Source organism: Nesoenas mayeri (assembly GCF_963082525.1).
Source record: "Nesoenas mayeri genome assembly, chromosome: 1".
Lineage (NCBI taxonomy): Eukaryota > Metazoa > Chordata > Aves > Columbiformes > Columbidae > Nesoenas > Nesoenas mayeri.
The window spans coordinates 38,842,632-38,896,854 of record NC_137541.1 but is presented as its reverse complement, the minus strand read 5'-3'; the positions used below and the strand labels follow the sequence as shown (position 1 = coordinate 38,896,854).

General features: G+C 54.1%; 3 protein-coding genes across 5 annotated transcripts; all 3 read right to left on the bottom strand.

Annotated features, from left to right (window-relative positions):
- Nucleotides 1–5,540: 5,540 nt before the first annotated feature.
- On the bottom strand, nucleotides 5,541–10,997 carry PDXP (pyridoxal phosphatase; the record flags this gene model as incomplete). Of its 3 annotated transcripts, XR_013923601.1 has the most annotated exons (4): nucleotides 5,541–5,610; nucleotides 7,477–7,539; nucleotides 9,823–10,154; nucleotides 10,415–10,997. XR_013923601.1 is itself a non-coding variant. In XM_080363661.1 (2 exons), 2 exons carry the CDS (start codon nucleotides 10,995–10,997, stop codon nucleotides 9,829–9,831), a joined length of 909 nt encoding a protein of 302 aa, XP_080219787.1. In that variant the 3' UTR covers nucleotides 8,612–9,828. The 3 variants fall into 3 exon arrangements, 1 of the variants encoding a protein (XP_080219787.1); XR_013923602.1 differs by lacking the exon at nucleotides 7,477–7,539 and having other exon boundaries at nucleotides 5,564–5,610; nucleotides 8,889–10,154; XM_080363661.1 differs by lacking the exons at nucleotides 5,541–5,610; nucleotides 7,477–7,539 and having other exon boundaries at nucleotides 8,612–10,154.
- A 1,640-nt stretch (nucleotides 10,998–12,637) lies between these two features.
- Nucleotides 12,638–22,651, bottom strand: SH3BP1 (SH3 domain binding protein 1; the record flags this gene model as incomplete). Its single annotated transcript, XM_080353389.1, has 18 exons — nucleotides 22,399–22,651; nucleotides 20,541–20,583; nucleotides 20,076–20,180; nucleotides 19,127–19,203; nucleotides 18,909–19,020; nucleotides 18,734–18,810; nucleotides 17,584–17,719; nucleotides 16,855–16,923; nucleotides 16,366–16,456; nucleotides 15,933–16,075; nucleotides 15,736–15,847; nucleotides 15,559–15,640; nucleotides 14,778–14,858; nucleotides 14,554–14,670; nucleotides 14,038–14,135; nucleotides 13,718–13,847; nucleotides 13,441–13,556; nucleotides 12,638–12,993 (listed from the first exon to the last, which is right to left on the bottom strand). The coding sequence occupies exons 1-18, from the start codon at nucleotides 22,458–22,460 to the stop codon at nucleotides 12,638–12,640; spliced, it is 2,007 nt and encodes a 668-aa protein (XP_080209515.1). The 5' UTR covers nucleotides 22,461–22,651.
- Nucleotides 22,652–26,177: 3,526 nt separating this feature from the next.
- On the bottom strand, nucleotides 26,178–38,103 carry GGA1 (golgi associated, gamma adaptin ear containing, ARF binding protein 1). The gene is made up of 17 exons (XM_080352921.1): nucleotides 37,677–38,103; nucleotides 36,404–36,488; nucleotides 36,036–36,111; nucleotides 35,488–35,586; nucleotides 34,046–34,169; nucleotides 33,439–33,539; nucleotides 30,575–30,655; nucleotides 30,029–30,166; nucleotides 29,805–29,886; nucleotides 29,280–29,387; nucleotides 28,830–28,985; nucleotides 27,951–28,015; nucleotides 27,639–27,817; nucleotides 27,243–27,526; nucleotides 26,862–27,031; nucleotides 26,523–26,633; nucleotides 26,178–26,354 (listed from the first exon to the last, which is right to left on the bottom strand). Exons 1-17 carry the CDS (start codon nucleotides 37,705–37,707, stop codon nucleotides 26,244–26,246), a joined length of 2,001 nt encoding a protein of 666 aa, XP_080209047.1. The 5' UTR covers nucleotides 37,708–38,103; the 3' UTR covers nucleotides 26,178–26,243.
- Between the last annotated feature and the right edge of the window lie 16,120 nt (nucleotides 38,104–54,223).

Genomic DNA, 54,223 nt, shown 5'->3' with positions numbered 1-54,223 from the left:
CAACCAAAACAAGTAATAACAGGCCCCAGCTCTCCAGCATGTCTTTGCCTGGCCGGTGTGTTTCAGCCCTGCCTGCAGAGGAGCAGAGAGCTCCCTCTCCGCATTGCACCACAGTGCCAAGCCTGACTTTGCTGCTGCCCATGCCTGCAGAACAGCTGACCGCAGCCCTGGCTGTCCCGGGGCTGGGCACGCCGTGGTGGCAGCCATGCTGGCTGCCCCACTACGGCTGAGCGTCTGTGGCCTCCTCCTGTTGAAACATCATCCCTTGGGGGCAAACCAGCTGGGCACCAGCGAATGAGCTGGGATGAAGGTGAGGGTTACCATTACAGCAGCAAGGCTGCATACGTGCAGCTTCCCAGCACCGCACAACCACAGTTTCAGGCGCTCTCCTTTCCCCTGCCTGGCCAGGCCTGTGTAGCAGCAGAGGAGAAGGGGCACTGCCTGGCTGTGATGTGAAGTCTGGCTGCTCAGCCAGCCCGCAGCAAGAACTGCCCTCCATGCAGATCTGCAAACAGGCACTGCACATGGATTTGGGATTTTTGCACCTCTCAAAGGAGTTTGTGAATGGCTCGCAAAGGACTTCAAGTCTGATTCATAGAGATTTAGGCACCTGAAACTGCTGCTAAAGAGGCTGGATCTTCCTTCACTTTGACTTGGATAGGCAAAAAAAAAATGTGCTACAGGCCTGGAAAATAGAAAAGACTATTCCTGTGGCAGTGCAGCCAATGAAGCAGCAAGTAAAGCAGCAAGCAGGGTGTCTGGCATTCATCAAGATGAAGAGCTGTGTAAGGCAACTACTGAAGGAAGGATGATGTGCATGCTGAAAAACATACATCTATAGCATTGAAACTATAGAGCATAGATGGAGGGCACGGTTCCACTATGAGCAACTGGAAGTGTGACAGACGATGCCAAGCAACAGCACGGTGCAGCCCAGCACAGAAGGAGTTGATTAAGCGTGCACAAAAGGGAGCCGTGACTTGGATGCAGACTGTAGGGCTGTCAGCCACATTGTGTGCCCTTAGCTCTCCAGGACACAGCCTTTGCTCACCAGCGACCAAGCTCTCCTGAGCAGAGACTATTGCGTGACTGAACCGCTGCCGACGGGAGCTGTGGGGGGAAGCAGGGACGAGCTGTGGTGAGAAACAGCTCCAGAGCAGAGAGCTGTAGCTGTGGGGTGGCTGGCTGCACCCAGGGTGCCAGCAGTAGTTAGGGGCTCTGCAGTGTTGACAATGGCCAGCAAAAAAAGCTGATGCCCAAAGAACGGCCAAAATTGTCTGTGCTTGTAATTCTGGCTTTTCAGCTCTCAGGAAGGGGGTTTGTTCAACAACTCAGAGGAATGCAAGTTGTGAATGTGTGAAGGGACAGGACTTCACTGTCTTTTCCCACCCAGCTGCCACTTATCAACCCATATTTCTGAGTGAGCTCACATCAGCCAGGATGACACTCCAGACCATCCCATCCTGCTCTCCAACCTTCAGCTGTTTGCCCCTGCCTTGCACAGCCTCCTCTCTTGTGGTGAAAGCATTCCTGTTGTTGAGCATCAGGCTGATGTGAAAACACTTGAGCTTTTTCAGGACCAGCTAATGCCGCATTTGCAGATCTATGGAGCAGCTCAGACATAGAACCTCCCGCTCCTCCCCTTCTGCTGAGACAGATGGACAGACAAAAGGCTCAGACAACAGTGAAAGTGAAGTCTGCTGGAAAGCACTTTCAGCTGTACTTTTTCTATCCAATTGCATCTTTTCCTTTTACCGTGCCCAGCACCGAGGCCTCTAGGCACCACCCAGCTGTGCATTAAAAGACAGGGTAACAACTGGTCCTGGTGGGATGGATGGTGGAGGGGATGTGCAGTTCACACAGTTTGTACAAAGAACTGACAGGCAGCAGAGCCCTTGGTAGACAGAGTAGAAAGGGAAAAGGAAAGAGAATGTTTGACATTAACACTATGAAATTAAAGAAAAATCTGATGTCAGTTCACTCCAGACAGCATAATGGGAACACAGGGCAGAAATCTCCTACCTCTAGATTTATTTTCAGCCTATAGAATGACAGTCCAGGAGATGGTAGAATGAGAGACCTAGACAGATGACTTACAGGTGTCTAATTTACTTATTGCACTTGGCATAGCATCCAAGTTCCAGAGATAAGGAACAGATAAGGATGATCCTTTGCAGGTGCCTTACTCTTCTGCATTGCAAAACATGGCCAGGGTAGGAGGAGGAAATATGGGCAGTGGACAGGGTGCCTCTATGCTGCTGAGCTTGTGGTTTGCTGTCAGAAGAGGTCCCAAGGTAACTCACAGACTCCTTTGCCAGGGAGTCAGTCACTACAGGAATCAGACAGATTTTCCTACTCTAGTTTGTATCCCGTTGCTGGTGACGCTGTTTTGGAAAGCTTACAACACACCTAAAGTAGCAATGGCAGAGTTTTGTATTGCATCAGTGAGTAGCACCAAGGGGGTCTGCCTCAGATCCTGTCACTTAAAAGATGTGTCGGCCAGGACCATGTGCTACTTGCTACAGCCACTTCCATCCCTGGACTGACCTGAGGAACACGTGTAATTCAGTAGGAAGGACTGTGCTGGTGCTGTCAGGTCATTAGCACATGACAAAGTGACCTTTGGGATGAGGAAAACCACTTCTGTAGAGAGTTCTCCTGAGCGTCCCTAACATCAGGCTGCCCAAACAGATAACTGAGAAGAAAGTAGCTCAAAAACCTACACCAACAGGTAGATTTCCAGCAACATTGGCTCAAGGGCACTCAGAATTACTTGTGGCCAGACAGGAGTCAAACACATTGTGGGATTGCTCAATGACACAGGTTCTTTCACCCTTGAAATTGCTGAGTGAAGACAACTAATGAGACTGTGGTGGATTACAAGACAGTGAGCATCAGGAAGCCCAGTCTAAACACAGTCTACGCTCTCTGCTGGAGGACTACAGCCACCCAGTCCCACGAGACATGTCAGTCTCCAGGTTACCAAGGCTGCGGCAGGCACGTGGTCCCCTTGTTGTACCCGAGTGCTGAACGGGAACATATTGCTATTCTTCACACCTCCACCCCAAACTTCACAAGTGCACAAATAGGGACTGGCACTGTTCCATACGTCTCCTAAGCTCTGCCCAAAGTTGGCTGAATTAGCAATCTCCGTGCATTAGGCCAGAGAAGGACACCAAGTCAGAAACACTCCTGTTTTGTGAGGCAAGGACACCTTGCCAGGGCCACAATCAACATTTCCTAGCAAGTGGAAAATCTCTAATGTACAACCCATGAAAACTCTGTTTCCTCTGGCATCTGTGCTGCAGGGATAAACTACTCAAATCTCACACATGCAGCTGTAGTACAACAGCAGAGTGAGGAAACAGAAAACCCCATCATCTGAGTTCTTCCAAGTTATTTGAAACAGGTCAAGTAAGGAAGCAATTCCTGCCCCTGGATTTTAACAGGATATCACTTTCTGTGCGGCTCCTGTGCAAGGCAGGCTGGAGGTTCAGCAAGGGCTGGTGAACAGAAAGGCTGGCACAGGGCTTCAGGCAACCTGATTTACAGCCTGATGGACAACAGTGCCCGTTTAATGGACAGGATTCCCTCACCCGTTACAAGTGAAGAGAGCACCTCAGTGCTCAGCAATATCCCATTGACAGAATGGAAACTGCAATTTGCTGGAGCTGCACATCTAACAGGCTAAATCACAAGGCAGAACAACCTGGATGGTCACAGGCAGCTGCCCTGTGATCTGGGAATGTTTCTGGCATAATGTCTCACTTGTCTACATGCTGAAGGCTTACAGAGCAGATAGTGCTTTGCTGCAGTGGTATACTGAAGCTACAAAGACCACTATAACTCTCTAAGTTGGTGGAGTTATTAATGAGTTTTTATTGCTTTCAGCAGGTTCAGCTGGTCAGTATCTCCCGGGGATTTTATGGAGCCCCAGAATAGCTTGTCTGCTGGAAGCACTTCCAAGCACAATTCCCATGCAGGCAGAGCCCCACAACACAGCAGCAGTTCCTGGATGTGCGTAGTCATACAAGTCTCCTGGGCTACACGGCAAGTTTGCTGGTGTCAGAGTTGATAGAGTGAACGAGGCAGCAATAAGGAAGGAAAAAATGGATAATGACACAGGGATGGCAAAGGGGTACCTAACAGCCCATGTTATGGGGTGTAGGGTGCAATGCTTCGTGTAAGGAATGAGCAGAGGGAAGCCATGCTGCAAAGCAAGAACTACTACCCACACCACAGCTGCTGGAGGAAGAGCAAAGGCTGGCTGCCTCCCCAGGGCAGGCAGTAACAGGCTGCTGCTTCTCGCCTCCTCCTCCCCACTCCAGCTGCTGCAGGACAGGGTGGTGCCAGAGGTGTCTGCCTTGGCAAAGGGGAACTCTCACATCAGGTTGGGCAAGTATCGAGCAAGTTCCTAGGATCATGATCCTTTCTTGGCTTTGGAGGCACTTTCCCATGCAAAAAAAAATCCTTCGTCCTGCCAGTCCCAAGACCTTGCGGATCCTCCCAGTTCTCTTACTATGTTATGTGGCTGAACATTAACAACTTCCCAGCCAGGGTGATCATTAGTTCCTCATATTAAAGGCATATACTCACTGATTAATATCTTTGGGCACATTTGTTATCTTCCTGGAGTGTCACTTGATCAACTTGATAAACTTCTATGATGAAATCACTGGCTTGGTAGATGAGGGAAGAGCAGTGGACATTGTCTACCCTGACTTCAGTAAGGCCTTTGATGATGTCTCCGCTAAGATCCTCATAGAGAAGTCAATGGAAGTATGGACTGGGAGGAGTGGCTGATACACCACAGGGTCATGCTGCTGTCCAGAGGGTCCTCAACAGGCTGCAGAAATGGACTGGCAGGAACCTCGTGAAGTTCATTTAAAAGTGCAAAAGTCCTGCAGCTGGGGAGAAACAACTGCAGGCACCAATACATGCTGGGGGCCACCCAGCTGGAAAACAACTTAGCAGAAAAGGATCTGGGGTCCTGTGGGACACCAGGTTGAACATGAGCCAGCAATGTTCCCTTGCAGCAAAGGAGGCTAACCGTTTCCAGGGCTGCCTTAGGACAAGTGTTGCCAGTGGGTCAAAGGGAGGTGATCCTTCCCCTCTACTTAGCACTGGGCTCACCAGTACAATAGAGACATGGACAAACCAGAGAGAATCAAGGGACTGAAGCAACTCTTCTATAACAAAAAGCTGAGAGAGCTGGGACTGTTCAGTCTGGAGAAGAAAAAGCTTAGGGAGGACCTTATATTGATAAGGTATAAGGTATATTGATAAGGTATAAATACCTGAAGTGAGAGTGCAAAAAAGATGGAGCCAGGCTCTTCTTGGTGGTTCCCAGCAACACAGCCAGAGGCAATAGACACAAATCGAAATACAGGAAATTCCCTCTGAACATCATGGAACTATTTTTTACTGTGAGGGTGACTCAACACTGGTCCAGCTGCCCAGAGAAGTTGTGGAGTCTCCATTCTTGGTGACATTCAAAAGCCACCTGAACGTGGTGCTGGGCTGCTAGTGCAGAGATCCCTGCTTGACCAGGGGGAATTGGACCAGGTGACCTCCGGAAGTCCCTTCCAACCTCAACCATTCCATGATTCTCTGAAAGGGAAGAAAGCAATATGCTTGAGAAAGAATATAGGGAGCACCTGTTAACATGCTGATCCCAGGAAAACAGCACAGTGAAAACCAAGTCAAGCTCAGGGACATCAGGTTGCTCTAGAAGTCAGGCCGGCGGAAGCAGTCCAAAGCAGCAGAGGAAAGCAGCAGCCAGCCATGGAGCAGCACACTCAGACGGTTTCCAGGTTACCTGCCATCAAATCTCAAACTCAGCACACAAACAGGAGCAGTGTAGCTTGGTCCACTGTCTCAAGGGATTTTTTCCTGGGAGAGTGGGGTCACCTACTTATATATCCCACCCTTTTCCATGTTGCCTCAGGCTCCCAAGAGCCCAGAGAGACTCAGCACATCTCTCTGCCTCCTCCACCTGTCCATGCTCAAGGATGGCTGGAGTCTGGGAGGCAAGATGAAGTGTCCGGTCCCCCAGCCAGGGTACAGAGGCTTCCTTAGCCTCTCCCTGGGCCTTGTCCAGAACAGGAGATGCTCAGCAGGTTGCTGCTTACATCAGCCAGCCAGCGGTTGCCACAGTAACCACAGTCAGGATGAAGGATATGAGGTTCCTGGGGTAACAGAATGACTGCCACTCACCTGGGTGTTGTCTCTATTGTACAGCAAGAAAGGACGATGCAGTTTTCTGAATGTGAGAAAATAAATACCCCTACCTACCCTACACCAAACCAGGCTTCTCATCCTCTCCACCCTCCCATGCACTGCTGCAGCTCCACTCTCCATAGCCCTGTGTTCCCTGGCAACTGCACTGCTTCCCTGAACACTCAACCGAAGAAGAAAAACTGATTTAGGCAGGAAGCAATCTGCCTACCCGGGCAGGAGCCATCACTTTCTTCCATTCCAACTACAGATGTGCTCTGCAGCCTCACCGGACCCACTCCAGAGGGAGCCAATGTCTGACCCTCAGGAAGACCACAGGCCCCTTAGTGGTTGAACAGATGTCTGAAGGGGTTAGATGGACCCTCCCAGTCTAGTGTTCTCATAAGATCTGCTCACACTCAGCTTCATTACACGCAGGAGTGATTGAAGAAGCGGGAAGTCACACAAAACCAAAGCCTGGCAGACCTGATGCACCCCTATAGTGCTGCTCTCAGCCCCATTGAAAGCAAGAGCAGCCTCATGGATAGTGGCAGCACTTATCCAGTGCTTCCAGCACTGGGGAGAGGAAGCATGTACAAGGTGCAAGTGACCTCTGCCTGGTGCCATCAGCTACAAGAAGAACCAGGGGAAGGCCAGGTAAAACCTACTCCCCTTCTGCTCCAAGTCCACCTCTGCTTTGTAGCAAAGCCCTCAGGGAGAGGTGCACCAGATCAAAAGAGGTTACGTGGTCATAAGAGACAGGGATCAGCCATCGCCTCTGCTGAGCTCTGTTTTCAGCAGCAGCAGCTTCATGAAAAAGAAAACCTACTCTGCAGGCTCACCGTTTGGGATGACGCAAGCTGTTATGATCTAATTAGCTACTGGATTCCCTTCTGTTTCCCAGTGTGCCAGCCTCGGAGTCCACAGCCTCCAAACTCCCATCTGCTGGCTGGGAGAAGTGGAAAGGACAGAGTGAACAAGGCAGAGAGCATGAGATGGACCCACCCTCAAAGCACCCTATAAAAAAGGGGGCATCTCTTGGGGATGCTCTTACTGTGCACCACCTCCTCTGTACCCACACATGTAACCAACTCGGCCTATACAATTTGCAGCCACACTGAGCATTCCCAGCTGTGTCCCCAAGTCACAATAGCACTTTGAGTTTCAGCTTGATTGAAGAACTAAGAACTCTGAAGAATAAGTCAGGGCATCTCTAATTAGGCACCCAGAGTCAGCAGACACATTAGGTCTTGATCTTACCTCTGCTTGGTGATGCAAGTGTTGGTCAGGTGCTCATTCAGGGAGTACCAGCCCTCTGGTTGTCTAATTGGAGATGAGACACAAAAGGGAGAGACAGACGCATACAAAGGTGACTGATTAAGATGACAGCAGTCTCTAAAGAGCTCTTTGCATGTTCTTTTGTTTTGGAGGGCTGTTTCCTAAGTTATTTTGGAGGAGACTGGAGACACTTAGCACCCGGAATTATCCTAGGACCACTAAGTTGCAGCTAGTTCTGCCACATGAGCTGACACAGCACTAACTTACACAGCGGGGCTGGTTATTCAGCTCAAGTGAGAGATCACAGAATCACAGAATGTTAGGGATTGGAAGGGACCTCAAAAGATCATTTAGTCCAATCCCCCTGCTGGAGCAGGAACAATGATGCAATACTTGGTTATCAGCAACAGCTGTTAAAGGGGCTGAAGGCTTTGGCTTCCACATGAGGAAGGGAGGCAAAGTACCTTCAAGCGATTTCAGGCATTCTTCTTAGTGAATCTTGTTTTCTCTCTCTGGCCTGGGACCACAGCGAAACTCAGCGGGAGGATGCAGGGCATGGCAAGCGACAGTCTGGTGAGGGTCACAGTGATACCCACCTCCCCTTCCCTCAAAGCTTAGCGTAATTGAGAAGGGTCACAGCAAAACCCTACCTGGGCAGTTCTGGGTGGGGGTGACAGATTGCACCTCACTCCTACCCCTAGAAGACCCGTTCACCACTGCATCGGGGTCCACCTGACCAGCAGCGGGCAGACCTCAGCTGCAGCACAGAAGTCACCATTCCCCAGCAAGGAGTCACCCACGCAGTGAAACGCAAAGGCAGCTGGCAAAGACATCGCTCACCGCTCCAATTCACCTAGCTGGACCTTGCGCCCCACACCACAGCCCCACCGGCCACCTCCACTCTCAACTCCAGTTCTGAGATCCCAGTAAGAGACAGCAGCAAAGGGCCACGTGCAAATGCTGTCCACAAGACACTGTCCATCCCTCTCTTGTCTACCCAGCAGCACCCCCTTGAGTGAGGAAAGCTCTTGCCATGTCCTCATCACCGAGGTCTCAGAGATATTCAGGCCGTTTTCATCTTGATGGGACCATAGGCAAAAAAAGGAGGCCATTTCCAGCCTACGCTCACACTTTATTATATACAGAGACACGGTGAGTGTAAGAACATCAACACAGGACATGGACAGTAAAGGGAGGCCCAAAGGCACTGTCCCCTGTCCCCTTGGTGCAACCAGTCAGCATAATTTATACAAATAATACAATATTTGAACAATAAATAAGTTTGATAAATAAGATCAATAAATTAAAAAAAAAAAGTAGAAAGACAAAGCAGCAAGGAATGATTTCAGGGCTGCGACACATTCACAGCAGTGACAATACCACCAATATCTCACCTGCACACCAGCAGCTGTAGCACAGACCCCCATCAGCCCTTTTCTCTCACCATCCTATGGCAAAATCCATTGAGGAGGGGGAACGAGGGGGAGTTGTACAGTTCACCACCACTGTGCTGTCATGGTCTAGGATTCCTCTCTCCCTCGCAAGCCCCTTCAGGAAAGGTGCTTGAAAACAAGGTACTACCGCAGACCCACTGTGCACAGTCACAGCTTGTCTGTTTGGCAGCAAAAAAGCCCTCAAACCAGTCTCTTCCCTTTCTATAGTCTTTTTCTAGTTCTTCAGGTGGATACTGGCACAGTTATTAACTGAGTCAGGGCAAAGGGTGGTGGAGAAACATCTCTAAGGAACAGGGGAGTGAAAAGATGAGCCAATACTCCCTTTCACTTGTGGGAGGCAGACATGCTCTCGTTCCTCACTCCAGAGCTCTGGTACGCGCCTGCCACACACCCTGGCACCAATGGAAACTGGGTGGGTGACAATGCCAGCCAGTCCCCTGGCAAGGAGGGGCTCACCACAAGGACTGCAGGGATGTAGCTCAGAAGTAGAGTTACAAGAGCGAAGGGACAGCAGTAAAAGGCCGCCATTGGTTATCTAAGAGAAAAATAATAAGACAGCCGGTCCCTAGCCCCTGCAGGGGGAGGGGCTACACAGACACACTGATTTCAAGTCCCTGTCCGCCTCAAGGCCTACAGCTCTCTCCCAGAGATGCTGGCATATGAGGGGCAGAAGGACTCTGTCATCATGGACAGCTCTCAGCAGACAGGAGACAACTTGAACCCTGCTGCCTCCTGCCAACCCCTCCTTTTGCCCCCAAAGAAGTGTGTTGGACTGTGAAGAAACCAGGAATTGAGGGAATAGGGCAGTGAGAGAGAACTGGGAACAGATGGAGATCTGGGATGGGGAACTCAAGCCGTCTGCCCTCACACGTACAAATCGCTACTCATCCAGGCCCGGTATCAAGTCTGCAATACTGTCCACATAGTAATTGGGCACCAGATCCTTGGCAGCGGCGCTGTCGCTGGCCATGTAGGCCTGCGCCTCTTCCAGGCGGGAGACACCTGTCAGGGTGAGGATGGTGGAGAGGCCGCAGTTCTTGCCGAAGAGGATATCTGTCTCCAGACGGTCTCCCACCATGAGCGTGCGGGATGGGTCAATGCCAAAACGCTCCACGATGCAATCAAACATGTAGGTGTTTGGCTTCCCCACCACCAGCGCCTTGCGGCCCGAAGCGGTTTCCACTGCAGCTGTGAGGCTGCCAGTCCCTGGAGGGGGTGGAAGAAGGATAAAAATGAGGGAGATACAAACTAATGGGGCGCAGGTTGCAGGCAGCTCAGTGCCCCGGGTCCCACCAGAGGATAAGCACAGTGTGCTGGCAGCACAGCTTTGTGAACTTGCAGGGACGCCCCAGGGCAGCTCTACCCCTCCTGATTCTCAGGGAAACACCTCGCCCGGGCCTGGGACAGCCAACCCCACCACCAGGACCCCGCACCCCCAGGCAGCAGGGGAGGGGGCGCCGGCTCACCAGGGGTGCGCTGCCCGTCGCTGAGCGGGTGCCAGGGGTCAGGGTCGGTGGCCACCAAGAGGCACTGCGGGTCGCGCAGGTAGCCGCAAGCCTGCGCCAGCTTGCCGAAGGTGAACTGGTCATCGTAGCCCACCAGCACGGCCCGCACCGGTTCGGCTGCGCCGGGGGCCGGCTCGCCCTCGCCCGCCAGGCGCAGGCCGGCGTCGCGCACCTCGCCGCGGAGCCCCTCGCCGCCCAGCACGAAGACGCGGCCTGCGCCGTTCCCGCTCTCCCCGCCGCCGAGGAGGCGCTGGCGCAGGAAGAGCGCGGAGCAGAGCGCGGAGCTGAAGACGTGCTCGGCGCGGACGCCGCGGAAGCCCAGGCGGCTGAAGCGCCGCTCCAGCTCGGCCACAGAGCGGCGGCTGTTGTTGCTGACGAACAGGGCGGTCTTGCCGCCGCGCCGCAGGCGCTCCAGCAGCTCGGGGGCGCCGGGCACGGCGCGCTCGCCCGCCCACAGCACGCCGTCGCAGTCGAAGAGCAGCCCCTCGGCCGGGCCCAGCACCTCCCGCAGCCCCGCGCCGCTCAGCCGCCGGCAGGTCGCCATCCCCCGCCGCTGCAGCCCGCCGGCCGCCGCGTCCCGTCCCGCCCTGCCGCCCGCCAGTCACCGCCGCCAATGGGAGACGAGCACAGCGCCGAGCGGCAGCCGCCCTGCCCTGTCACCCTGGAGGAGAAGGGGCGGGGCCGAGCGGCGGGAGGTCAACTCTCAAAGTGACAGCCGCGCTGTCCTGTTGGCTGCTGAGGGAGGCGGTGGGGAGGCGGGACGGAACCTGAGTACGCTTGCTGATTGGCTAAATCCACGCTTTCGAGCTATCACCTCCTCTGGGTGAACGGGCGGTGGCAGGGCGCCCCCTGCTGTTCGGTAGAGTGTATGTGCAGCGGAGCCGCCATTACAGAATCACAGAATGTAAGGGATTGGAAGGGACCTCAAAAGATCGTCCAGTCCAATCCCCCTGTCGGAGCAGGAACACCTAGATGAAGCTACACAGGAAGGTGTCCAGGTGGGTTTTGAATGTCTCCAGAGTAGGAGACTCCACAGCCTCCCTGGGCAGCCTGTTCCAGTGCTCTGTTACTCTCACTGAGAAGAAGTTTCTTCTCAATTTTAAGTGGAACCTCTTGTCTTCCAGTTTGAACCCATTACCCCTTGTCCTACCATTGGCTGTCACCGAGAAGTGCCTGGCTCCATCACCGTGACACTCACCCTTTATATATTTGTAAACATTAATAAGGTCACCCCTCAGTCTCCTCCAAGCTGAAGAGCCCCAGCTCCCTCAGCCTTTCCTCATGAGGGAGATGCTCCACTCCTTTAATCATCTTCATTGCCCTGTGCTGGACTCTCTCCAGCAGTTCCCTGTTGCCTTGGCCCTGTCCCTCCGCGGGCTGGGGGAGCCAGTTGTCCTCCTGTCCTCCCTCTGAGCCGTGCCTCTCTGCATTAGACTTCCAGAAGAATTGCCCTTCCTGCCACCTGCATGGTGGGTGGTCCCCAGCACCTTGGGCTGCCAAGTGCTCCCTACCCACACATTCCTACGACAGTGACACCAGCTCTTCAAATAGTTTAGTTGCAAAATATAGAGATATATATTTATATATATATCTGTGTCTGTGTGTTCCTGAGGCAACACATTTTAAGGCAAAATGGGGCAGGAAGGGCTGGGATCACAGTTGTGTGCCCACAAATGGCCTCATGGTGAAGATAGCCCCCGCTCATTGCAGGGGGTTGGAGTAGATGACCTTTGAAGGTCCCTTCCAACCCAAACAGTTCTATGATTCTATGGAGCAAATCTGCCCATGCTGGCCCCCAAAACTGTAGGTAGTTCCTGGGAGCCTCCCTGCCTTGTCCCCTCCTGTGCCCCTGGGAACAGGAGGATGATCACGGTGGGGGGCTCACCTGGGGTCAGGGGATCCTGGGCTGGGAACTGTGTCCCTGAGGGGTGGCAGGGCCTGAAGCCCAGCACGGCTCCCAGCAGGGATGTGGTGGTGCAGGGGTGAAGTTTCTGTGGAGACAGGAGAGCGAGGGGAGGCGGGTGGAGGGTCCTGGCTGGTGTGAGCCAAGGGAGGAAGGTGGAGGAGCTGGAGCGCCATGCTGTCCCTCAGGCCACCCAGGCTCTTCCACTGTGCCTGCTGGTTTCCAGAGGGACACCAGTCTCATCTCCCCAGCCTTGCAGTACTCCCATGTCCCTGTCCTGCTCAGTTCTCCACGGGCTCTCCTGCTGGTGGTGATGTGCCCAGGGGGCTCGTTCCTCCCTCAGGCAATGGCTGCCCCTCGTCTGTGGCTGCGGGGTCACAGTCTGTGGCAGTCACCGCGTCGGCCTCACCGGCAGGAGGCCTTGGAGACAGTGATGTGTTCCGGCTGTGGCGGCGTGCTGGCTGCGGGGGGAGCGGTGGTGGGACGGAGGGGGCTCGGTTGGGTGCCCCGGCCACCCGTCGCGGCCGGGCTTTGGGGCTGGCTGTGTGCTCGGGTGCCACCGGGGCAGGAACCATGCTCCGGGGCTGGGCCACAGGCGGTGGTGGCATCATGGGTCGGGCTGGAGCTGGGCGCTTGCCTGGAAAGAAAGCTGCCATGGGGTGGGGTCCCCTCTGCCAGGGTCTCTCCCTGGGGTAGAGGGGGTTATGGGGGTGGCTGAGGGTCAAGCAGAGGCCGCAGGCAGATTGATGGACAAACTGCCCCTAGCTTGGCTTCCATACTGCAGATCCAAGGGCAAACCAGCTTTTGGGGGCTCTTCCCTTCGCAAGGGGCCATGAGCTTTGAAACCTCTTTATGGGGAGTGTTCAACCCCACACTGGCAAACCGGCCATATCCACCCCTGCAATCCCACCTCTGCTGGGGATGGAGCAAAGATGCTGGCCCTGCTGCCTGGGCCAGAGGCCCTTCCTCTCGTTTGGTGGCAGAGACATCCCCAACACCCTTTCTCATGGGGAATGGCAAGATGAATGCGAACCAGAGCAGGGATGTCATCTCCCAAGCACCGTGCCAGCTGAGGCACCCCAACCTTTGTGAGAAGTGTCATCAGTCATCTGTGGAGCTGGTGGCCCTGTGACTTCAGAAGACGGTCTGGTCACTGCTGGCATTGCCGGCTGGGACCTGGTCTCAGGGTCCCTCGAGGTGCTGCACAGAGAACGGGGCAAGTCAGGCTTTGGTTGGGCATGGCAGTCCTGGCGACAAGGCAGCTCACATCTGCCTGCGAGGGTGCAGCCCGTGGGGTGGGATGGGGGGAGGACATGGGGAGAGCTGGTACAGCCAGAGCCCCCAGCTCCCACTGAACTTACACCTCTCCATCCGGGAGAGCGGGGGTGCTGGCTGGAGGGGGCACAGGGGATGGCTCTTCCACCTGGGCAGCCTCATCACATCTGATGTTTGCAGGTGGCGTGAACATTCCCGAGACATTGAAATCTACCTCTGGGTGGAGAGAAAAGAGGAGACCCCATGAGGAAGTGCTTGTCGTGCAGAGCTTCCCCTGGTGACCCCACACTGGGGAACCAAAGCAGGCCCCCACTTCCCTCCTCCTGGGGATGGAAAAATATCCCTTTCCCTTTCTCCTCCCTTCTCTCTGGGCCGCAGCCCCTCCCGAGCGAGGACCTGGCCCTACCTCCAGGGAAGATGGTGTCCGCGTTCTGGATGAGGGCTTCCACCACACCCACCACCTGGATGGAGGAGACTGAGGCCAAGTCCAGTTGCATGGGGTCTCTGAGAGACAAGGGTGAGTGAGGCACCAGAAAACGATTTCTGGGGCATTAACCCTCTTGGAGTTCATTCCCGAGGGGGCAGAGCCCAAAAGGGAGACAGCCCAGCTGAGAGGGGTGGTAGAGTGGGAGGTGAGCCTTGTTCCCTGTCCTGGAAACCTTGGTTTGGTGTTGGATGCCAACCATGTTGGAGGTCATCCATATCCTAAGTCTCTGAGGCTCAGCCTCTTATTCTGCCACTTTTCAGAGAGGCTAAGAGGACACGTGCTTGGTGAGAGGACATGCCGCTCCAGGACAAGTGACAGGACTTGAGGCACAGGTGCTTTAGACCAGCCGGGTCAGGCTTTCCCGTGGCGTTTTCACCCAGGACACCCCAGCCAGGGCTGGGGAGCTGCCTCCCACCCCTCCCAGCCAGACCTTACCCTGTGCTCTGCTGTGACCACAGCAGGTTGGGGCCCAGCACGATGGCGATGTTACTGGGCGTCATTTTGTTCACCTCTTGCTGTTTGGCCAGCTTGGCTAAAAACTTGATCAGATACCTGTGGGGTAAAAGGAGGGTGAGGGAATGCTAAGTATGGATTAGGGGAGGGAACAGCTGCCCCTGGTGATTGCTTGAGGCCGAAGAAGCCCCGTCACTGCAAAACACCTCAGATTGTTGTAGCTGTCCCGGGGCAGGCGGCTGCAGGTCTCTTGCAGGCTCTGTACACGGTCATCAACGTCCTTTAAGCTGTGAGAGAGAAAAAGGAGGAGCAGAGAGCTCAGCCCACTCCCTATGGCCGAGAGGAAGACGTCGTGTGATGGAGAACAGCCAGTGCTGGCCACCCCATGAGGATCATGGGATGGAGATGCTCTGCTGCTGCTTTTATTGGGCAGCTGAGTCAGGCATCCCTGAAGGACAAAATTGCACCTCAGAGGCTCAGAGAGTTTTAATATGGCATGAATATAGCTTGTGGGTGGGGCTGGGGGCAATCACAGCCTCACCACGAGCAGCCACCCTATTTCACCATTACTATGGGGGTCATTGGCACTGAGCTGATCCCTTCGGAAAGACACTTTCCCCCTTTTCCCAGGCCTTTTGCTGTGCCTCCTCTGCCACCCCTTCTGTCCCAAAAGCAAGAGGCAAAACTGGGCTGGTGAGATGGGGATCATATCATTGAGGCCAAGCAGGTCTTTATAAGCTAAGCTCTTCTTGCAATCAAAAAGACTGCAGCCTTCCTCCTTCCCATGCCATGCTTTTCATCACTGTTCTCCAAAATTTTGGGCCATCTAGATTTCTTCTGAGCATGAGGCAGATCAGGCACTGTGTTTGTTTCCCTACATGGGAAATAAGGCCAAGCAACTCTGCTCTGAGTGCTGGGAGGAAGAGTGAAGTGACTGGGGGCTTTTTGATCCCCACTAGGTTTTTCCACCCCAATGCCTGGACCCACCTGGCCACTTTGACCCACTCGTTGTAGAGCTCAAAGGTCATCAAAGGCTCGGGCAGCTCCCGCAGGTAGGATTTCAGCACGCCTGGGAGAGGAAGGGGACCAGTGGGGGTGATGGCAGTCGGGGGACAGCAGGGATTGCCCTATCTTGTCCTCACATCCCGCCTCACTGGCACCCACCAGCCACAGCATGTGGGTCTGAGTAAAACTCCTCCAGGGCATTGGAGCCACTGGCCAAACTGCTCTTCATCTTCCTCAGCACAGAGGCACCCGCTGCCAGCCGGAAGAGTCCCTGGGGATGAGGTGAAGAGAGAAGGGATGCAGGGGGCTGCATTTTAGGGGGGAAGGTCACTGGGGGAATCAGGAGCACTGCCTACCTCCTCCCTCATGCCAGAGGCCAGCAGCATCATGACACAGGCTTCGATGGGCAGCGCGATCTCCCGGCCCAGGCTCTTGAGGTGTGTCTCTAGGGGCACGCCATAGTACCCTGCCACCGGGACGTCTGCAGTGAAGGAGGGCTCTGGAAGAGGGAGGTGAATGTCGGAAGGGACAGTGGCCACCAGGGCCATCCGGCCTCTAGTTGTGGCAACATCTCACTCTGAGCCATGGCTGGCTGGGTGAAAGCAGAGGCAGGGCAGGCAGCATCCCCAGCCCGCCTCAGGCTGCGGTCCCCAGCCCACAAGCCCAATGCGGGAGCCAGCAGCAGGCACAGGGAGGGAAAACCACCTCCTTTCCCAACCTCACCGGCCATGCTTGTGTCCCTGCCCAGGCTGCAGCCCTGCTCAGGCTGCGTGGAGAGCTGGCGGGTACCTGTCTGGCTGTGGCTTTCCTTCAGCTCCGACAGAGCCGAGTCCAGTGACCCCAGGGACTGCCGGTGGTACTGGGCTTGGATTTCCAACAGCTGCCAGACAGGGAACATGCAAACAGCCCTCAGTTCAGCAATGGCCCCTCTTGGAGTGACCCCCATCCCCAGCACATTACACCCACATGGAGATAAGGTGAAGGGGGAGCTGCAAGGGGAAGCCCCCCGGAGTTCATGGAACCATGGCTATAGTGAGGGGTGGAGGGCAAATTAGAGATGGGGAGGGGTCATCAGGACAAGATACCCTGTTTGCAGCTGGTGTGAGTGGCAGCGTGCACCCACAGTTCATGGAGCAAGGCCAGCACTGGGTACCTGCTGTGGCCTGGGGCTGTCCCCTGCCCTGGCTGGAGGGCTTCGTGCAGATGGGGACAAGGCTGGGTTCACACATAACCCAGGAGATGTTCACGTGCAGAGGAGGAGTGCAAGAGAGGACTTACCCTGATGAAGTATCTGGCATAGCTGTCCTCTTTGGTGGAGAAGTGGTAGAGGTCAGCCATGTACTCATCCTGGGAAGGGATTCACAGAGAAGAGCGACCTTTCACCTCCTCCCTAGCCCCCAGTAACGAGAGGATGTCTTCATAAAGCCCATCATCTGGGATGTGAGTCTCCCATACAGGGTCTCTGGGGTGCAGTGGGGAGGTACGATGTGACCACATGGGGATTTCTTCTGGCCCCCATCACTTGCATTTGACTAATGTCAGTGACCTGCTCTGTAATCAAGGTCCTGGCACAAGAGGCTTCGGAACAAGAGGTCCCTGCACCTCGGGGTTCAGTGCGGCTGTGGGATCTGCCAGACAAAGCCCCAGGGTTTTTAGAGAAACAGGGCAGAAGTGGAGAAAGCTGATGTGCAAGTCCCCTGTCACCCAGCACAGCCCTCAGCTTGCCTGGCTCCCAGCCCAAGGGGACCCCATAAGCTCCCTGCTCTAGTCCCTGGAGCCTCCTCTCTGCAGCTGCTTGTGTTTTGAATCCTTTACTCTGCTTCTTCCCTGGGCTTGGGGCACCTCCCTATTTCTGCTCCTCGAGGGACTGGGTTGCTTGCAGAGGGCAGGACAGGCTGGGTGGCTGCATCTGTCTTGGCATGGGGTCACCTCAGATGGAGCTGCTGGAGAGGGGCAGGTCCCCAGTGCTGGGGCTGCCCCATGGGGGAGAGCAGGTGACATTCTCACCTTGCACTGCTCCACCTTCCTCTTCACCTCCTCCTCCTCTTCCTTCAAGATCTCCAGTTTGTTGGCAGCAGAAGATGTCCCAGGGCCAGCACCAGCACCTGTGCTGTTACTGGAGCTCTTGGCAGCTTGGTTCAGCCTTTGGGACAGGAGAAAAGAGACACACCCACAGCCTCAGCGCCAGGGACGTGGGCTGGTATGGGTGTGTGGGGACCAGGGCATGGGGACCAGGACGAGGACAGCAATTCACAGTGCTGCCCTGCGGTGGCTTTCCTCAGCCAGGTCTCTCACATCCCTCCCGCAGAGGATGATGCTGCCGCACCAAGGGGTGTGAGCTGGTCGAGACGGGGAGCACTCAGCATGGCTGCCTGAAACACCCAGGATCTGTAGGACTCTTCCCAAGCCCCATTCCTGAGATGTTCCCTCCACTTCTCCCTCCAGCCAAAGGCGGAGCAGTGTGGAAATGAGCCATCAGTGACCCAGGGCTGTCCCGCTCTCCCAGAGAAACCTGGCATGGCACGGGCTGCCCTGCAAGGATTGGAGGGAGGTGATCTCAGCAGCACCATGGTACTTTGCTGCCTTCAGCGATGGCACTGGCCTTCCCTCCTGTGCCATGGAGCCAGTGACTTAGCCCAGAGTGGGGTGCATCTGCAGAGAGGGGCTGGCTGGGTGCTTCCAAAGAGCTGTTGTCTCTTTGACTTCACCTCCAGCCCTGGGAAATTTACTTCTCAGGGCAGTCATCTTAGAAGTACTTAAAAGGGGCCTACAAGAAAGGTGGGGACAGACTTCTTACCAGGGCCTGTTATGGTAGGACAAGGGGTAATGGTTTTAAACTAAGGGAGGGAAAATTCAGGCTGGACGTGAGGAAGAAATTTTTTCCAATGAGGGTGGTGAAACACTGTCCCAGGTTGCCTAGAGAGGTGGTAGATGCCCCATCACTGAAGACATTCAAGGCCAGGCTGGACAGGGCTCTGAGCAACCTGATCTAGTTGAAGATGTCCCTGCTCATTGCAGGGGATTGGACTAGATGAGCTTTGAAGGTCCCTTCCAACCCAAACTGTTCTGTGATTCTATGATCTTCCTCCCTCCTCCAACCTGTCTGGGCACTGCACCCAAATGCCCTGATACCCCCCAGCCATGTTGCGCCCTGTACCGGCTCTTGATGGTGTTCCAGTCTGAGATCAACTTCTGGAGGGTCTTCTTGCGCTTCAGGATGACGGGAAGCTCCTCCTGTGGGAGCAAGGGGCCAGAGAGAGTTGCAGAGGCTTGAGAACATGGGATGGAGGGGTGGAATGGCAGACGAGAGCTGGGAGGGCAGCCCGGGCTACCTCACTGAGCTTGTTGAGTGGCTGCAGGACATCATGCTCCAGGGCGATCTCAAACTCAGCCAGGATTTTGGCCAGCGAGCTCTGTATGCAGCAGCCCATCTCCAGGGCTTTCCTGTGTGGGTGACAGAGATGAAATGACTGTGGGCTGGAGCCATGCCACCCTCTGACCCAGTTCCCCCCACCATACACATATGGCCCTTTCTTCCAGCAGCACTTACCCAAGGCTTGACTCTGTGTCCAGTTCCTTGAAGCTCTCGGCCATCGTCATGGACAGAGCCATCAAGGGCAGCTTCTTCTGCGCAAAGCCAAGGATTTGGGAAAGGGACAGTGAGCTGGTGTGTGGCAGCTCCCTCTCATGAAGTACACCACATGGCATGGGATCAAGTGGTCAAACCCTGCACTGGGTCTCCACATCTTCCCCTGGCCCACCCACCCCCATTGACCCTGGGGCCTGAGTAAGGGCCCTTGGGATGTCCCTTCAGCCAAAGTCAGGATCCAGTTAGCTAAACAAGGCACCAAGGCTTCATAGTTGGTTAGAAAATGCCCAGTCTTCTCTAAAATAGTCCCAAGTGGTGGACTGTGACACTGATGAAGGCCCTCACCAAGCCCAGCCCTGCCATGGCTTCAAATGTGTGGAGCAGTTTAATCACTGAGAATAATTAAGCCAAGATTATCAGACTGCCAAGAAGAGAGGAGCCCACAAAGTCATGGGGAGGGTAAGGAAAGTGCAGGGGGATCTACTGTTTGCTTCCCAGATAAGGGCTGGTGAATACCAGCCAGGAAGAAGGGTCAGGTTCAAACCGAGGAGGAGGAGGTGGTGACACCACTGTGCTCAGCTGTGCTGTGGTGATCCTCACTGCAGGGCACTATGGGTGCCAGAGGTTCACAGAGGTTCAAGAAGGGACACAGACAACAGGGCTTTGGAGGGTTATTCAATGCAAAACCACCCTCTCTGTCCCAACAAGCCTCACGTTAGTGATGGCTGAGAGGGTTCTTCTGCTCTGCTCTACCTAGGCATGTGCTGGTGGCCACAACTAGAGATGGGACCTGGGCTGGGCTTTGGGCCATGTTTTGTTAGAGCCTGCAAAGCAGGGGTCTGGTGTCCCTTTTGCTGGCGGGGGACTGAGCCAGGGCCAGCATGAGCTGTGGAGGGAGGATTCCACTTACCACTCGCTTGTCCATGTCAGAGCCGCTTTGCCCCTGCAGGCAGGCCTGAAGCCTCTTGGACACGCTGTGAGCTGCTCGCTTGGCTGGCTCGACCCTCTGCTCAATCTGGGGGCAGAAGGTGGGACCAGGGAAGCTCTTTCACCAGCTGTGGGTGTCCTGAAGCCATGTCCCCCTCAGCCAGCTCTGGGTGTGGGTGAGCCCACCCAGCACCCCACCACAACCCAGAGCATCCCTGGTCCAGGGCAAAGGGAGCACAGCTCCTCATCAGGAGCTGGGGAAGCCTTTTTCCATGGCTGGAGTCTGCCATTCTCTTAACACCATGGTCCTGGGTTCCTCCAGCTTGCAGGAAGATCCCAGCCCTGTGACTTGGAGGTACCAGCAGGGCAAATTGCAGGCAGGAATGGGGCAGGTTCCCACACCCAGGCACAAGCAGGCACTTGCCTGTCAGCCCAGCCCGCGCCTCACCTGCAGCAAATCTTCTGGCAGGAGCTCGGTTGCTTCTTGGACCCTGTGGAGGAAGGAGAAAGAGCCATCAGCAGATCATGGAATAGTTTGGGTGGGAAGGGACCTTCAAAAGTCATCTAGTCCCATCCCCTTACAATGAGCAGGGACATCTTCAACTAGATCATTTTGCTTAGAGCCCTGTTCAGCCTGGCCTTGAAGGCGGTGACCTCCACCCAGCCTTCTTGAGAAGGCAGGTCCTTCTGCATCCCACCTGCTTCTCTTTGGGCTCCAGTGAACAGTAGGTACTGGCCATGGCCTGGACCATTGTACACAAGGCTATGGACAGAATGATCCCAGGGGGATGAGAACAGCAGGAGCAGAGCAAGGCAGCCAACCTCACTGGCTGGTGGACACCTCATCAAACATGGCTTCCAGTTCAGAGCACCCTGCTCCAAACATCCAGATGTGGCCATTTTTTTTGGAAAGAGGGTGCCTAGCAAGCCCATGTCATGGGTGAGACCATGAATGACCTGTGTCATGGGTGAGACCATACATGAAACCAGCTTTTTGCTTGGTTTTGCAGAAGGTATTATGAATGAATCTGGCACAGGAAGCTTCTGGTTTGCAGCAAGTTCTGCTCAAAAACCCACCAGCTGCTGCCACCACCAAAGCTCCCTGATGCCTTGCACAGAGGAAGCCTCACTTCACAGGCTGCTGCCATTGCTACACTCTGGGAACCGCATTTGCTTTCCCTCTGCTGCTGCTTTTACCCCAGTTCATGTTTCTCTCTTTCCACCGCCTGCCAAAGCCAATGCAGGATGAGGCCGCGAAGCCACAGGAAATGGGGGTGGCTTGGTTGAAGGCAAACAAAATCATGTGAGATCGTGGCTTGCAGAGGAGAGGCTCTGCAGTGGGTGAAGAACTTGCTCTTGGACTGCACGAGCTGCTGGAGACCTCCTGCCTGCCCGGCATTAAACAAAAGGGAGGTGCACCCAACAGGGGGATGAGACATCTTGATGGGAGGAGGGATGGCAAAAGGGATCATGCTCCCCTCTGGGGCATGCAAGAAGAGCAAGAAGCTACCAGGATGTAGGAGCTGCTTCCCTGTGGCTCTGCTAGGCTGGCTGAAGGACCTCAGTGGTCCAGGGGACATGGTTGGTCCCACTCAACCTCCCAGCACTGAGAAACCTGTGGAGGTGGCTGCAGAAAGAGGGAGTGAGGGGGCTGGGAAGGGAGGGCCCAGCCCTGAAATTTCAGTTCTGGGTTTTGCAAGGGGAGAGCTTTGGAAAACCAAAGAGAAAAATAAGGAAGCGATGGAGGTGGGATGGGCTGGAGGGACTTGTGTGAAGCTGTAAGGCCTCCATAGGTCCTTGGAGGATCCCTGGTCCTCTCCTCAAAGGGTGTCCTGGGACACCTGTACTACTAGGCTGGCTAGAGCTATGCTGGGCATCTGGCTTCCACAGGGCACCCCAGGCTTATCGGAGAGGGCAGGTCCGGTCTTCTAACACCCTCCTGGTCCACTGCACAGCCAAGGGTGTGTAGCTGGAAGGTCCCTCTCCATTGCCCTCACATCCTGGGATAGCCAAGCTGGGAAAGACCAGTTTCCAGTTGGACACAACATCTTTGGGCCCTGGAAGAGGTAGCCGGGCTTCAGAATCACATCTCTGCTGAGCAGCACCAGTGCAGCCCCCTTACTGCGCCATGGGTGTCGGGGAGCCACAGTCCTCCAACTTATGCTGAAGAAGCTCTAAACCCAAGGTTTCCCCCTTATTCCTGGCCACCGGCCCTGGGAGGTCAGTCCAGCCCCAGCACAAGCCCTGCAGGACCCTTATCCTGCTCCCTCCCAGCCCTCCGGCACAGGTAGCAGAGACGTCCTTACCGACTGTTGATACTGGGATGGGACAGCTGCTGACGCATCCGATTAAACTGCCTCTTCATCATCTTGAAATCGGGGAGGAGACCACAAGAGCTGCTCCGCTTGGCTGTACCTGCTCAGCACCTCTCGGCAACACTTGGCATCGATGCCGGGAGCCCCTTGGCTCCCCAGAGCCACTTTGCCCCTTGCTTTTCCCTGAGGACCTCTCCCTCCTTACTCCTCTCCTTCTTCCTTCCCTTGTTCCCCCTTTTTCTGTTTTCCCGTCTGGTCCCCTCCCTCGTCCCTCCCCAGGGATGCCCTGCCTGCTTTCTCTTCCCCTCCTTTGGACTCCCTTCTCTTGCACACTCTCTGTTTCTGAGCTTCCTTCCTCCTCCAGCCACCCCTCTGCTGCAGATCAGGTAAGAGCAGTTCAGGGCTCCTGCTCAGCTCTGTGTTCCTGTCACCACCCCACAAGTATAAATAACTTCAGCCCAGCCTTAAAGGGGAAATATTATTACAGCAAACACGTAACAAGGCAGGACAAGCACACGCCGCTGCCGAGCCCGAGTGAAGGGCCCACGCTCTATTTCTTGTTGTCTGTCTCAGCCAGGGTGGTTTTTCCCTTGCTTGCCTTGCCCCCACCAGCTCTGCCACGGGACAGCCCACGGCCACACCAGCTGGCTGTGCATTGCATACAGGGTGTGTGATGTGCTCCTATCCTACCTGGTCACCCAAATGCTGCCAGTGGCCCTTGGGCACATCTCTGCGCTTGTGGATGCAACTCCAACCTCTGCTCCCCGCTCAGCGACATATCACTCTCATTGGGACAAAAAGCTGGGGGGCAAGCAGCAAAGCCACCCATCCCTGCAAGCCCTTCTGCACCCACCACCTCATGTTCCCTTCCTGCCCTTGCCGAGGCTGCCCGGAGCCACTGCAAAGCTGTGGGGAAGGGCTGTTGCCTCACGCCCTGGGGAGGCCCCTTCCTCCCTGCTCCCCCAACCGCTGTCAGGGCTCCCCTGAGCAGGGCGGCTGGGCTGAGCACCGAGCAGCAGCTCTTGCACTCAGTTGCACTGGGACCACAAACTCCGGGTTCCCAGGCTGCAGTGCTGTCTGCTCTCTGCAGAGCTGCACCAGGGCTCAGCTTGTTTTGTTGTCGGGGTTTTTTTTTGTGTAAAAACATCCCCCTTGCACCCCCACCACGTTTGCTCCTGGCTCTATGAGATGTAAACCTCGCCTTATCTCTGGGCTACCTGCAGCTGGGACTTTCCTCCTTCTGCACCAAGAGCGGAGGTTGCTGTTGGCCGGGTTACATGGCTGGCAAAGGAACTAGCACCCGAGCCCAGACGGGAAGCGGGCAGCTTGTGTGCACATGAAACAAGCGGCAAAGGAAAAAGAGGCAGAAGGGCCACTCCACCTGTGCCCTGAAGCCTGAGGAGCAACAATTTGGGGGCTGCTGGACTCTGCTCCTTGGTGGGGAGGTGAGTTCCCAGTGACTACATAAGAAAGTGATAGTGGCAGCTGTTTTCAAGCAGGTACTGGGGCAGTGAGCACTGTTCTCCCTGCCTGAAACACCAGGTCACTCTAAAGCTGTAGCCAACCATGTCTGATCCCCCAGCCACAAGCCCTGGGGGTGCTCCTCATGGGTGTCATGGTCGCTGAATGCAGGCAAGGGCTTCGAGCACCTATTGCAAAGACACAAAAGCTGCCCCAAGACCCCGCTGGCCATGTCAGGTGGCTTCTTTCCTCCCATGCAATGTCAGAGACCTGCTCCCAACCCTGGGCTGCTGCTTGCTGGAGCAGATCCCCCTCCCTGCCCCCAAAACACCCCGGGGCAGCCACTTGAGAGCAGTAACCACAGGGAAGAGAAGTAAGTGCCACTACAGGCAGTGGTGAAGCTGCCAAGAGCCCTGTGGGGCACAGGAGCGAGCTCCAGCCCGGCTCCCATGGGCTGCAGGGCACTGACCTCTGCCCACCACCTCTCCCCATGGAAGGGCGCATATGGGCAGCAGCCAGCTGGCAGCATGGAAGTGACAACTGCTCTCAAACAGGAATTGAGAGCAGCTGGGGGACTTCCACCATCCCCTCCCTGCTCACAGGAGCAGGGAAATCATCATAGCAAGGCCCCAGGATTGTAGGGGCAGTATTCGAGCTAGAAATGCTCCGTTTGCAGGGTGGAATCAGACAAGGAAAGTGAAGTGAAAATGCACTTCTTGGGCCAAAAGGCAGAGGGAGAGAAACAGGAAAGAATTCTTTTATTTCCCATAAATACAGCAGATTCTTCGCGCCGGGCGTTTTGTTTTAAATCTGGTTTGTTTGTTTTCTTCCATTTACAGAATTTTGCACTGAAAATATATACAAGTCTGTTCAAGAACGAAACAAGATCTGCAAAGAAAAAACCCATACAAAACCCTGAAAAGAGACCAGAAAGGGAAGTAAGACACAGCAGAACCCCAGCATAAAGCCCTCGCTTCCCCCTCTCCTCCATCACTTGCTGCACCCAGCTCCAAGCCATCTCACCACCGCTGCACCCACCTCAAGCTGAGTGCGAGGCACCTTGCTCACCTTCATCTCACACAGGCCTCCTCCTACCTCTGGCAACCTTATGCAGGGCACAGCTTGCCCCTGCTTTTAAGATCAAGTTCTGATAAAACCAGCTTAGAGATGGGAAGCGGCTCCCATGGTCCTACGTCCCATGGGGATGGGGATTGCTTGGGACATGCCACCCTCTGGTCTCCTCCATGCCTGCAGATCCCCACTCTTTGTCACAGTGATCGGGGGGCTGGGGTGAGCCCCCTCCCTGCTGCAGGGAGCTGGGCCTGCCCACAGCTGTGGGCAAAGGTGCACAAGGCACAGCTGTACCACCCCCACCCCCCGCAGCCCCCAGTGCAGAGCCGGGCTCCCAGTGCAGAGCTGAGAAAGCTTCCTGCCCCACCATGCTCTCCAGCCCAGCCAGGGGGAGGAAGACTCTGTAATGCTTCCTCTCCCTGTTGGGCATGAGGCTGCAGGGAGACTCAGACCCCCATCCCAGCACACCCCTCTGGGGACAAGCATGCAGGACAAAGTCCGGCAGCAGTCCCCAAAGCTCATTGTGGTGGCTAAAGCACATGGGAAGGGTGTGCTTCCTCACTGGATTTGGTGCCCAGGAGCTCCAGTTGAAGGGGATGGGGATGCACAGAGCAACCCCTTCCCAGCCCCTGGGCTCCCACCCCAGGTCCCACCTCCCACCAACACCTCTGCCAGCACCTGGAAGGGAGATACAGGGAAGATAACTTCCCCTGAGCCTCCCAAAACAAGGGCAGCCACCCTGGTGCTGGGAAGACGCAGTTTCTGTCCAGCCTTGTTCTGCACCAGCTCCAGTGTGATCCCACCAGACAGGGAACCACTGGGGCCCAATTCCAAGGAAGGGGCAAGGGGGACAAGAGGGAGCACCGCAGAGCACGAAGCAGCTGAAGAGCTGGGAAGCGTGGAGGGGACAGACAAGGAAAAGGATCTTCCTTTGCTAGGCCTTGCCCCAGGCTGAGGCTGTTAAAGCTCCCCATCCTTGTTCCCCACTGCACCTAGCAGGAAAGCAGGGTTAGAAGAGAAGCTGGACAGTCTGGGGAGGGAGTGATGCCTTCGGAAGAGCAGGGAAGGCAACTGTTCACCCACGTGAAGCTCGCCACTCCACTCCTAGTCTTTGTGGGATGAACGTTTCCTGGTGTCTCTGGTCTCCTCCTCCAGGCACGCTCCCTCTGGCCCTTGCCCGGCCATCTGGAGAATAGAGCGTGAGCAGCAGCCCCCACCCGCCCTCCCCATCTCCTTGGGCTGCTCCAGCCCTGCAGGACCGGCTTCCCAAGGACTCTGCAGTGTAGTGCCTGCAATGTGTGGCCCTAGAGGTTTCCCCAGGACTCCGGCGGGGGGAACTGGTCCACATCCCCCATTTCGTTGTAGGTTTGCTCTCCCATGGTGAAGGTCAGCTTGTATCGTAGCCTCACTTTTTCCTGGAGACAAGGGAGAAAGGATAAGAAGACAAAAGGAGGGGAAGGAAAGTCATGAGGTACAAACCTTCCAGGTCTCCAGGAAGTTGCAGAGGGATTAGGGACAGGGCAACCAGGCTTTGCTCAGGCATCAAGACCAGTCTGCTCGTGTCCCAGGGATGGTGCCATTACCTTCTGTGGGTTTGCGAGCAGCAGGACTTGTGTGATGGCACTAGGGTGGACGATTGGGTTGAATGCTGGCAGCTCTGTGCCTGAGGGAGGCTGTAGCTTCACCTTCATCACCTAGGGAGAGAGAAGACCACATTCTTGAGAGGGATTTGGCAGGAAAAGGCCCTGCTCACATCGCTGTCTAGTCAAAGAGAAAAGCATTGTGCTGGTTCCTGCTAATCTGAAGGCAATACAACTTGCTCTCAGGCCCACAGAGCTCTCTCCACCCACCCTGCATTTCCTGCAAAGGGAGAATCACACTTCAGCCCTGCTGGAGGACCTCAGCCCCAACAGCTGCCTTACCTTGGGGACGGCAGACTGAAAGACAATATTGCGGATGGGCTGCGGAGCTGTGCTCAGCATGGAAATCACCACCACGAGCACATCAGGCCTCTCGGGCAGAGCATCCTTAGCGAAGTGGAAGAGGACGCGGAAGCCGTGCTGATCGTACACTGTCACAGGGAGGATGCTGCCTGTGGGAAAGGCAGCGGTCAGCCAGGAGGGAACTGGCCCTGCAGCAACCTTTCCCCATCATCCAAACCTCCACACAAGTGACAGAGATACCACTTGTACTCAACCTCCACAAAATACAACACGCAAGAAGTTTCCTCACATTCTTCCCTTTCATGTGCACTTGGTTTGTTCCCCGCCAAAGCCTGCCCCTCCTCTTTCGCCCCTGCTCACTGGGTTTGATTGACTCCAGAGGCACAGTGACGTTGGCCAGCGAGATCTCCTGGGGCTGTGCGGTGGCAGCAGGCCGTGGTGGGACTGCAGTACTTCCTGCTGGTGTGGTGGCAGCTTTTGGAAGCGCAGCAGGGGCAGGCAGCTCTGAGGTCAGGGGCAGCGCAGGGCTGGGGGAAACACTCTGGAGCCCAGGCAGAGTGTTGGGATTGTGTGCCGTGGTGCCAGAGCTGCTCCTGTTCTGGAGATCCCTCAGGGTGAGCCGGGGGGGTGGCTGCTGCTTCTCCCTGTAGGGAGGGCGAGAGAAAGGAGTGGAACAGGGCACTGAAATGTCTGTGTCCAGCACCCCAGAAACAGAAACAACGGTGAATGATGTGAGATTGCGCTACCACTGCTTACCATCGCACTTGTTGAGACTCTGGAGGCAAAGACTGTTGCAGCAGAGTCTTGCCTAGGAGGTCCAGGTCATCCAGGCCACTGGTGAAAGGAGAAGGTTTGGGGGAGGATGTGCCAGCATCTGTTTTGACTGGTGGCGTTGCCATGAGAGGGGTGAGACTGAGCTCGTTGCTATCTGATGACTGTAGAAAGAGCGCATAGGAGAGCAGGGCAACACATCAGCACCAACCATCAGACCTGGGATGCTTCTCTGCCTACTCCATTTGTTGCTTCCACCACGCTCCCCACCTTCTGCCCTGGCCCCCAGCATGTTACCTGGAAGCTGTTCCAGCCACTGCTGTCACCAGCCTGGGCAGGATGCGGCGCTGGGTCATTCAGGCCTGTTGGGGGTAAAAGCAAATACAAAGGTTAGCTGCCAAGTGGGCAAAAGCATTAAACAGGGCCCAAATAAGGGATCTGTAGCTCAGGTCAGACAAGACACAGAAGCAGCAGGGCAAAACCATCAATGTGGTCTAGTCTCTGGCCCCTGCCCTTGCATGGGGGAGCACAAGGAGGGTGATAGTACTTTTTCTGTCCTGAGATCCTCATTTAAGAGTCTAATTTCTCCCACAGTTGGCAGAGAAGTGAAGACTACTGGGCTGACAAGCCCCACTTGCACCTCCATCTGGGGGACCACGTTGTCTACTTCATGCTGTTGTATTCTAAGCACCTGTCTTAGGAAATAGACACTTTGTCGGGAAAAGTGTCTCTAGAGAGTCCTAGGGCTGGCACCTCACAAGACTTCCATGTGAAAACTTCTGGAAGTCCCAGATGTGTGTTGTCAGCTTGTGAGTTCAAGTGCAAGGAGTAAACATAAGGAACTGGGGGTGATCCACCCTTGTTATCCCATCTGGCGATGGCCATTGCATCACTCTTGATTTACTTGCCAGGTCAGTTTTCCCTGAGCAAATCAGAGGGCACATTCCTGCAGGCTCTCTCTGACTAGTCAGGAAAACACCATTAGACTGAAGTTCAGAATCATAGCAGGGTCTTCCTCTCCTTCTCCCTCACACTAAGTGAAAGACAGCTCTTCATCTTGCATTATTCACCTCTCCGAGCTCTCCCTTATTCATGTTTCTGCCACAAGGGCAACCATCCATGCAGACTGTCCAGAGTTGAGGAGAGAATAAAGAGCTTTTGCACTGTGTTTCTCACCTAAAGACATGAGTTCATCATCCAGCAAGGAGACAGAGCCAGCTTGCTCAGGCACGGGGACTGCCGAGTCACCTGAAAGGGTGGGCAAGGCTGGGTAGGAAGGGCCTGTTGCTGGAAGATCCAGGCCTGACAGATCCAGAAGTGCTGAGGTGCTGCCTGTACAGAAGGAACAGGCTGAGAGACAGAAACCTTATCTGGTCTTTACCCAGTGTTCTGAGGCCAGTCTCCATCCTCCCTCACACCTGGAAAAGGGAACTCCCCGACTCCCCCTCTGCTCTCCCTTCATGCATCTGTCATCTCCACAAGCCATTTCCTCATCTCACCAGCCCCACTCTGTCCTCCTGCAGGTTTCACCTTCCCACTTCTCTCAGTCTTCTCTTACATTGCAGGAAACCAGCAACAGAGTCCCTTTGCTTGACCTTCCTGTCCCCATTCCCTGAGCCTCCTCACCTCGAAGGGGACCAGCCACTGTCTCCCCATTGATCTCTTCTCCCCGCACAAGCTGCTTGTAGAGATTGATGACCTGTGTCAGATTGTCATTGGCTTGCAGGATCTCCGCTGAAACAGAATAGGTAGGAAGTTTGAGAACAGTGAAGAAACAAGAAGATCAACTTTGATACCCCAGCTCTGTATATTACTTCAAAGCAAGGTCCAAGAGCTGACAGTATCTCACTGCAGAGAGCAGTTTTGCAATTGTTGCTGCAAACTGCTGCAGGGCACATGGACACCTCCATGGCAGTCTCAGCAGGACGAGTGTCATTTCTACAGTGAAGTGGAGGAAGCCTGTAACTCTGCTGATTGCTGTCATGTGTCCCCACTTAGTGCAAAGCCATAGGCTAACTAACCTCCAGTGAGCAGTCACCCCAAAAAGAGTGCTGGCTGCTGACAGAGGCCATGCCATGGGCAGCCCGAGCACACGCTCCCTGAGAGATGGAGGGAGAAGAGGACATAAAGAGAAACATCATATACACTTACCCAGAGCTTCATCATTGTCTTCCGTGTCACTGGCAAGTCGGAAAAGCATGGGCCTCATGCGCTCGCAGCGCTGATACAGCTCCTGGGGGAGAGGAGAAAGGGATGTTGAGGTGAGCAGCAGGATGCTCAGCTGGAGGTGCAGAACAAGCAGGAGGAACTTGTGAAGATAAGAGTCATCTACCTCTGCTAAGCCCAGGGAGGATGCTGGGATGGTCTTTCCTCACCTTCATTAGGTCCTCATTGCTTTCTGTTGTCTCCCCCTTGCTGTAGTTTGTCACCATCTCTGTCAGCAGCTTCACATTGTTGTTCACCTCCTCGATGGCATTCACCCTCTTCGAGATCTTCTCCATGCGCTTCTGGTCCTGAAGGGGAAGCACATGGGCAAGGATGTCCTTGCTTTCATGTGCAACTTGGAGAGAAGGAGTGCTGGGCCAACCAACACACCAACTCCCTGGACTAAAGCACAGCAACACTGCCCTCAAAACAGCTCCCGCTCCAGTAGAAAATTTCAGATCGCCTCTGGGCCAGCACTTGCCAAACAGGGATGTAATTGCCACAGATGCAGTACTGCAGAAGGGATTGGGCCACAAACAATGCACAAAGCCATTGCTTCAAGTAGCCGAGCAATTGCAGAAATCACACGTGGGACTCTTTAGCAGCTGCTGCTGCAAAATTTGGAGCAGAAGCTCCGTATGTCTGTATGAGGACAGAGACCCACTGATTCCTTGTTGCCAGCCACTGCCACCCAGACCCACTTCCCCCAGCCGCACCTCCTGAACCATCTCCTTGATGAGCTTGTTGGCAGCCCGAAGGTCCTCAGGATGGGAACTTTTCAGGAGACGAGCCAGTATCTGCAAAAGAGAACGTACCTCTGTGCCCAAGCTGAGTGGTGGCAGCCAGAGTCACTCTTGCAACACTAGAGTCAGTAGTTACCCCTGTTCCAAACCCATATTTGGCAGAGGCAGTGGACAAAGCCAGCCATTTGCAAGCCCAGCCACGAGAGCTTGTGGGCTATCAGAGACCAGCGAGAGAAGTACAACTGGTCCTTCTTTTCCTGTTGTGGTTCTGGTTATGTAAGATAGGCCTTTCCCTGAATATCCCCTGCATTCAAAACCAGCTCCTGCCAGCCTGTTACACACTGTGGAGACCCTGGAGCACAGCAGCACCAGTAACAAGAGAAAGAAAGCCTGGTTTACACAGAAATTGCGATGGGATTGTAATGAACTCCTACTCAGACCTCTTCACATGCTTCTTCGTAGGTGCGACTGGTAAAGAGGGAGAGCTCCCACTTTTTCTCCCACTCTGTAATCAGCAAACAGTCCCACAGGCCACCCACAAATGCTCATTCGCACACAGAATCACAGAATGTAAGGGATTGGAAGGGACCTCAGAAGATCATCCAGTCCAATCCCCCTGCTGGAGCAGGAACACCTAGATGAGGTTACACAGGAAGGCGTCTAGGTGGGTTTTGAATGTCTCCAGAGAAGGAGACTCCACAACCTCCCTGGGCAGCCTGTTCCAGTGTTCTGTTACCCTCACTGAGAAGAAGTTTCTTCTCAATTTTAAGTGGAACCTCTTGTGTTCCAGTTTGAACCCATTACCCCTTGTCCTACCACTGGTTGTCACCAAGAAGAGCCTGGCTCCATCACCGTGACACTCACCCTTTATATATTTGTAAACATTAATAAGGTCACCCCTCAGTCTCCTCTTCTCCAAGCTAAAGAGCCCCAGCTCCCTCAGCCTTTCCTCATAAGGGAGATGCTCTAGTCCCTCCTGCGCTGGACTCTCTCCAGCAGTTCCCTGTCCTCTTGAACTGAGGGGCCCAGAACTGGACACAATATTCTAGATGCGGTCTCACCAGGGCAGAGTAGAGGGGAAGGAGAACCTCTCTCGACCTACTAACCACCCCCCTTCTAACACACCCCAGGATGCGATTGGCCTTCCTGGCCACAAGGGCACAGTGCTGGCTCGTGGTCATCCTGCTGTCCACCAGGACCCCCAGGTCCCTTTCCCCTACACTGCTCTCCAACAGGTCATTCCCCAACTTATACTGGAACCTGGGGTTGTTCCTACCCAGATGTAAGACTCTACACTTTCCCTTCTTATATTTCATTAAATCTTTCCCCGCTCAACTCTCCAGCCTGTCCAGGTCTCACTGGATGGCAGCACAGCCTTCTGGCATGTCAGTCACTCCTCCCAGCTTGGTGTCATCAGCAAACTTGCTGATAGTACACTCTATTCCCTTGTCCAAATCATTGATGAATATATTGAATAATACTGGCCCCAGTACTGACCCATGGAGGCCTATATCTAGTGGAGTGCCTCAACTAGACTCTGCCTCATTGACCACAACTCTCTGGCTTCTTTTCTTCAGCCAGTTCACAGTCCACCTCACTACCCAATCATCCAAACCACACTTCCTCAATGTGACCCATGGAGGCAAAATATATCCCCTGCAGCAAACTGGCATTGCACCTCTGCCACAGAAGTAGACCCAGAGAAGCCTAATACTTGCTTAGAATCATACAATCATTTTGGTTGGAAGAGACCCTCAAGATCATTGAGTTCAATCATTAACCTGGCACTAAACCAAGGACCTCATGTACACATCCTTTAAACACCTCCTCCATGGATGGTGATTCAACCACTTCTCTGTTCCAATGCCTGACAACCCCTTCTGTGAAGAAGTTCTTTCTAATATCCAATCTAAACCTCCCCTGGCACAACTTGAGGCCATTTCCTCTCATCCTACCACTTGCTACTTGGGAGAAGAAACCAACCCCCTCCATGCTACAGCCTCCTTTCAGGTAGTTGTAGACAGCAATAAGGTCTCCCCTCAGCCTCCTTTTCTCCAGGCTAAACAGCCCCAGTTCCCTCAGCTGCTCCGCATCAGACTTGTGCTTCAGACCCCTCACCAGGTTCATTGCCCTTCTCTAAACTGTCTCCAGCACCTCAATGTCTTTCTTGTAGTGAGGGGCCCAAAACTGAACATAGGGTTTGAGGTGCTGCCTCACCAGCACTGAGTACAAGGGGACAATCACTGTCCTAGTCCTGCTGGCCACACTACTTCTGATACAAGCCAGGATGCTGTTGGCCTTTTTGGCGACACTGCTGGCTCATATTCAGCCGCCTCTCGACCAAATGTTGCTTCAACGTATCAGCACTGATAAAACAGAGGTTTGTCTGAGTGGTAACACAATTCTGATGGAAAGGCAATATAGGATGGGTCCAGGAGAGTATAAGTAGTTGGGCAATGAGCAGATTGCAGCGCTGGGGGTGGGGAAGAGATAACAGCAGCAGCATCTGGGGCTGGAATTTAAACCTCATGGCCAGATAACTCAGAAGGCTGGAAATCTCAAAGCAGCAAACCTCGCAGAACCTGCTGGGCTAAAGTCAGCACTTCACCCTTTGCACCATCCTGCAACTAAGGGGTCCAAAGGTCAAAGAGACCACATTCCCCAACTCTCGCTGTTTCTTTTGTCATGATTTTGCAGCAGGCCCCCATGCATTTTCTGAAGGACAATATGTGGACTAGGGCCCTTAACTCTTTCTGGATCTCCACCCCAGGAGGACAGGAGATCCTGGAGCAGGGAAGGTTGTGTCCATTGTTCCTCTCCTTGCACTGAGTCCTTACCTTGGATTTCTCTTCATCATCAAAGATGATGTTCTTGGGCCGAGGCGGGGGAGGTGGAAAAGGAGCATCATCGGGCAGTTTTGGGTCACATTTCACGATCCCTGCAGTAGAGACCAACAGAAAGGTCATGAGGACTCCCTCACTGGGGGACGGTATGACCACGCAAGTCATTTCTTCCCTAATGGACCACCAAACCCAGCTGGGACTGAGGGCACTTGGGTCTTCTCCCACTGCCTGCGATCCTGGATTGTGTTTTCATGGAAGAACTGCCCCCCTCTCCCCCAAAATATCCTCTCTTAGAAAAGCCCAGCATCAACTGCCAAAGCACTTGCAGCCCTTCAACCCCAGCCCCTTCCAGTGCCCCATCTGCAGGGAGCAGATGTCCCCTCTGACCCATCAAGCACTCAGACTACCAGCAGGTCCCTCAGCCCAGCTGGGAGCCCCAAGGCGCCCACTCCTTCACCTGCCCTTGCTGCTAAATCAGACTGATGGATGTTCTGGGTCTTGGCACAGGAAAGGAAAAGTCTATTTCAGATTCTGCCCGGATGAAAAAAGAGGGAGGGCAAACTGTCTGTCCGCCTCCCCCTTCCAGACCACTGCCTCTCACCTTGTTTCTTCAGCATCTGGTAGGCTTCCGAGATCTTCACCTCGTGAGGCAGCCCTAATGTCCAGCTGTACATCAGCTCCAGGATCTTTGACTTCACTTTTTCCGATGTCCGGCTGCCAAGATACTGGAGAAAGAGAGAAGAGGTGGGTTGAAGCAGATCTGAGCTGTTGCAAGCATGGTCAGTTCCTCTCCTCCCCTCCCCCAGGAGAAGTGAGACCATTCCTAACGGCACAAGGAGAAGGAAAGAGGAAGCAAGCAAGGAAAGCTCACGAGGCCCTTGCAACATGTCCTATGCTGTGCTTGGTTTCCACCACAGGAAACACAAGAGGTGGGAGAAATGCTGCACCAGCAGCCCCTCAACGACAAGCAGGGACAGGTGGGAAGGCTCAGGCAGGTCTCTGTCACCTTGTGAAGCAAAGGGTACTGCTAACAGAAGCTGCTCAGCAAGGCAGCTCTTGGGGAATAAGGGAACAGCCAGGTTGGGAGCGGAGGGACTGTGGATAACGGTCCTTGGGACAGGGCCTGGTCCTCTCTCTCAGGGGCACACTCCAGCACAAAGTGCCCAGCACCTTTTGGAGCCAGGTGAGCCCCAGATGACCAGCACCCAGCAGTGAGATCTCCAAACATGACATCTCTCCCCCTGCCATACAATCATCCTTTACCCTTCTCCCGTGGGTCTGCTGGGGCACTAGTGTTGAAAACGATGCCTGTGCCACCAGAGGCCAGTGGCTTAAGGTTGAGGACATTCTCTAGGGGACCTAGCAAGAGGACTTTAGGGTGCTGCTGTCACTGTTCCTGGCTACTCATAATCACTGATCACAAGTTGTGAGTGGCAGATGAAGGTTTTCCTTACTCATGTTTAGTTTGTGTTCCCTTAACTCCATCCTTGCTGGCATTAACTGCCTCGACTGAACACGAGAGCATGCACAGCTCGTTCTGCTGCAGGAACAGCAGCATCAGCAGAGAAGCAGGTTGTGACTTGGTGCTTCAGATGGACTCGGCAGAACACCACTGACCAGGCCTGGGCTTGCCCTCTGAGAGTGTCTCAACCATGTTGGGACACCCCGGAGAGACATGGTCACGATGTCAAGCTGAGAGAGGTTCCTGAGCACATGCAGCACAGACAGGGCGCAACAGAGACACAGGGCAGGTGACTTCAGGCAAGCAGATGAGCTCAGTAGCCTCACAAATGCTGGTTGCATCATGTCTACCCAGCCCTCAGCTTCCTGCATCAAGAATCAGCTGGGAGCAGGGGGTAAAAGCTCACCTTCCCACTGGAAAACTCAGCAGGGAATGAGGACTAAATCTGCTGCTAGCACTGTCCTGTTTCCCCCACATCCCCATGAGTGTTTGAACTTTCTGCTCAGACACTACTTCATGCCAACACCCTCCCTCCTGCCACCAGGCTCTAACGCCCTCCAGCATGATCCCCTGGGACCCACCTTGGGTGACACCACTTTGATGAGTTCATTGAGGAAGCGGAACTTGCCCACCTCATCGTGGAAGCGTTTGCCACAGCTCTTCATGCAGGACTCCAGCACCTGGGGAGAAGCGCCGGGTGAGCCCCGGCATGGGGTCAGCAGCAGGTTGAAGCGCCACCAGCACCTTTCCCTACCAGGTGGTCAGTCACCATTCCAAAGGGAAGCAAAAAGATTTTTCTCTTTGGAGGAAACAACAGCAGCACTTAGATGGGGATATTCCTTCCACAAATTCTGTGGTTTCACAGCATGGATCCACAATGACATTAAGGGAACAAAAAGCTTCTCATCGGCTTCAACAGGCTACGATCTGCCCTAGGAACAAGACCTTTCCTACCAGTCACCCTTCTTCTCTTGTGGAACTACCTTCAGACCCTCTCCCACGCAAGGGCTCATCTGCTCCAGGGCTTTCTCAGAGGCAGTTCAAAGCTTCCTATCCTCCTCCAGTCAAACTGGAGCAACCCCACATCCTGGCCCTCCATCCAGTTCTACCAGCCTGCAGATGCCCTTACCGTGAGGGCCTGGATAGCTTCCCATTCCTGTGGAGACTGGATCTTGTGGGCAAGAAGTCGGGTAGCAAGCGGAGGACTGGAAGCAGCAAGAGGAAAAAGAAAGCTCGCTGGTTACTGAGGAAAAGCCTGGTACCTGTGTTTCTATCTGGGAATCTAGAGTTGAAAAGCATGTGGCAAGTTTAAGGCACTGATAAGGCACTAAACCCTGTGGGAACCTTCTGCTAGTGGATCAGGACCCCCACACCCTCACTCTGAGGAGCTTCGTGCCCGTTCAGCTCTCATGGCAGCTCCACTGAATCTTACCAGGTAGGCAAACATGACCCAGGCTCACAACCCAGAGCAGCTTGGGGGAAGGAAGAAGCACTTACCCCTCCAGCTCCTTATTGAGCTGCTCACAGAAAGCATTGATACCATCCCAGTCCAGGTCCTTGTTCAGGGGGTTTGTCGCTTTGTCTGTAGGTGGGAGAAGGGGAGGATGAGAAAGTCTCCCCAGGCTCCCACCCTGTGGAGGCGAGGGGCAATATTGCTCCCACTCCCTCCCCGCCGGCTCCACCAGGTGCATCGACAGAGGACGGTGTGGAAGGAAAAACACGTTTGTGTCCACTTGTTCAAGACCCGTACACAAACTCTTTGCCCACCATCCCCTGCCAGCAGCACACACCGACCCACCATTGCTGTACAGGCACTGCCATCACGCTCCCCACCCCTCACTCCCCTGGAGGGTCAGACCCGCAGACCCCTGCTGCCCCCATAGCCAGCCAACCCTCACATGTGGCCCCAACACTCCCATTTCCCAAAGCTGCCCCTCCACATGCAGATGGGCCCGCCCTGACACCTCGCTACATGTGACCCCCAGCACCGCTCAGCCGCCCTGAACATCCCCCGCTCCCTCACACCCCGATGCCCCCCCGATACCCCTGCCTTGAGCACCCCAATTCCCTCACACTCCAATGCCCCCATATACCTGCACCCCCACCCCAACATCATCTCATACCCCTGTCCCCCCCGAGCACCCCATTTGCTCACACCCACTGCCCCCATACACCTGCATCCCCACTGCAATGTCCACCCACACCCCTGCTCTCCCATTGAGCACCCCCTGTTCCCTCACACCCCAATGTCCCCCCATACCCGACCCCCATTGAGCCCCCCAATTCCCTCATGCTCCGCTAGCCCCGTACACCTGCAGCCCCACCTCAATGTCCCCCCATACCCCTGCACCCTCTTGAGCACCCCCATTACCCCCCATACCCCTGCACCTCCCTTGAGCACCCCCATTACCTCACACCCCAGTACCCCCACACCCCTGCCCTCCCCTTGAGCATCGCAATTCTCTCACACTTCACTGCCCCCCCAATATCCCCCCACACCCCTGTCCTCCCTGAGCACCCCAATTCCCTCACACTCCACTGCTCCCTTACATCTGCACCCCCACCCCAACGCCCCCCATACCCCTGCACCTTCCCTTGAGCACCTCCCGTTCCCTCACACCCCAATGCTCCCCATACTCCTGCCCCCGCCCTGTGCACCCCAATTCCCTCACACCCAGCGTCCCCCATGCCCCTGCCCCCCCGCCGCAGCAGGGGCGGCCGGGCCCTGTGTTGCCAGGGGGCGGGGCGGGGTGGTCTCGGCCGCACTCACTGATTCGAGCCTCCAGCGTCTCGGGCTCCATGGCGGAGAGTCCCCGGGGCTCCTCAGCGGGGCAACGCCGCCGCGCCGCCGCCCACCCGCCGGGCCCGGCGCCGCCGAGCCATCGAGAGCGCACCGAACCGTCTAGAGCGCCGCTCCGGCGGCCTCTACCATCGAGCGCCGGAAGCCGGCGGTGCAGAGCGCCGGCCCGCTGCCAGCGCGCCCCCTGCCGAGCCACACCCAGGTGCGCCGTAGAGTTCACCCCGCAAAGGGAAAGAAAGGCACAGGGCGGGGAAGGAAGCGGAAGACCTCCAGGAGAAGAACATAGAGAGCAGGGCAAGCCAGAGCGCCGGAAACAAGCTCTTGCACAGAAACAAGCCGACCTAGCCCTTCCCGGAAGAACCCCAGTGCTGGCAATTGATGCCACTTCCGGTAGAAAGACAGAGCACCTCCGCCTAGCGGGAGCGGCGTGTCCTTTAAAAGGACACGAGCCCGGCGGCTCCGGCGCATGCGCAGTGAGCGGCGCGGGGTCTCGACGGGTCCCGAGGCTGCTGCCCGGGCCTCGGCGGCCGTGCCGGCGGCGTCTGGGGGCGCGGGTGGCTCGGGAGGCGTTACAAACGCTTGTCAGCGCGTTCTCCTGCCAGGTTGGCGTCAGCTTTCAATAGGTGCCGGCCCGCTGCTGGCAGGGCCCGGCCCGGCTTTTCCTGCCGGGCTGAGCAGCCGAGAGGGGAGCGGAAGTAGCTGAGGCCCTGGGAATAACGGAGGGCTCCAGGAGTATAAACTGCCTTTGTCCTCTTTCCCCTTGTGGTAATCCAGGCCAGCCCCAACTGTGTCACTTGATACTGCTTGTTTTCTCTGTACTCCAGCAGTCCTGGAAAGAACAATGTATCTGTGTCCCTGTGGTGATTTATTGCTTTTGTTTCTTTTTTTTTTTTCTGCTTTTAAATAATGCTGGTGGAAGGTGCCAACTCGGTGACCTTTGGGCAGCGCCGGCCTCCACCTGTTTGAAGAGTCCCCAGTGCCCCTCATCAGAGCCGCCCGCTGGGGCTGGACCTGCCGGAGCCTCCCCGATAAGAGCACAGACACGCTACGGTCTATTCAGCCGGATCATGGAGACAGACACATGAGTCAGAGCGGCGCTGTGCTGGGTTACTCATTTACAGTGCTAATCCCGCAGATGGCAGGCAAGGGAATTGCCCTGATGTCACATTTAATGCCTTTTCCTTATGGAAAGCCATTGTTTTGGGGGAGGATTTTTTTTTGGCTGTTACAAGGTACTTTTTGGCGCTTGAATGTAGTTCTTTTTTTAACTTGCTGCCCTGCATCACAAAGCTTTTAAAAAGTGCTTTACGTAGAAAATTGCCGCATCCTTCCCTCTGCTGTGTTCAGGCACGTTTTACATGAGCTATTTTAATCTTGTGAGTCAGCCTTGCCTGTCACTGCTACCTCTTTGATTTTTTTTCTGAGAATCCTGAAGTCATCTTCAGGAGACTGAGGCCTAGTTATTGCTCTTCTAGGTCACGTACAATCTGCATAGAAGGCATGCATCTCATCTCTCCAACCCACAAAGGAGTGGTTTTTCAGCTGCCCCCTTTTGCTTAGGTTTCGATCTGTCTGAGTCTGGAGGTTGTTCATTTTCCCCTCTTTGGCAACACCCAGTGGTTAGCAAGTCGAGGATGAATGGAAGGCTGCACCTCTTTTCAGCTGGTTGCAAACAATGCTGAGTGAATTCATGCACAACGGTTGTGTCAACAGTGGCATTTCAAACCTCACTTTTATTTCTCATGATGTATAAGTCTCTTTCCCCTTTGGTTACATCTGCTTTTCATATAACAAGGACCCTCAGTGCAACAAAAAGACATCTGAGTCTGAATGTTGCTCCCCCTAACAGTGGTGAGATGATGTGTGAGGAAAAACCTTTCTCTTGCCCCTCGATTTATTTTTACTGACAGCTGGAATCCCAAACTAGGTTTGCATGGAGTGAGATGCTCCATGTTATAATTAACACCACTCCAGAATGAAAGTACTGGAACTCTAATTAGCTTGTAGCCAATTGCAGAGGAAAGTGATTACAGGTAAGCTGGAGGCCAGGGTAGTTGGTGTGCCGGTGTAAGGTGAGCTTGTGCCAGCAGAGGGGTGCGGGATCCCCGTTTTGGCAGGCTCTGCAGTGGGCTGCCCCGCAGAGGGCAGCAGCAACCAGGAGAGCTCCTGCGTGATCAGCCTGGGCTTAGCAAAAGTTCTTGCTGCTTGTGCAGTCGAGGTGAAGCACAGAACAGGCCAAGTCCCCCTTGGTCGTCAAGGGAAGGTGGCCTTGCAGGGGTGCCCGGGTCGCCTGGGAGAGGGGTTCTCCACCCACCAGGTTGTCTTCAGCCAGCCAGAACTGCCATGTTGCCCTTGCTCTGTCATGACCTTTGGTTTCTTTGCCTTGTGTGTTTATGTGAACCCTGCCATGTGTTTCAGATGCGCTTGTGTGCAGCAGCGAGAGCTTTTGTGTGTGCTTCCTGCAGGATTGTCGGCTGTGTCCCGCGGCATGAGGTTCCCTTTCCCTCTTTCCTTGGCAAGCTGTTCTGCTGGGGATCTTTCACTTTCCTGAAGCTCAGTACTGTGGTCTTCTGTTCCTTTTTCTTGTTTTCCTGCTCCTGACTGCAGCAGCCGGTTCCTGGCTTTTTGGCTCAGTTTTACCTCTGCTACTTTCCCTTGGAACTGGGCTGGCAGCACTTCTGACATCACCTCAGACCACGCACCTCTTACACAATCCTCTGGATTTGCAGCCCTGACCTTGGCTAATCTCCTTCCTTTTGCAATACTTCTAAGCACCTTTCCCAGCGGAGGGCTGCAATTAGAGAGGCGAGTATAGAGTTGCATACTTCTCTAGAGGGAGAGCAGGTCTGAGCTCCTTTAATCTAATAGGAAATGTCTCCTTCCCTTTCATATGCAGCACTTTCTTGTGGTATGCAGTCATCCACCAGGATTGCTCCCCTCCATTTCTTTCAGCGTTTCCCTTTTTTGCTGTAGGAAGACCTGTCCCCCGTGATCAAAGGCATCTTTCAACAACTACAGGAGCAGAATGAGATAACAGGATGCTGGATAAGGCTTCAGAAAACCTGCTCTGCAATTAAACATGCCTCAAAGCAAGACTTGAGGAAATGCACATCCACGCTCATGCTGCCTTAGTTTCCCTGGTCGTTAGAATGGAGATAATTGCATTTGCTTCCTTTGGGGAATTGCCTTGACCTCTGTATACTAAATTTGCTTTACACGGTTGATTCTGTCATTAGAGCAACTGGCTCAGCAAGACAAGCAAGAACAGAGAGGAGCAAATACCAGAGTGAGAGGTGAGGTGAGCTGTGCAGCTTGCTGCTTCCTTGTGGTCGAGCCCTCCTTCCAGACCGGACAGCTCAAGGGGTGTTGTGATCCCTTGGCTGAGTGGGCAGCAGTGCCCTCCGGCCAGCGCAGGGACTGGCAGTGCCTCCTTACCCCGGGGAGGGCTCAGCTGGATTTGCTGTTGCCAATAGTTTCTGGGACAGTTGGAGGATTCTCTGAGAACATGGGAACACTTCCTGCTGAGGAACAGTATCAGCAGCAGGCAAAGATGGAGGAAAACCAACAGGAGAGAAGCCCCAGTCATAGCTGCAGTGTGGAGGCTGATGGGTTGTGTGTTTGGGTAGGCCAAAAATGGAACGGGTAGAGGAAAGCCTGCCAGGTTAGAGAGTGCTGCTTAAATTTATGGGGCTGAAGCAAGTATCGAAGGCCCTCAGCCCAGGAGGGGGAGCCTTGATGAAGTCATTCCCCACACTGCTGATGAGATCAGCTCCAGACTGGAACAGATCCGCTACCGATACAGTGCATCGGGGAGTCAGGTGTCGAGAGAGGCACTTGGAAAGGTGAACGGATTCACCCATCCCCACTCTAGCCCTGACTTGCTGTGTTATTGTTTTTCATTAGAAAGCAGAAGTATTGGTAAAAAATGTTTTAAGAGCCTGGATTTTGCTGAGATACAGTTTGGGTCTAAAGAACAGCAGGAGGGAGAAGGAGAAAAATCCTATTGCAGAGGCATTTTTCACGGGCATGCAAGCATGATCTGAGCTCAGATCAGCGACATGAAACTCGGCATCCTGGAGCAAATCAGGGAGCCCAGCTGCAGCAAAACCCCGAGCCTGGATGATGAATACATCTCTGCATTGCGGCGACAACGGAGTGTGACTGAGCAAAGCATTTGCTGGGGATGTTTAGCGTAGCAGCCGCCGGGGAACTCAGGGACGCAGCCGTGTGCAGGCTCTCATTTGCAGCGTGGCACAGGGAGGAGGCAATCCTGCTGTGGGGTGCCCCGGCCCTGAGTGCATGTGAGGGCTAAAGTTTAGCAGCTGGTGAGCTTGAGTAGATGTTTTTTGGCCCAGGCCTGAAAATCTCCTATTGCCAGTAACCCTGATTTGGCTGCAGCTGCCTCAGGTTCCTTGGGAAACTTCAGCGCTGGCTGAAGTCCGGGCTGCGAACTGTCAGGAGGAGGCAGTCCTGTGTCTCACTGCCTCCTGCCTGGCTGCTCGGCCTCTGCCACTTGGCACCGCACTGGGTCCGGCCCCACTTTTGGCAGTGGCAAGGAGCAGCGGGGTGGAGTGAACCCAGTGCTGGGGCATGGCAGACGTGGGTTTAGGAATAAAAGGAAAACTGTGACCCAGGAGGTGTTGGAGGGAGATGCCAAGTCTGCATACGCAGGTTTCCAGACGGCGGACCTGGCCTCTTATAGGCTTCTTTCTGGTCCCTCTGGCTTTGTCTGTGTTAGAAAATATGACAGGAGCGGGGCCAGGCCCGAGTGCTGCCTCGGGATGATGGCTGACGCCGTGTGGTTCTTAGCACCTCCCTGGTGGGGTTTTGGGCTGTATCAGCTGGCGCTGCCGCAGTGCTCAGGCACAGCTTGGGGACAGGGTGGGCTAGGGACTGTTCAAAACAAATCCTGTGTGCCACCAACTGTTTAACCCCATGGATGGGAGCTGAGCCCTGCTCTTTGCTCTCAAGGCCAAGAGCACAACAGCTGCACCTTGTCAGCCTAGGTCCCTCTGAATGTGGGCTTTTGAAGTGCGGTTCCCTGCAGCCTGCATATCTACCCCCTAATTTTCCACTTTTTCCCTGTCCACAGATGGACAGCGTCACACATCATGTTGTAGGTGAGTGCATGGGGTGGGAGCGTCTGTGCCAGACTGAAACTGGGAAGCGCTCTGCTGCTGGGCATGGCTGAACACACGGTTGTGACTCAGTACTTGACACCCCACGCTGTGGATCACTGGCTGTGCTTGACCTCTCGCCTTGTGTGGTGGGGGAGATGCTATGAGGAAGCGTTGGCCAAGCGCATGAGGTCATGGGGGTGTGGGGAGCAGCTCCTGGGTGCAGGGGATCAGGCAGGCCTGCCTGCACAAACAGGTTGAATTTGCCCCTCTGGCTCTCCTGCCTTGGGGAGGTGGAGCAAGGAGCCCTTCGTGTTGTCCACAGAGCACACTATTGTGCAAGGGCTTCCCATGCATGTACACCTCTGTCCTGTTTGCCCCGCCATCTCAAGGTACATCAGCTTTGGGGACTCACTTGGGGAGCAGAACAGGGGCAGATCTTGTATATCCTCCATTTAATGTGCTGCTGACAGACACGTTCTTCGGCCAGGAGGAGGATCAGGTGCACAGCTCTAGGTATATCCAAAGGGCTTCTGGCTCATCTCTGCCTGGAGGGGCTGTGTTCCAGCAGTACGCTGCTGTGCCCCTCCGTCCAGCGGGTGTTTTAGAGGCAATGTCTGCATTCTGGGTCTCACCACAACCATGTCACACCTTTGCCATCCCCTGTTTGCAGCCCAAGTCCCTCTCCTTTGTGTAGAAGGAGGAGATGCTCTCAGCAGAGACTGCTCCTCTTTCCACCTCGTTTTGCAAAGTGCAGCTTTGCATCTTGAGTAGCTTGCCTCTCCGTAGCAGCATTCTGGCTGAGTTTCAAGAGGAGGATGCGTGCTGGGAGTTGACAGGGTTAAAAGCAGCAGTTCTGCAGTGTGGCTTAACGTCTTCCCTCCAGCCATCGTCTAGCCATCCTCTGCTCCTGCAGCTGCTCGCTGGTGTCCAGTGCCAGTGTTAGGCACCCTTCAGCTCATCCTGAGCCAAGTCCCTGGGGAACTGTATCTCTGCCGGAGCTGTTCAGGAAAGATTCCCACCCCTTTCTTAATGAGTCCGAGTGAGTAATAGAGATGTTCCTAAGGGACGGTGTTGTAAGGAGAGCTACGTGCATGTTCAGGACCAGAGAGCAGGTCCCCACTAGCTTTTCCCTGCTGTTGTGCAGCAGATATCTATGCATGTCCCATCTTGACAGAAGAGATAAGCTAGCTGCCTGCTGATGGGAACTTGCCTGGCAATTACAGCCACTGGTCCTCCTCTCCCATTGTCCTTATCAGATCTCCAGGCTTGGCAAGTCTGTTTGTTGCGCAGTGAATGGCAATGTGTTTGGGGCTATTCAGCCTGGGATGTGATAAGATTTGTCTGGTGTGAGTCGTGTTCAAAGCATTTAGTTTGTATTACCCTTTCCCCAACCCAGGAGCAAGCGTTCTCCATCCAGTAATCTGCTGCAATTAAAGCCGGATGGCTGCTTCACTGCTGGGGTGGTGTCGGAGGGAGCAGCGTGAAGAAACCAGGAGGCAGCCAGAGGGACACAGTCAGGTGTGTTCCCAGTGATGGGGGAAAGAAGGACAGAAAAAAGAGGCATAAATGGGAGGGAAGGGAAAGAGAGCCTGAGAGAACAAACAGCATAGCGTGACCACTGGGAATGCAAAATAAACATCTACTGTGGTCAAGCGAGGGTTTACGTACTACTGGCTGCGTGGGATGGGTCAGAAACGAGTAGAGGCTCACAGGAACAGAGCAGAGGAGGGACAGGATGCTTATACAGGACTGTTCAGCAAAACAAGGTGTCCTCAAATGCACGTGGCATCCCTTAGTCCCCGGTATAGTGCTGGTAAAGGAGATAAGATGTCCCACCACTGCAAAGCAGCTGCAAGCAGCTGTTCCCCTGTTCCCTGTGGTACCATGCAGAGACGAAACACTGCTGAGCAGCACCGTGACTCAGCAGGCTCAGGTGCTGGCTTTGAAAGCTCCTTCACCTGGTGGCAAATCTAAGCAGGTCTGTGTGGCTGTGGCTCCTCACTGGGAAATGTAATTTAGCACTCCTTGTGCTGGTGAAAGCGGAGCCAGGACCTCCTCACACTTTGGCTGTGCCTGCAGCTCTTGCCATAGTTGCAGGCCAGGCTCCCTGTGGCTGGCTCTGAAGGTCCATGGGTTCATCTATTTCTGGTGCCCTTCCCTCTGGAAGGTGGGATGAGGAAAGGAACTGGGAGAGTTGGTTGTGTGGGCCTGGTCTTTTCTTAGGTCTCCTTCAGATGCAGTTCCCTCTTCAGAACTCATTTCCCTTACTGAGGCCGTCATTTTGGGATTTGGATTCCCTTTTTGTTGGCAGCTTTTCTTTCCCGTTTCCATCTGGTTTGGTTTTTACCACTTCATTTTGCGGGGCCATCAAAGGGAATTTGTTCAAGCTGATTTTGGAACAACAGATAGTTTTGACTTGACAACCCCTTCCTCTGCAGACCTCAGCCATGACATTAGATGCAGTGTGGGTCACTCCTTTGGACCTTCTCAAAGCTGTGGGGTGGTAAGGTGGCTTGCTGCTTCACAGCGAGGATTAGAGGTACGTGGCTTTAGTGACGTGAGCATGGGAGAACAGCCCTTTTTTTTCTGTCTCTCTCTTTCTTTCCAGCCTGTGAGCTGGAATTCTTGTGGCTTTTTAAAAACTTGCTATTTCTCCCTTAGCTTTTCTTTTTTTTTTTTTTTTTAAATTTTTCCAGTGGATGAGCCACCCTTGGCATCATGCCTGGTGCGTGTGACTCAAACCGCTTCAGCTTGTTTGAAGGATTCCTGCAAATCCTCAGAGTTGTCCAACCCACCCGGGCTCAGCGCTGGAGCCCATGAGAAACGCACTCGAGGGGAGTCATGCGGTGCCAGCAGCCTTGTTCTCCCTGTGCGGGATGGAGCAGGGCGCCCCAGACTCAGCCGTCACTCTCGCTGCCTGCTCTTGGTGTCCCATGGGGTTGAATCTGAGATGGCTGCTCAGAGCTGCATGGAGGGAGGTCCCCGTGGACCTTTTGTGTATGGCGCAATGCGGCATGTCTTTTTTTTTTCCTTATTTGAGTTCCAGCCAGTTGGCCTCACGCTGACTTTGTTGTGGGAAGTGGTCTGCTTGAAGTCAGAGGAGTTTGGCTTGGGGCATCTCAGAAGTCCCCTGGCTTCCACTGTTGGAAGGCAGGCGCCTGTTCATTGAATACCTCTGTTTGTTGGACTTAATTGGGCTCACCCAAGGGCTCATTTTTTCAGCGGCACTGAATACCTCAGTACCTCCTACTGATAGTAGATGGTGTGGTGAGAGATCAGCATCTCTGATGCTCCAACTGCATGAGCCACGGTATCACAGCTTCCTTTTAGCTTGCACAGGTTTGCAAAGCTAGATTTTTTTTTTTTTTTAATTTTTAAATCTGGTCATGAAAGCTTTAAGATGAGAATCCAAACAAGAAGAGTTGGTTTTGGATGTGAACTGGGGTGTCTGTGCCTCAGTTTCCCCATATGCAAGATGAGGGGGCTGCCATTTTCCTTACTTAATGGTAAGATAAAACTGCTGGAGATCTCAATCTTTTGGAGCAAGATGCAAGTGAAGTGTAAGACCTTATGATGCTGATCCTTTGTGGAGACCTCTTTGGAAGATCCTTTTCCCATTAAGCTAATAATAGATCATCCAGGAAATCTGGGTAAAGCTGGGAGATCCCCAAAGCCCAGGAGAGGGAGAAACCATGAGCCTTCTATGTATCTTCCCTTTGCTGGTAGGGAAGCTTTCAACACAAGTGCATTTTTATCTCCAGGCATGTTTTTGAAAGCCTTTCCCACAACCCACATTCCTGGCATGACCCCATGAGGGAAAGAATCAGAGAAATGAAGGCTGGAAACGGAACTGGATGGCATGTAATCAGTCTTTTGACATCCCTTCCCCACCCTTTGCTGGTTCGGTTCGTTCTGCTGCCCCTCAGGCAAGCTGGGGACCCATAAGACTTGACTCATCTGGTTGTTCGGGTTGATGAAATGGCCCCTGATGCCTTATGAGGCAGCTTCCTTGCACACAAACCACCTCTCTCCTCTCTGCACACAACTCATATCACACAAAAATGTTGATACAGACCTCAGAGTTGTCTGAGTGAGATGTCCCCTGCAAAGGTGTAAGATCCTAACTTGGCCACGGGAATGGAAACCATCCATCAGACTGAATTTGAGCTCCCCATGGAGATGGGAGATGCCAGTCACTGTGGCACCACTGCCTTCTGATAGGTTAGGGAGAGTGATGGAGTTTGAGGCTACACCCATCCCTGGTGCTGTGGATCTGCTGCACTGCTTGGTGCAGGTTCCTTCTTTCACTGCTGCCCCCAGCCCTGAAGGATGATGGGGTTTTCCCCACATTTTAGCTCTCCAGCTAGCTTTGTCCTTGCTGCTCCTTATTCCCCACATATAAAGGAAGAGAAATTGCACCCTACAGCTGAAGGGAGATGATGCTGGTGGAGAGCCTACTGGAGACTGATGGCCTTTAATCCCTTGCCCCCAGGTTCAGAGCAGGGATACTGCTTCCATACTTCCCACAGGGGCTCCTTCCCATTTTAGTTGGTCTGAACGCAGCAACTTCAGTGCCTTCCCTTGAGGAGCCATCCCGCTCTGATTAACTTCTTAGGCAGGAGGTTAGTGCTCATGGGCACCAGCTCTCTTGTGCTTATCGTGGCCTTGGCTTCTGCATCTCCTGGACAATCTTCTCCTGTACGCGCCCTCCAGACCCACAGACCTGCTTATCCAGTCTCCTGCTCACGTCAGTGTTTGGCTGAGGTAAGTACATTTTGTTCTTGGGCCTCCTCTGTTAGGAAGCTGGCTGGCTTTCAGAGCTTGGGGATCAGTTGGGTGAAGGTTGCAGCATTATCTATCTGCTGAGAGGCAAACCAACAGCTCTTGACTAAAGGGGAATTTTTGTGCCTGGCAGGTGGAGGACTAAGCAGCTCCATCAGGTGGTGATGGAAGCCTCTTCATCCTGTCCTGAGCCCTGGCCTCTGAAAATCCAGAGCTCAGCTTCTTGAAATCCACCCTACAGCCCCCTAAGGAGCCTTTATGAAGCTCCTAGGCTTCATAAAAGGGGGAAACTGAGGCAGAAACATGGCTTAATCACAGCTGCCAGGAGGGACCACAACTAGGGCCCAGATGAGGTCAGAGAACACAGTTTAAATCAGGTCACCACTTGATATTTATTGTGTGGAGTTTTTCTTTTTTCTTTACTCCCGCACTGAAATCCATCCCCAGAGGCTATTCAAGGAAATAAATAGCCAGTGGAAAGAGACAATAGCTTGCTGTGGAGTACAAATTATATGAAGCAGTAGGAAATAATAGCAGAGTGAGCAGCTGCTACCCCGAGAAAGAATGCATGGTCGGTCTCTCCAGCTCCCTTTGCCTTGAGCGGATGCCGATGCCTGGTCAACAGCACAGGCTCCCTGGTGCCTCCTGTGCAAAAAGGGACAAATGCCTTTTCCCCTCTGCGGTGTCCTCCTCCAGTGCCGCTGCTCTGGTGTCTAATTAGCACCAAACTGAGACCGCAGCTTTCCGTGAGGGTGCTGAGGAGATCTGGAGTGCTGCGTGCAGCTCTGGAGCCCTCAGTGCATGAAGGACATGGACCTGTTGGAGAAGGTCCAGACCACAAAACTGATCAGAGGGCTGGAACGCCTTTGCTATGAGGACAGGCTGAGAGAGTTGGGGTTGTTCAGCCTGGAAGGCTCTGGGGAGACCTTATTATGGCCTTTCAGTACTTAAAAGGGGCTTATAAGAAAGATAGGGACAGACTTTTTAGCAGGGCCTGTTGGGATAGGACAAGGGGTCATGGTTTTAAACTAAAGGAGGGAAAATTCAGGCTGGACATAAGGAAGAAATTTTTTCCGATGAGGGTGTTGAAACGCTGTCCCAGGTTGCCCAGAGAGGTGGTAGATGCCCCATACCTGGAGACATTCAAGGCCAGGCTGGATGGGGCTCTGAGCAACCTGATCTAGTTGAAGATGTCCCTGCTCAGTGCAGGGGGTTGGACTAGATGACCTTTGAATGTCCCTTCCAACTCAGACTATTCTATGATTCTATGATCTCTCACCTCTTCTTGCAGAGCTTGGTTTGATGGTTTGATGTGGGGGCAGCGGCTCATGCATCCCTGCAGCCAGCGTGGGTGCTGCCACCTTCCTGTCTGTTCCTCTTCCCTTCTGGGCTGAGTATCATGTGTGGTGATGACCTGTGGCACTTCTGCAAGGGACTGTTCATAGCTCATGTCGACTGGAGAGGACGTGTTGTCTGTCCTCTCCTCTGAGGCCCTTTGAGCCCTGTCTCAGAACATCGAGGGGAGGGATTGTGGGGACAATTTTGTTGTGCTGGTGTGGATTTGGAGGGCTGCCCACTGCCACAAAAAGCCCTGAGAAACCTCTCACAGCTGGGGTGGTTGCGCTGCCTTGGATAGGAAGTGGGGAAGCCTGTGGTTTTCCTCAGGGCTTCACACCTAGCTGGCGTATCTCCTGCCCAAATAAGAAAACAAAAAAAATACTGCTGCTAGCAGTGATGCTGCTGAGGATCTTGACAGCCTGCTGAAGAAGGCAGCTTTCAGTCTGTTCTCAACATCTGTGTGGGTGCCTGTGGTAAAGGTGGCAGCTCTAGGCTATAGTACATGAGGTGCTGCTGTCTGGAGCCCTGCCAAGGGTTCTGAAATCACATGGGTGTTCCTGGTGGCCTGAGATCTCCCCAGGACTAGAGGGAAAGTTGGGAAGGACTGTTAACCCCAAACCCTATCTTATGGGACCTCTGCAAATGAAGCTGCCTTGTTTCATGTGGTGAAAGCACTCTACAGAGGACCTGCCCTGCCACCCTTCTGGCTGAAAGCCCATGTGGTTGCATTGCTGTCTTCTGTCCTTAAAATATGATTTTTTGTTTGTTTGTTTTCTCCATGCAGAATTGCAGGCCTGCCTGCCCCCAGTTGGAAGCCCAGCTTGCCCTCAGGTCAAACATGACCACCACCCTCCTGCCAGTAATCACTTGTCGGGTCTCTGCTGTCCCAAGGCACCTTCTGGTAACACAGTAAAGCCTTTTCCAGTGCCAGCAGTGTGAGCATGGGCACCCCATACCAGTAGAAGCCAACTGCCCTTTGGCCAGGATGAGCATCTATATGGGTCCCAGGAGAGGCACTCCCAGTCAGGTAACTCTTATAAAATAATCTCTCTGGGGGTGAAGGGTTTCTGTATCCTTTGTGCCAGTGGCTGCCAGCTTCCACAACCATTGCTTAGATTTTCCTCACTGCACAGACCCTCCATCTCCTTTGCAGATGCCCTTTAGCCAGATTTCCTGTTTCTTTGAGATTACATTCCCATCATGTTGCTGTTTCCTTGGGCTTTCTGCTTTGCAGCATCTGCGAGAAAGTATCAACCTGCCCTCTTCACCCTCCTGACATCCCAATTGTCAGCTCAAATTGCGCTGGAGGATTTCAGCTTTTCTGGGCTCCAAAAAGTCTCAGACCCTTCCTATATGGGGAGCACATCCCCCTGCATGAGAGAGGCCATCTGCTTGGGGCTGGTGTCTGACCATGCAGAGGCTCCACTCTGCAGACGAAGGAAGTCGCCAGTGCTGGCAGAGCCGCTGCCTGGTTTCCCACTATTGTTCCCAATGGCAAATAAAAGGGGGGTGAACGCCCCTGCTGAGCATTGTAGAAGAGGGTTAATGTTATCTCGATACAATCTCAGGGCCCCTCTCTGAGCAGCTCATGCCTCTTTCCTGCCTGTCTTCCCTCCCTGCATGTTCTCACATCTGTGGTACTTGTGGCTCTGCACATAATTGTCTGTACGGGTGGTTTTCCCCGTCCCTCGGACACGTGCTGCTCTCCCACCTGGGCAGCCTCACGCTCTGCCAGTGGGATCAGTGGATAAATTCCAGTGGGAGCGATGTTTCTGTCTGCTCCACACTAGACTGTGTGGGAAGTGGGATGACGGCTCCCCTATGTTGCTGGTCCAGGGCCTGGTCTTGTCTCAGTCGCAACGTTCCTATGTTGCTTTGGCCAGCCATGTAGGACAGGATTTTTCTGACCAAGTTTAGAGTCTATCTTAGGATATGATCTCTTGAGCCCTAGAAGTGTTCATTTCTCCTGCTGGCTTAGCGTGAGTTCAAGTAACTAACCCTGATGGTGGCTATGAAAACAGTGTCTTTGTCATGCCCTTGTTCCCTCAAAGGGAGAAAGTGAGGTGCCAGAAAGAGAAACCTCTCATAGCCAGTGGGATGTAGCAGTATTTTGGGGGAGGGTTTGGGCTCCCCATTCTCTCTGGGAGAGCTGTGGGGGAGCAGGGTGACATGAAGGTGCATGTAGGTGGGACGTGGCACCATGATGGGAAACAGACGCAATGCCAGAAACCACCATCCCCAGCACCTGCTCCTGCTGGCTCCAACCTCAGCTCAGAAGGGCTTTCACCAACAGCTTTGGTGACCTCAACAGCAAACAAATTTCCAAGCCTGCTGAGTTTTATGACATCCTGGTAAAAGGAAACACCTCCAGGGAAGGAGTGCTTATCAGCACTTACCTCAGGAGGTTGTGAGGAAGGGCAGAAGCCATCTTCCAGCTGGTGCTGCAGCAGCAAGGTGACAGCACTCAGCTGCCTTCTGCAGGGCTTGGGAGGGGGCTGAGGGACTGCTGGTGTCCTGAGCTTCGGCCTCCTCCTCCCTCTCGCTTTCCTACTGGCTTCTGGAGCCTGGCAAAACACTGCCAAATTGTTCAACCAAATCTGGGACACTGTCTACTGACTCGTAGCTCTTACCTGGGAAGAAGACAAAAGGGGTGATGCTTCCCTGTGAGGACAACATCCCTGTCTCTCAGGGTTAGGGAGGAAGGGGCTGTTGAACATGATGTGCATGGCTCCTCAAGCAAGAAGGTTTGGATCTTGATGGAACTTGGATGGGAGGTTGAAGGGAGGTTCCAGGTATTGCTGGTGCAATCCTTGCAGCTGGAGCTGGGTCCAGAGCCATAAGAAGGGAAGGAGCTGGGATGCCACTCATGTCACTCCTGCAAAGGAGTGTTCATCATTTGTGTCATCTAAAGGGCACGTGTTGGCTGACCTCTCTTCCAAGCCCCTTGGAGCACTTCCTCAGAGCACTGTGGGGAGGATGATGGGGACCATTTTGGTGTGCTAGTCTGGAATTTGGGGACTGTCCCCTGCCACAAAAGGAAGGAGCTGGGATGCTTCTTCTGACTGAGCTGTTACACACAGAGAAGAAGTTAACATGATGGCCACACCTCCATGAGAAGACTCTTGTCCTACGTAGTGGCTGGAATAGCACCCCTAAGGGCTGCGTGTGGTGGTCCCTCCACTGGGAGCCCACTGAGGAGGCTGGGAATTGGATAAATCCCTTGAAGTCCCTAATAAGGGGAAGTGTACATAGGGAAGCTGTTTCCCTGGAACAAAGTCTGGCTTAATAGCAGACAGTGAGGCCTTCCAGGGGTGGGGTGCTGTTAATGTGTAAGCCACAAGGAAGTAGAGGGGTGTAAGGTCCTCTGTGCCAAGCATTTCTGAGCTAAACTGCTGGTGGTTCCCTGCCTGGTGACTCTGCCCTCTGAGGAAGATGGCTGTAAGAGCTGCTGCTCCTGTCCTCTGTCACCCAGGGTCCCCAGCTCAGCAAGGCCACAGCCGCCTCCGCTCTCACCACTTGCATTTCTTGGGCTGTGGGCAATGCTGCCCACCAAACCCTTGGTTGTGCCCTTCTTTAACCCTCTTTGTACCTCTGCTCTCATGCTCTCCTTTGTTTCTGCTGAGGATAAGCCTGTTTTCATCACCCCTTTCCCTCTGATGTCTTCTCTTGCTTGCCAGCTTCACTCAGCCCACTCTTCCTTCATTGGGTGAAAAGCCCCTCCAGCACGGAGGCATTTAGGCTGTGGGAGGAACGCCAGCTGAGAGCAGTAGACGTTCTCCTGGCTGGGGCACCTTCTCTAAGCAGGGGAGGAATGGCTGAAGGAGCCCCACAGATTATTTTTCTATCTTCCTTAGGAACGATTTGAAATCTTCAACCTGAATATGAAGACTGGAGACACCCTAAAGATCAAGGGCAAGATATCTGAGGATGCTGACAAGTAAGTACAAAGAACTTGCCAGGACTGAAAGTGGGCTGCAGAGGGAGGGGGTTTTCCAAAGCCAACAGGTACAACAAGCCTGAGTGCAGCTCAGTGTTAGCGGAGCCCCTGTTCCACCACTGTGCAAACTCTCCTAATTCCCAAGCAGAATGAGGAAACACAAGGCATTAAGCACCTGCAATATTGATGGAGGAATTGGGTGGAGAACCATGTGTTGGGTCCCAGGTCTTCCAAGACCTTGTCCTACCTGTGTGGCTGACCTTCCTTCTGTTCACCCACAGCTTCAGCATCAATCTTGGAAGCAGCTCCTCGGATCTCGCGTTTCACTTCAGTCCCCGCTTCGATGAGTCTGTCATTGTCTGCAACTCCAGGTGCTCCAAGGCCTGGCAGTCAGAGCATCGTGATCATCACCTCTGTTTCTCCAAGGGCTCTGTTGCCAAGGTGAGGGGTCTATGCAGGCACGGGGGCATGAGGTGTGTGTGGTGGGGGAGGCCCCTGGTTAGCAGATTCCTGTACCCTAGTCCTCCCAGAGCCATCCAATGCTTCCTGCTCCCTCCCCAAAGCCCCTCATCCTCTGGATTTTTGGTCCTGATTGCCATTTCCACCCCTCCTTCAAATCCCCAGCACTTCCTCTGGGAGCTTTGCTTAAGCCCTGTCTGTCTCGGGCTTTTTAAGTGCTTCCTGCCCCCTAGAAGTGCCCAGCAGGTGAGCACACTGGGGGCACGCATGAAGGTAAAGGGGGTCTCAAAAAATCTGGATCTTGCTGCTCTCTACGCAGTTTCTTTCCCTAATTCCCTCCTATGAAAAAACAGGCTCTAAGGCAACTAAGGGTTGGAAGCAGTGTCCAAAAACCTCTCCCTCAGATCTTCTGTCCTCACTACTCCTGGATCCATGCTGCCAATCTCTTCTCCCTCTCCTCCTGCTAGGGATGCTGTCCTGTTTGCTGTCTCACCCCATCTGATGTCTTGAGATGTTAATGGGGCTGCATTTAGGAGCAGTCCTGTTCCTGTTGCTGTGGGAGAGGAAGCTTTTTTCCTCAGTCATGGCTGCCTCTTGTGGAAGGGCTGGTGAGGTGATGACTTTGGGGAACAAACCCTTTAATTTGCAGTGACCAGTGGTATGTTCTCATTCTTTCTGCTTGCGTGTGTTTATCAGCAAAGCTTCTTTTTCCAGGTCCTGGTGAACTGCTAAGGGCATTGAGGTGTCAGGTTTATTCTGCCCTGTTCAGGGCAGATCTAAGCCATGTGGCATGTAAAGACCTACTTGGGTTTAGCTGCTCTGAGTTCATGATCTGAGTAGCTGAAATAGCACCAGGAAGAGATCCTGTTCCCAGGTCATAG

What these genes read in the sequence shown, in the direction of transcription:
- GGA1 (XM_080352921.1), bottom strand. Translation starts at nt 37,707, where the DNA reads ATGGAGCCCGAGACGCTGGAGGCTCGAATCA. An exon ending in TCAAGGAGATGGTTCAGGAG is followed by an intron (nt 30,167 to 30,574) that starts GTGCGGCTGGGG and finishes CTTCCCCTTCAG; the next exon opens with GACCAGAAGCGCATGGAGAA. An exon ending in AGACAATGATGAAGCTCTGG is followed by an intron (nt 29,388 to 29,804) that starts GTAAGTGTATAT and finishes ATTCTGTTTCAG; the next exon opens with CGGAGATCCTGCAAGCCAAT.